Source organism: Lissotriton vulgaris, chromosome 7 (genome assembly GCF_964263255.1).
Source record: "Lissotriton vulgaris chromosome 7, aLisVul1.2, whole genome shotgun sequence".
NCBI classification, from domain to species: domain Eukaryota; kingdom Metazoa; phylum Chordata; class Amphibia; order Caudata; family Salamandridae; genus Lissotriton; species Lissotriton vulgaris.
The window spans coordinates 9,664,870-9,736,958 of record NC_141695.1 but is presented as its reverse complement, the minus strand read 5'-3'; the positions used below and the strand labels follow the sequence as shown (position 1 = coordinate 9,736,958).

Here is a 72,089-nt window from a genome sequence, read left to right as displayed (position 1 = left end):
TATTTCGCGCTCATGCCTTTTCTCTAACTACAGAACGATTTCTGTTCTGCCCCTCGCAGCAAAAACTACTGTAACAGTTAACGTCCAACTCAATTAATATTTAGAAGCGACAACTCTCTCCTCTATCCCATGCAATCTGGCTTCAGAACTCTTCATAGTACTGAATCTACACTACTGTTGATAACCCCTGATCTTAGGGCAAAGGGTGGCACTGCAGCCCTGGGACTCCTGGACCTCTTAGCAGTCTTTGACACACGTCAGATTTTGGTATATGCAAGCAAACCCTTGGCTTCCGCAAGTCATTACTTGCTGAAAAATTCAAGTATTTATCTGTTCACCACTTCCAGTTTTGTTTTTTCGATTGGCTGTGGCGTACCTCATCTGTTGTCTCTAAGCGATATGCCTCTTAGTATCTATATAACACCCCTGGCCTCCACTGCCAAATTATTTGGCTTCAACCTAGAGTTGAGTGCCAATGACATACACATCATTGTATCTATACCTGCAAATCACAATATTCTAGAAGCACTTTTAGCAAAGCATGTCTGATGTGGCTCAGTGGATAAATCTGAACTGTCTGAGGTGCTATTTTTTGGCAGGCAGTCTCTGGTCTTGTCTCCCTGTTGGTGGCCAGGATATCTTCAATCTTCCCTTATACTTGTTGGATCAGTCAAGAATATTATTATGGGTGAGATTTTAACTTTTTTGCAGAACCCTAGAATAGATCCTCAGTATAATTGAAAAAAGAGTTAAAGCCTAAAGTTACGAAGGTTTTGCTGAATTATCAAAAAACTTTTGCACTGACTGATCCCTGGAGAGAGGCTTTTCCAACAAAAATAGAGTATACATGTTTATTAGGAAAATGTTCATAGTTCTTCCTGTATTGATTTATTTCTACTTTCGAAAGCCTTGGTTTTTATGGGCAAACGGATGCTCCCTAATGGTTTTTCAGACCATGCAATTCTTGCCCTGGAGGTATTGGTAGAGAGAGGTACTCTGCAAATCATCAGGAGATGGGTTTTTTTAACAATGAGTACTTACCGGAGAAGAAATGGGTTTGAATATGTAAAGAGGAGATAAAGGAATTCTTGATTAGAAATAATCCACCCGAGTGTAGTGTGGGATGCTTTAAAAGCGTATGTAAGGAGGTTTTTAATAGCAAAGTATACAGCAAATACTAGAAGTGTCCGACATAAAAAGCAGGCTTTGGAAAAGAAATTTCAGGATAGACAAGATACATTTTTAAGGCATCCATTGATGGCAAATAGCGAAGTGCTGGGCAAGGCTAAACAGGAATTAAGTGATTTGTATTATACTAAGTGGAGAAGTGTGGCTCACCGGTTAGAGGCGGCAGACCCAGAAGCAGAGGTCGATGGTGAGACGTACCCTATGCACACACTCAGTGATATTAAAGACGTTGGTCAATGTATGAATTCTTTTTTTTTTTTTTTTTTAATTTTTTGAAAACCTTTATTGTGCATGAGAAAGAGAACAAATACGGGCCTACAACCATCAGGCCGGCCACGATACTGTAGGCACAAGTGTAAGCAATGCAGTTCCTCAGCGGCATCAGGCAATATAGCATCAAGTAGTAGCAGTTACACGGTATGGGAATATGTCGCCAAGGAAAGGAGCAATGAAGGTTTAGTTTTTTAAAATTTTTTTGATCTAAATATAAGTCAGTGAAGAATAGATTCGAGGAGAACTGAGTCCATACATTAGCTTCACAACATGAGTAGGCAGCATAGTTAGGAACAACAATAGCGAGAAACACCCTACCAGTATGGCAGTATAATGCAAAACAGCAGGAGTATCAGTACACAGTTACGCACCACCTGCAGCACCACCCACGCCCCACTAATCCCATGTCAGACCCAGAGCAGAAAACAGAACAAGAAAGCGCAGAAGTGTTAGAAAATAAGGCCCATAGAAACTAAGAAGAAAAAATAAATCTACCCCCCCACCCTACATCAATCCGGAGGCTACGGCCTACCCCCCCCCCCCCCCCCCGGTAAAGTGCCTGTCGCCCTTTAAAGAGCCCGAAATATAGAGAAGAGAAAAGAAGGAAACGAAAAGAAATATAAATTCTCACTCTTGAGTTATAGGGAGGAAGAAAGGAACAAGCCAGTCTACCCCTCCCAAAAGAAAAAGGAGAGACGGGGAGGAGCCCTAACAATAACATAATCACCCGGTCCCCCAGCCCCTTGTAGCCCCTACATCGACGAAACAATACCAGCAAAAGAACAATATCAGAGGTGAGCTGAGTCAGGTACACCCCGGTCCCCTAAGCAGTACACGAGTGACCAAACCATCTAGGAGGGTGAATAACAGGATATGCATTACTCCACCTACGTGCGAGAGTACCAGGATAGACGGTAGCAGCCTCCAGGAGGAGGGTCAACTCAATACAGTCTCGGTCACTTCAGTCCAACACACCTACATCACCCCACTGATTGGTATCAAAAATGTAGAGAATCACAGGTCCCCGCGAGGGGAGTCGTCACTTATCGTGCATACAAAGCAAACATAATCCCGTCTAGTCCCAGTCTTCGTGTGCCAATGAAACAGTACTGCAAAGTTAAGCGACTAGCCCTGGCCCGATTTAGGATGGCCTCCAGAGCGATACACCTGAAGGAAGCCGCCCCCCTCTAGTACAACGATACAAAATGGTTCCGGATAGAAGAAGGAGGGTCCGTTGTTCCAAAATGGACGTCTCCAGTCCCCTCGAAATCCGACATCTGCAATAAGGAGCACAGCCAGAATAGTCCAGTGGCACAACTTGCAACGTGTAGAAAGCGGAGGACTCCGAGAAGCATTAGGCTTAGGAGACGGAGGCCACACAGAAGGCACCCAAATATGACACAGTGGTAAACGAAACAAAGTTACAGTCCTTGGAGGAAGGGGAAACAAGGTAGCAAGAGTAGTGCCGGTGGAAGGCGGAGTGCGTGTGCCATTATCGCTAGTAATCACCCCCTCATCGCTTGAGACATGTGCAGACATTGTAGCCCCTTCAGCCGGCAGTGATGGCAAGTCCATACGGTGCCAAATATCGACCCTCCGCGCCCGCCCCAGGTCAAGTAAAATGGCGTCCAGCTTCTCACCCAGTGTGCGGGAGCTAAGGTCCATCGCAGCTCGCAGGTCCTGGAGGGCAGCGAGGACGGTTCCATAAGTAGGAGTGATAAGCGGAGCCTCCGTCTCAGAATCATGAGAGGGTTCCCGGAATCCGTGTCCCATCGCAGGCCGATTTCGGCGGTCAGGGGGTGAGGGTAGATGATCTATACCACAATGGGAGACGCAGGGCACCTCCATTCCGTAATACCGACGATGAAGTTGGGGCTGGCGCGGTAGGAAGGAGCTGCAGTCCGACTCGCTGAAATTGCAGGGCGAGCTGCAGTCGGTCGTTTCTAGCTGGGAGCGTGCGTCGCTCCGTTGCGAGGTCGGGACACACGAGGGTCCGCTCGCCGGTGAAGGGCAGAGACCGTAATGGAGGCTAGGCACCTCGTCTCCGGCACCACTCAAAGAAGCCAAACATAGCGCACATCCCTTCCTCGCCGTCAGCAATCACAAAGGTCGAGAAATCCACAGCAGAATGTTGCAGTCTGGTCCGATTCTAGGCAGGAACGGCTCTTCCAAGCCGCCGGCACCAAACCATCCGCGCTGTCGTTCTTTGTTCTTCCCGGTCCGGCGGTGCACAGCGGCTCATGCCGGGGCCATAGCTGCGGGACGGACTAGTGGGTAACTCCGGTCACCGGGCAGATAGAAATCCCGGGAAAACGTAGGCAGACTCAGCGCGACCTCTGGAACACGCCACCGCCGAAAACGCCAGGATAGGTAACAGGATCTTGATGCGGGGCTCAAGGGCTGGCGGAACCGAGGGCTTACACGTCTGCCCCGATCGCCATCTTGGCTCCTCCCCCAATGTATGAATTCTTAATAGTTACACAAATATGCAGAGGAACACCAGTAAAAAACAAAGATATCAATTGAACAGTAATAACAGGTAAATATGATGACAAGAGAGAATCTTAGTGTCCTTGTTTAATTATCAAAGCTTGACAACAACCAGCCGACACGTGTTTCATCGCATCACGTGAATCTTCAGGGCTGGAAATAATACAGAAAAAAGCTTTATGTGGACAGTATACATGTACAATCGGATAAAAACTATCATGGTTCACTCGTGACCGGCGTCAAAGACAAGGTTCAAGCCATATCCTGTCATGCATAGATCAACAATCCTGAGAAGGTATGTGGAAGACATCCTTAAGTGCAGTGAACACGAGAGGAAGGATAATAGGAGCCCGTGGTTATGCCGTATTAACCCTATCAATATGGTGATGTCATACCAGCAGCTAGTGCTATAGAGAAATGTCATGCATATATGCACACCCGCAGACTTGTGATTGGCATGTGTGCGGTGTTCAGTGAATCTGTGCTTAGATCGTCATACAGTGAGAATGAGCACTCTTATTAGTGACCTAAGTGACATGCGTGAAGAATATGAACCGTGAACAGATATATATAGTCCGACACATACCTCTAGGTGGCTGTACTTAAGCCAATCGGTCTAGATAATTAAAAATTGAAGCGAGAAAGAAGAAGGAAAAGGGGAGAAACACGTGTCGGCTGGTTGTTGTCAAGCTTTGATAAATAAACAAGGACACTAAGATTCTCTCTTGTCATCATATTTACCTGTTACCTGTTATCTGCTGCCCTTGCTGTTGTTGCTCAGTTTTGTCCTGAGCGTACTGTGGACCTCTCCAGACCCCTGACTGCTTCCACGGACCCGCCCGCCTGTCTCCCGCTGCCCGACTGCTCTGATTCTAGCTAGAGCGGGGCCGCCGAGAGGAGACCGGCGAGGGGGAAACTACATCCCCCAGAAGCCCTTGCTGGGGTCCGTGTCACCGTGGAGCGCCAGGTGGTGCATTAAAACCGCATCAGCCCCATCGAGTCGGGGAATCTCTGCTGCCCTTGCTGTTGTTGCTCAGTTTTGTCCTGAGCGTACTACGGACCTCTCCAGACCCCTGACTGCTTCCACGGACCCGCCCGCCTGTCTCCCGCTGCCCGACTGCTCTGATTCTAGCTAGAGCGGGCCGCCGAGAGGAGACCGGCGAAGGGCAAACTACATCCCCCAGAAGCCCTTGCTGGGGTCCGTGTCACCGGGGAGTGCCAGGCGGCGCATTAAAACTGCATCCGCCCCATCGAGTGGGGGAATCTCTGCTGCCCTTGCTGTTGTTGCTCAGTTTTGTCCTGAGCGTACTGCGGACCAATCCAGACCCCTGACTGCTTCCACGGACCCGCTCGCCTCTCTCCCGCTGCCCGACTGCTCTGATTCTAGCTAGAGCGGGGCCGCCGAGAGGAGACCGGCGAGGGGCAAACTACATCCCCCAGAAGCCCTTGCTGGGGTCCGTGTCACCGGGGAGCGCCAGGCGGCGCATTAAAACTGCATCAGACTCGTCTCGCGGGACGCCGGGCCAAGGGCGGGCCCGTTTTAGCCCGTTCTAGACTGTTCCAGGCTGGGCTGGGCCACCCCCCGTGGTTCTTCTATCAAGCTTCACACATCTCGACGAACCAGGTACATTCATTCAGTCAACTGTTGTTGCTGCCAGTAGACCTAACGTAACTCTCTAGGAAGAGTCCTAGACCTATCCATCATGACCCGGGAGACTAGAAGTAAGACAGCTATGACCAACGCTCTACCCACTGGCCCTATTGACCGCTTCATTGCACGAACCAACGAAGTCATCAACCAAAGCATATCCCTTCTAGAGCGAAGGGTGTCACAAGACCTCGCTATCGCCAGAAGGTCGTCACTGGGCCCCTTAGCTTTAGCCCAATCTCCGCTCAAATTGTCATCAGATATACCAGTGTTAATACAATCACCAGTATTAATACAATCAATGCAATTACAGCCAACTGTCCTAGCAGAAATCCATTCAATTCCGAAATCTATTGATCGTTCTGTCTCAAATCTTTCACTAGATATAGACACCCTAGGCAATCTAGAAAGCACACCTGACCTCCAGCTATTACAGTCTCAGGAAACTTGCACAGGCTCTCAGCATACGGGGGTAAAGGAGGGAGCTGTCCCTAACCAGAAAAAAGATAAGCAGAAAAAAGATAAGAAAAAAGACAATTCAAGAAACACCAAAGCTGCCTCAATTAACAAAGAAAGAACTAATTCTCAAACTACGCAGGGTTTTTCAAACGCTCCGCCCACCCAATCTATTAATTTAACAGATCAACCTGTTAATTAAATTTTTCCACCCACAGTTAATGCGGGGAAGCCCTGCAGTTTATGTAGTACAAACACCCAGCTTTTGGCAAGCTTCAGGGAAATCCTAAAATGTCATCTCCAACCCCTAGAACGCAGCATAATGGTATTGAAAAACAACTTGCAAAATTGACCCAAAAACAATCTAGCCATCATAGCATGGTTCAACCGAACATAGGGGCTAATAAGGGAATCTCCACAAGTTCTAGCATTCAAGGCGGTCAAAAAGTCTGTGAACCCAAACCTTCCAAGACGACAATACCTCAAACCACACAATCAAACGCCAAGAAGCTTCTCACCCCTGTTCCCCCAACCCCAACTTCTGGAAGCGGGACAACAGATGTGACCACGACTATCACCCTTACCCAGTCAGCGCCGCCACAATCAGTTCCAACTCAGCCTACTTTTGATAAGGGTCCCGTCCAGCCACAATCCCAGAGACCAATTCCACCCCCGATACCCCACGTTAAATGCACCAGGTGACGGGAAAAAGGGGTTTAAGTCCAGACGCCCGATTCATCTTCCACGAGAAGCGTCCCCCTTTACCGTCATTCTCACGGGGGTTCCGGAACTCCCGGAAACTACAAAGGAACCATTTTGGTCCCTTCAAAATAAGGTTCTACAGTGGCTTAACATTAACAGGCCAACACAATCTGCATATACCAGCAGAATATCCATTGTACGTAGAGTTTCGTGGATAGGCCCAGAACCTAAGAGTATACAGGAAGATTGTATTATAGTCAACTGTGAAGACCCTGCTACTGTTGATCATATCTGTTCATGGCCAGTTCTAGCCAAGAGCGGGGGGATTGACGCTTATCGTCTTTCCTTCTTTTATCCCCCGAAATATAACAACCAACATAACAACCAATACCCAATGGCTCCAAATTGGGAGCATCCCCTAGAGAGGCCCTGGGACTATGAGGGTTCTTGGCTTACCCAAAGAAATAGCAGCAGAGAATGGCAACCCCGGCCTTGGTTTTCCAGCAGAGAACAGGTTCCTTTGGTGGGGTGGCAAGGTCTTCCAACTAGAAATAGATATGACTGCCTGGAAATGGTCGACTGACCGCTAGCCATTCCACAGTGCACTATTCAGCTTCAGAGGACATTTACCCCTTTATCGACTAGAATGAGAGCTTCGGCAAATTCACCGATAAACACAAATCGGTCACTCTCGACTCTTACCTGTGTCCAATCCCCATTATCCTTACCTCGTCCCTCTGTCCCTACAGGCTACGTTGTGGAAGATCCTGAAATTTCTCCTGGCCAAACGCCCCCCTCGACCGAGGGTTCCAAATCTCTCTTCCATACTGAGACTCGGATTAGCCCTCTCCAACTAACTACGATTGACAACGCAACTACAGTTTTCTCACATACTCATGCACGTGACTCCCTTCCATCTAACGAGATGTCCCTATCTGTCCTATACTGGAACATTGCTGGTCTCCATACGAAGATCAACCTACAATCATGGGCGGATATGATCAATGAGAATCACATCCTTTTTTTTTTTTTTTTTTTTTTGGTGTCCAAATTGCTTTATTGCATAAAATATAGAGTACACTGCCACGGGTGCCTACAACCCTGGGGCCGGCGGCGTTATATGCAAAACGATAAGGAAGTAACAATCAATAATACACAGCCTTGGAACCGGCATCCCGGAGGCCCGGTGGCGGTAAATCTTGGTTGGTAAGAAATGCCTGTTGGCAAGTACTCTACGGAGAGAGGAGAAGTAAAGGAAAGAAAGGGAAACATAGAATTGAATCAGGAAGGAGAAGAATATAGAAGTAGGATTCACTGCAGTAGAACAGTTTTTTTCATTTTTATCATTCCCCAACAGTAAACAATATAGTAAGGCTTAGTAAACATGTCATTATGAGGAATTCCAGGTCGACAGGCATGTATATGAGCTATTGGCCGTTCAGTGCTATACGGTGATGCATCAGTTGTCATGGCGTCAGGCGGTCATTGAGAGGATGAGGGTCATGATCTATATCCTAAGGAGTAGATAACATGTAGTGAGGAGGGCTTGCGGCATGGGCTGGGTGATGAAAAGAAAGAAACCCCGTATTGCGGACAGCTGGTGCGGTGGTGGACCCAGTACAGAAAGTGGTCCTCTCGCGGTGGTGCTTAGTGTGAGGTTATCCCCCGTAGATTAACTTGCGGGGGCAGTGCGCCATGACAGGAGAAAGGAATCATGTATGTGTCAGTAATCTAGGCTCTCTAGCCTCCAGTGTTGTCAGTGTGGCTATGCACAGGCTTGCCCTTGCTCCGAGGCATCACTATCATCAACCTGAGCCAGCAAATATGTGACTAACGGACTCCAGATGTCCTTTGGTCTGTTAGGGATCGGCAACAATTCAGCAAACGTAATATGTTGTTCTTGGCAGTAAGTCATATCTGACAACCAGTCCTTAAACTTCGGTGCCCTGCCTCGGCCCCAGCGGCATGCCACACGCCACTTCGCCAAGAGTAGCGCGGTATCAATGAATTTCCTGGAAGATTTCGGAACGTTTGGTGTGTGCCCCAACAATGTGAGGAGTGGGTCTGCTGCAATCGTAACCTTGGTCATTGCTGTGAGAGCACCAGTCACCTGTTGCCAGTATGCATGTACAGTTGGACACCCCCAGGCCAAGTGTAAGAAGCCCGCATGTTCAGCACGGCAGCGCTCACATCTGTCGTCAACAGCTAGACGAAACCTAAGTTTTTTCACTGGTGTATAATACAGCCGTTGCAGGAACTTATAGTGTATCATCTTAAGTCTGCTGCTAGCCGATATTCGAGCCATAAGGAAACAGCAGTAGTGCCACTGCTCATCAGTGAGCGCAGTGGACAGGTCAGTGCTCCAGTATGCCCTTTCTCCCGCATCGGGAGAGTTGACAGCCGATCGAAGTTGGCGGTACATGCCAGAGACTAAGTGAGTCCCGTCCTGCGAGCAGAGCAAGAAGTGCAACGGGCGGAGGAGCTCAGGATCATTTGGGTAGTCAGGCAGGATATCCTTCATCCCCTGTCGAAGGCGTAGATAGTAAAACACATCGAGCGGGGTGCGGTCCCGAGTGGCGAAGAAGCCTTCCTCGGATTTGAATGTCTTATTTACGAATAAATCACCCCAGTTGGCGGCGTGTAAGCGTTCGCAGAGTGACCGAAAGCCCTTTTCCTGCAATAAAGCGAGCGCAGGATGATACGTCAGGGGGAATGTAGGAGAATAAGGAAAGGTGCAGGAAAGTCTCCTAGCTATGCGGCGCCATGCATCCAGAGTGCAGGAGACAGAGGTATTCGGAGTGTGGATCTCCGACTCTGGACAATGGAGTAGGCCAGAGAGCGGCAATGGGTGTACGATCCAGTCCTCCACCACCAGTTGTGGCATGAAGGGCGTGGGGACCAACCAATGATATGCGTAATGCGCCTGTGCGCACAGGTAATATGCCTCGAGATCAGGTACGTCGAAGCCTCCGGATTCGTAGGGCAGTGTGAGCGTAGACCATTTCAGCCGTGAGGCCTTACCCCCCCCAGAATAAACGACAGAGTTCTGTCCTCAGGGTTTTGAAGAAGAAAGCGCCTGGATAATATGGGATATTGAGGAAGAGGTAGAGGAAACGGGGCAGCACCACCATTTTAATGAGGGAAACTCTGCCAGCCATGGACAGCGGCAAGGTAATCCAACGATCAACCGCTGTTGTAAGTGCTGTGATTGCCACCCCATAATTAGAGCGGATCGTCTCTTCTCTATCTCGTGAGATCTGGATGCTGAGGTATCGGAGGTCATTCCTGCACCACTCTAGTGGGTAGTCCAGGGGGAAGTCAGTGACCGCATCAGTGAGGGGGAAAAACTGCGACTTGGACCAGTTAATGTGTATCCCCGACATCCTGCCGAAGACCACAAACTCTCTCAATAGAGGATTGAGGTGAAGTTCAGGGTACTTGACATAAAACGTAATGTCGTCAGGGTACACCGACACATCTATTTGACGCTGGAGACACTGGACAGCCCCCTCACGATGCAGCTGGCGAAGCCGGCAGGCCAGTGGCTCTACCGCGATCGCGAATAGGAGGGGGGATAGAGGACAACCCTGACGCGTGCCTCTGGTGATGGCAACAGAATGTGACAGGCGTCCATTGATGAGAACCCTCGCCGTCGGTTGTGTGTAGAGGAGCTGTATCCAGGAGATAAAGAGTCTGGGAAAATCCCATGCTCGCCAGGACTGAAAACAGGTAGGGCCATTCGACCGAGTCGAACGCCTTAGTGGCATCCAAAAAAACGGCAGCCACTGGTAGGTCGGGATGAACCGTGTGGAGGAGCGAGAACAGGGTACGCAGGTTATGAGAGGTGGAACGCCCTGAGACGAACCCAGATTGATCTGGCAATACAATCCTGGTCATAAGTAGGGAGAGCCAGTGGCCAGGACTTTCGCTAATATCTTAACGTCACAATTCAGAAGGGATAGCCGGCGGTAGGAACTGCACGAGTTGGGATCCTTACCGGGTTTAAGGAGTGAGGTAATGACTACCTCCCGCATAGAGCTAGGTAGGATGCCATCCGCGAGCGACTCCTCATAGACTTCTCGGAGGACCGGGGCCATGATGTCTATATAAGTTTTATAGAACTCGGCCGGAATGCCATCCAACCCAGGCGCTTTGCCATTCTTAAGCGACATGATGGCCTCGCGAATCTCGTCTAGCTCGAATGGAGCCGCCAGAAAGGCCCTGTCTCCATCACTAAGCCAGCATAGCGCCACATCTCCCAGAAAATCTGCATAAGACACATCGGCCGCAGCGTGGGTTGTGTAGAGAGTGTGGTAGTGTGAGGTAAAGGCGGCGAGCAGTGTATCCGAGTCCCTGATCTTGTGGCCATGGTCGTCAGTGAGCTCCAGGATGGTAGTGTGATCGCGTGAGGCGCGTGTTAACATCGCAAGAGCCTTTCCCGGCCTATCCCCCTCGCAGTACCGTCTTGCTTTCCAGTGTTTACCCTTGAATTTTGCCTCCCTATTAGCCTCCTCTTCGTATTTGGACAGTGTATCCTGGAACTCTGCGTGTATAGCAGGGTCGTTCTCCTTTACCATTCGAAGCTCCAGTGCCCTCAGTTCCGTATGTAGCCTGCGTATAGTCTAGTCTAGTCTGGAAATTTGTATTGCGCAGAACATATCACATCCCGTGAGGGAGTCTCATGGCGCATGCGGACAGTCCCAGAGAAAAAGAGGAGAGATCCCAAAAAAGGCAAGACCTAACAGAAAAGCCATGTTTTCAGCAATTTTCGGAACCTCATGTGCTCGGTCGTTGCACGGATGTTCAGCGGAAGTTTGTTCCATAGGAGGGGTGCCATATGGGAAAAAGCACGTCCCCCATTTCTGACTGTATGTACTCTAGATGGAGTGAGTAGAAACTTGGAGCTGGATCTCAGTTCTCGTCCGGGCTGGTACCAGGTCAATTTTTGGTTCCAGTATTTGGGTCCAGTGCCATGCATATGTTTATGAACTAGACACATGATTTTAAAAATGACTCTTTTTTTTATTGTGAGCCAGTGTAGGTTTTTTAGGCTTGGAAAGGAAGGGGATCGTTTTGGGAGTCCAAGAATCAGACGGGCAGCAGTGTTTTGAACAACTTGTAGCCTCTTTATATGGCACTCATTTATGGCAAGCAGGATGGAGTTACAGTAGTCTAACCTATTTATTATGAGGCCCTGCACTAGAACTTTGCGAGCTTCTTTTGGTATCCATTTGAAAGCTCTGCGGAGGCTTCGCATGATTCCAAAACAGGTCCCGACAGTATGGTTCACATGGTCCTTCATGGATAATTTATTATCCATGTGGATTCCGAGGTTGCGAACGGATTCTTTTGGGACCGGACATTCCCCCAATTCCGGGGGCCACCAGTCTTGAGTCCAATGTGCACTCGCTTGACCAAAGGTCATTATTTCAGATTTTGCACCATTTAGTTGTAAGTGGTTCAGACTCATCCAGTTTTTAACCTTGATCAGACACTCTTTAAAACGTTCTTTTGTATCATTGATATCATGGTCAAGGGTAATAAGTATTTGCGTGTCATCCGCATATGATAACACGTCAAATCCATGTGCCCTAATGAGTTTGGCCAGAGGGGCCATATAAACATTAAAAAGCGAGGGACTGAGGATTGAGCCTTGAGGCACACCCCTGGTAACTGGCCGTGTACTGGCCAAGGTTTCATCAGTTTGTAGTGTGGTGGTTCGATCGGACAGATAACTGATGAACCACCTTAGAACCTGCCCCTTGACACCATACTCCCACAGTCGTCTGACTAAGATGTGATGGGAGATGGTGTCAAAAGCAGCCGATAAATCTAAAAGTACCAGAATGCATGACTGATGTTTGTCAAGGGCACCTCTGATGTTGTCGGTCACCTCAATCAGGGCTGTTTCCGTGCTGTGAGCAGCGCGGAAGCCTGACTGTGAGGTGTCGAGTAGATTGTTTCTCTCAAGATAGCTGATCAGCTGCTCATTTACGAATGCCTCCAACACTTTCCCTGGAAAGGGTAGCAAGGAAATAGGGCGATAGTTTGAAAAGGTGTTTGCATCCGCACCGGGCTTTTTTAGTAGTGGTCTAACTCTAGCCGCTTTCCAGATTTGAGGGAATTCCGCTTCTATCAGGGATGTGTTTAGAAGGCAAGAGAGGGGATGGGCCAACACTGGGGCAAGGGTTGAAAATAGTTTGGATGTTAGATGGTCGCAAGGAGATCCGGATTTGATTTTATGCCCTAGGCGTAAGATTTTTTCATCATTTAACAATTCAAAAGTGGACCAATTAGTGGAAGAGACGACTTGGTTCATGTGTAGCTCTTTTTCAAGATGTTGAAGAGAGGTGTTTTCTATATTGAAAGGTTGACATATTTTTGTGATTTTGTCGTCTAAGAACATTGAAAAGTCTTCCGTCCACTCTTGGGTTTTTGGGGCCTCTTGTGAACTTTTAACGGACGTAAGTTCTTTTAGTATGTGATGGAGCTCTTTGGACGAGTTTTTGGCTTTACTTATGCGTTCAGCTATATGGGTTTTTTTTGCCGCTTTTATTTTCCTCATGTATTCAGTATGCAGGGTTTGATAAATTTTGCGATCATTGGGGTTTTTTGTTTTACGCCAGGTTTTTTCAGCATTTCTTGTTTGAGTTTTAAGATGTTTTAATTGGTCGGTAAACCATGGTGAGGTTTTTTCCCTACAGTGTACCTTTCGTAGGGGGGCTATTTTATCTAGTGTTTTATGGATGGCGGACTCCAGATGCATAGCTCCTAGGTGTACGTTTTCTTTAAAATGAATGTGGTCTATTTCGAAATTTTCTGAGAAAGAAACCTGGGTGATATTCTTCATGTTCCTGCATGCTTTTAGCTTTTTGTTTATTGTAGTTTTAGCTCTATGGCCACTGGGGTGGGGGTCTTTAATGTGACATTAGGTGAATTTGTAAATAAAAGATCAAGAGTATGGCCCGCAAAGTGAGTGGGGCCAGTGACCATTTGTATCAGGTTTAGGGTGTTCATTGTGGAAATTAGTTTTTCTGTGTCTGATTCGGAGTGATCGTCCACATGATGGTTAAAGTCGCCTAATAATAGGAAATTGTCTGATGTCAGTACATGAGGGGCGATAGTTTCAAGTAGGGTGTTGGCGAAATCTCCTTTGTTTCGAGGAGGGCGGTATAATAAAGCCCCTTTCCAGATATCTTCCTTTTCTAGGTCATTGATTTTAAAAATTAGGATTTCTGTGTCTCTTACCGCTAAGCTGTCTATGATTTGAACATTTATGTTTTTTGTGGCAGCTATGAGTACGCCCCCACCTTTTCCTCCTATTCTGTCTCGTCTTAGTATGGAGTATTGTGGGGGAAAAGCGATGTGGAGATCAGGGTTTGCATGTTCATGCAGCCATGTTTCCGTAATAAAACACAAGTCAGGTTCTTCATCATTAAGGAGACTCCATATTTCCATAGCATGTCTTGGGACAGATCTGGCATTCAGGTATATAGCGGTGTATTTTCCTAGTGTTGAACAGAGTTTAGTTTGGCCACAAGCTGACTTAATGCAGTCTTTAGGAGCTTTTAAAAGATCGTTTTTTAAAATATCTGAAGGCGCTAGGGGAGGGCAATTAAGAGCCACCAGAGCTTGCCGTGAATACCTGATGGAGTTCGGGGTGCGGAGAATCATTTTCCAAGCCAGGGAAAAGTGCTAGGTCCGGCTCTAGGTGGAAGATAGTGACCGGGCAGCTGGCAGCGGTCAGGCACGGGCGCGCCTTCGGCGCGCCGCTGCGCGCGTCCGCGCCTCCCTTGTAATTAAATAGGGAAAGGGAGCCGGAGCACTAGCACGCTGACTTCTACTTCCGTGAGTAGAACCGGAAGTGAGTATGCCTGCAAGCGACCCTCCGCAACAATCGGCAAAAGCCGCGGCGGACCGGGGTCAGCAGGAAAGGTACAATAATGCGCTTTAAAATCGGTGATCTGTGCAGTTTAAAACAATGTGCTTTCCACACCTTCAATGACACAGGCACAAAGCGAAGGATCGGGTGTGGGGCTTAAAAAAGTGCAGGCATGTAAGATTTAACTTCAGCCAAGTTCAGCATTCAGCAGTTTACCTAAAAGTTTAAAAGATAAAGCAGCCTTCAAGAGATACCTCACCCTTTTGATCAGGGCGCCGCTGATCAAAAGGTATAGTGGCTTGTATGTCCCGCAGGACGCCAAAACTTTTAGATATACAATATCCTCTGATGGTGACCTTGAAGGCTTCCCAAATGTGCTCCACCGAGTCAACGGACCCCTTATTCCTAGGAAAGAAGTCAGCTATTTCCTCCCCCAGCTCAGTCCGAAATAGGTTATCTAAGAGTGCTGCTGGTTGTAACCTCCAGTGGAGCCAAGGATTATCCCACCCGGGTATGCGTGTATGCATCAGGACAGGGCTGTGGTCGGAATATGTTCTCGGCAAGTGTAAGACTCTCAGTACCTCCGGTGTGATTCCTGTGGTAACAAGGAAATAGTCTAGTCGCGCCCACGTGCCCGATTGCGGTGTGAAGTGAGTGCCCTCTCTCCCGGCCGGGTGTAAATATTGCCATATGTCCACCAACATCCCCTCAGCAATGATACCCTCCAGGGCCTCCCTCGCCCTGGGTTTGTAATGACTCGCCCCGTCTGCTCTGTCTAGAGTGGGTGCCAGCGCTAAGTTAAAATCTCCCCCCCAAATTATATGGCGGGAGCCTATGTCCATAATCTTACCCCAAAGTGTGGTGAAGAATGTAGGCGTGTCTATATTAGGGGCATAGCAGTTTATGAATGTGATAGTGTTGTGACCCATTCGCCCCCATAGTAGGGCGTAGCGGCCCTCCCCGTCCGTCAGTTCCCCGCATTTCTGGAACGGTACAGTGCGTCTCAGGAGGATGGTAACTCCTCTTGCATAGTGGGAATAGGATGAGAATATGCGGGTTCCAGCCCATTTACTTGCAAAGGTGGCCCGCATTTGTGGCGATAAGTGAGTTTCCTGTAACATGGCAACATGAACATCCTATCTGTTGAGATATGCTATTACATCACGACATTTCTTAGCATTGTTAAGTCCACGTACACTCCATGACATGCAGTGTAATTGTATATCAGATCTTAAGACCGCCATTAATAATGGGATATTGGTACACCTCCCCCTACGTATAGGAAGTTAGCGATGATCACTTCGCCTAAACTAGGAAATGCGGTATAGCATGAAGTGGCCCGAAGTATCATCCGACATGTAAGCCCTACCCCCCCAGAAAGGAACCCCCCCCTCCCACTACAGCATCCCAATCATGCCTGCAGCCAACAATTCCCACCCCCACTCCCTGACTTCAACAAGGTAACAGCAAATAAGGGGTACACCCGACAGGGTAACAACATCAAGGGCGCACAGTCACTCTGCCCGCCCTTGGCCTCCGAAACTGTACCGCCCTCGATGGAGGCCAGGGCTGGGAAAGTTGGACCTCGGGATACATTACCACAGGCGTGATGAGTCAATGCAGTTCCGCAGCGTGTGGTCAGCATCCCCAGAGCTCGCATTGAGAGAAAACAATAACGCTGACCAACAAAAAGTCCAGCCCAGTTAGGTATACACAGTCAGTGTTCATTCTCTGCTGCAGATGGATCTTCATCTCCCTGGTCCGCCTCCGCATGTCCGTCGCCTCCTCTAGCTCTGCGGAGCGTTTTTAAGTAGTCTTCAGCTTTTTGGGGGTTCGTGAAAAAGCGTTGCTTTCCCTGATGAGTAATTCGCAGCTTTGCCGGGTAAAGTAGAGCATAGTCCAGTTGAGCTTCGCGTAGTTTCTTTTTCACAGGGATGAATTTGCGCCTTTCCTCCTGAACCATTGGGGTGAAATCTGGGTAGATGGAGAAAGTAATGCCATCGTATTGAAGGGTCTGTTGGGTCCGAGCAGCCTTCAGCGCAGCATCCCGGTCGCGGTAATTCAGCAGTTTTGCAATGATTGGTCTAGGTGGCAGGCCAGGTTTAGGGACCGGTGCCAGCGATCGATGCGCCCGCTCAATGATACATTGTGGTGAAAAAGCGTCCTCACCTATAGACCCTTTGAGGAGCTTCTCAACGTAGAGTTCCATTCTGCCCGTGTTTGTGGACTCCGGAACGCCTGTGACGCGGATGTTGTTGCGTCGACTACGGGCTTCCAAATCTTCGCTCTTCGCCGCTATGATCCTGAGCAGATTGTCCATTTGGGCCAATTGCATGGTATGAGTGGAAGTAATGTCATCTGCATCAGAGATCCGCTGTTCCGTGGCCGTGATCCGTTCTTCGTGACGGTCCACCTTGTGAACTAGGGCGTCAAGTCTGGCGGTCATGCCGTCCACTTTTTCCACTACAGTGGCGAAGCCCTGCCGCATTTCCTGGAACAGGTGGTGTAGATCAAGCTCCTTAGCAGGAGAGGAAACAGTGGGCGTGGCAGTAGCGCTTGAGCAAGGGCCAGCAGGGACCGTTTTCGTTGTCTTTTTAGCGCCATCGAAGCTGATTTTTGATTGGCGGTTTTCGGGCGCACCATCCTGGCCTCCAAGCCTGGAGCTGCCGCCCACCAGCACCCCAGCTGCTTAGCCCCCTCCGGTTATGGTTAGGGAATATTTTGAGATTAAAGGCAGGTGTATTCCACCTCAGGAAGCCTTCCACTGGGGTGTCCAGCGTCGGTCAAGGAGGGTTGCGAGGTACACGGGTCCTGATGTCAGCAGGAGCTAGTGGGCACCGATCAACAGCCTCCGACAGCTTCAATGTGACATCTATGGTATAGAGGCGATGGCAAGTATGGGCAGTGCTGCCACGCCTAGAGGATTCTCTGTCCAGGCAGCTCCGGCGTCGGTCCCGCTCACAGAGGAGTCAATGCGGCCTACAGGTTCGCGGCGGGAGTACAGGCTGGCAGCAATACGGGCCCCACTGGAGCTAGGTCCCAGCGCAGTGTGCCCCAAACGTAGGTGCCGAGAAGCGGTGCAACCGCCAGGGCTCAGGGACCGCAGCAGAGCTCAGGAGGCAGGCAGGTAAATAGGCAATCTCAAGGCCTGGCTCGACAGCACAGCACAGCCTTGGACACAGGCCTCCAGCAGACAATTGCGGCGACGGTAATTAGCTGTGGGACATAACCACAATAGCCGCATGCAGCGCCTTGGTAGTGGCCTCCCGCTGTTGTCAGTGTCCCGCCGTCCTCCCTCAGCCGTGCAGACCTACGGTACCAGCGGGGGTGAAGCCTCTTAACGCGGGCAAAAGTAAGAATAAGATCTCCCAACCTGCACTCGTAGTAGGGGACTGGAGGTCGATGATTAAGTCCTCCGTACACGCTGGTCCGAGGAGCACGGGCAGGCGCCGCACAGATGCCGGGTGCACAGGCTCGTGGCGGGCCTACCACCACATGGCAAGCCCTGTCCTTGCGTGGCCTCTCGCAGCCGTCTCTCTCGACTCGCGGGCTCCAGGGTCACCTCCGGTCAAACTTCAAACGGCTAGAACTCCGGTTCCAACGTTGCCAGCAGACCAGGATTTCGGTCGAGTGTAGGGGACGACTCTCCGCACCGGATGTTAGGCGAAGCAGCGATGTTTGTAGCCTGTGGTAGAGGATAACTACAGGATAGTTGGCCAAGGTGCGGGAGCTGCTACGTTAGGCAGCCATTCCGCGTGTGCGCCCTCTAACGCCCCAATGAGAATCACATCCTTTGCCTCCAGGAGACTTGGCTAACGGTCCCCGTCCATCTGGTGGGCTATAAAACTTTCTTTATTCCAGCAACACAGGGTTTGTTCGGAAGACCTAAGGGTGGTCTAACTGTTTACGTAACCAACATCCTTCCCCTTACAACAATTACCAGCTTAAAAGAAGAGGTTTGTTACCAAATTTTAAGTATTCATATCGACAATAGATTTGTATACCTTTTGGTAAACTTATATAACAATCTTTCACCCACTGATTGTGAGCAGATAATAAACGAAATCACCACTTGTTTAAAGTCACAGCTGAACAAGCCATCATCTCTCCCTCTTTATATCATTTGGGGAGGCGATTTTAACATCCCACTATGCTCAAACTACAGAAATGGGAACTGTGGACTGAATGACGAGACCGACTGCCCTCTGGCCGATTTCGTACATAGCACCAATGGGAACTCCCTGAACGAGAGCCTTTTCACGCTAGAGTTGGACTACGCAAACCAGTTGGTTCACCCTCAAGTTGACTTATCCACAACATTTCATGGTAGGGGTTTGTCTAGCACAATCGACTTTATTCTTTGCTCGCAGAATTTAAGGGGCCAACTGGCAAAATTCTCCACAGGTACAGATAGTTGTAGTGATCACTATCCTAATCGAATTATAATACAATTACAATCAGTATCACTCCACACAAATGTCAGCAGCCTGTTAACGCAAGAATCGTTAAAAATGGACAAATTGAACGGGTTCTCAGTGAAATGGGCTAAAATAGATCCTGACGCAGTAACAGAGAAAGTCCTTAAAAAAACCATCTGTTCTGTTAACGATTGCCTAGAACCCTGTTCATCGCCCCAAACAGTGCTGGCCAGCTTTGGCAGGATTTTGTGAACAATAAAAGAGGAACTAACTCGCACTACCGCCCGGAAACCATCGGCCGAGGGCTGGTTTAACTCCGGGTGTCGGAAATCACTTTCAAATCTCAAGGCAGCTCTCCAGATTACCCCGAGAGACCCCCAAGAGATAGCAAAACTAAGAAAACTCTATAAGGCCGAAAGGGTAAAATGAATTAAAGATATCAAAGCTAATCTGTGGTTACAACTTCATGATAGCTGTCGAACAAGGGATAGTGGACATTTCTGGCGTATTGTAAAATCTCCCTTTTTGTCAAACTCGTCGTCATCCCAACATCTCGACGTCGCAGTAACTGCAGAAGAATGGGTGGCCCACTTTTCAAGAATCTTTGGAGGATCCCTAACTAAATCAACCGAGGGAAGCTCTACCACCGTTTCTACAGTGGACTCAAAGATCTTCCCACTAAACATCCGGTTTGAGCACAGAAAGGTGATCAGGGCCCTAAAAATGTCAAAACCAGGCAAGGCCCCCGGTCCAGATGGGGTGCCGGTGGATATTTTCACCCACAACATCGAGCTTTGGCCTCCACTTCTCACCCAGGTTCTGACCGCGGTAACAACTTCGGGTCTTATTGACTCTTGGTCCACATCCATCCTCCTTCCCATCTTCAAAAAGGGCGACCAGAACGATCCGGTTTGCTATAGACCCATCTCCCTTCTGGACTCCCTGGGTAAGGTAGCGGGACTTCTGCTGCTGGAACGTCTCCAGGAGTGGGCAAAAACCAACAACATCTTAACCGACCTCCAATACGGGTTCCAGGAGGGTCTTGGGACTGTAGAGCAGGCCCTGAATCTTGCTCTCCTGATCGGGAAGTATGTGAACGCAAAAAAGGGCCACCTATTTCTGGTATATGTAGACCTCAGTGCAGCGTTCGACTGTGTACAGCATTCGAAACTCTGGGCTCTCCTTGAGGAAATGGGCGTCGATCCTGCTCTGATAGTATTTTTGTGCGAACTGTACTCCGACGCAACCGCAAGAGTTAGGTACGGGATCAGCGGAGAACTCACCCCCCTTTCCAAATTACAAAAGGAGTCAGACAGGGCTGTGTACTGGCTCCCTTCTTGTTCAACCTGTACACCAATGGCTTGGAGGCAGCCATGCTAGAAGGGAGCCAGGATCTTCCACAAATTAAACATCGCCCCATACCAACGCTGTTATATGCAGACGACTCAGTCATCTTCGCCAGGACGCTGATCCAACTTCAAGTGCAGCTTAATAAGTACTGTTCTTATATGGATTCTCTTGGCCTTAAGGTTAACATAAAAAAGACATTCGTAATACACCTTGGCCCTAAAATAAAAAGCCCTAAACCCATCTTTGTTGATAAGACCAAACTTGAAAGAACCCGCGTCTATCCCTACCTGGGTATCCTGGTGGACGATTCTTTGAGCTGGCGGCAGGCCGTGGCAAGCAAAAAACTGCTCTTCTTGAGAGCCAAGGCAGCCCTAGTTTCTTTCTCAAGGAAACTGGGGAAACCGGCTCCCTCTGAATTACTCACAATATACTACGCAAAATGCCACAGTGTGGCAACGTATGGTGCAGGGGTCTGGGGCTACGGTCCGATAAGCCCACTCCAAGTGATTGAGAACGAGTTTGTTAAATATCTGTTGGCCTTACCACACAGTGCCCCAACCTATGCCTCGCTAGCTGAACCAGGCATGGATTTTATCACGGACACCATCCGTTGCCAACCTATGGTTTTGTGGCACCGTATATGGACCAAAGAGGAGTGCCACTTAACGCGTTCCTTAATTTTAGATTGTACAGCCCTTGACAACTGGGAAAAAATACCCTGGCTAGTGTACATCAGGAACTTTTGTCGGGACATGGACCGCACCAACTTCTTCAATGATCCACCGAGCATGAGTGACATATCGAGAAAAGACCCCAAAAAGTTATGTTTGTCCCACTTAAGAGCGCTCCGATGTTCAGCTGAACTTGTGAAACCCACAAACTCACAAGTTATTGCTGTACAGACCAATCTGGGTATCCAACCATACCTGACCTTCCTCTTGAACAACTATGAAAAGTATCTCCTTACAAGGTTTCGTTTTAATTCTTTTTTCCGGCTTTTAACCTTTCCAAATGTCCAAAACTGGTCCCCTACTATTATTTCTTGTCCCTGTGATAATGTTTCCCCCCCAATCAACAATACATATTCTTTTTTTCTGTAAATTTTATTCTTTTCCTAGGAAGGTTTGGATTTTGCCCTTACTAAGATTAACCGGCCTAAGAACTTGTCGTCCAGCATATTTATCCTTACAATTTCTGGAGTCTCCTTTTATAGCGAAGTATGTAGCTAATTTTTTAAAAGCCTGTATCAAATACCGACGTAATCACGAGTAATTCATATTTTAGCTTTTGCTCTTTTTATCCTGTCTATAACATGATTGATTTACTCCTAAAACGTCTTTTAACATTGTATAATTTTAATGTTTTTCTTTGTACTTTTTATGGTTGCAATAACATGTGGCAATCGAATAAAAGTTTATGAAACTGAAACTGAAACTGTTCAATTGATATCTTTGTTTTTTACTGGTGTTCCTCTGCATATTTGTGTAACTATTAAGAATTCATACATTGACCAACGTCTTTAATATCACTGAGTGTGTGCATAGGGTACATCTCACCATTAACTACAGGACTTGTTCAGCTTGCTGACATCTCCATTGGGTGGTTACATGGTTTTCCACTCACCTAGTTGCACCACATACTACCTCTAACAGTGCTTCCACACTGGCAGTGCGCCCACTTAGATTGACATCTAAAAACCATTCTTGCTGTTTATATTGTCACAGTCAATCAAGGGTTGCCGCCTAGCAGTCTTCAAACACTGTTACTCGAGTTGTTTGTTATCTATTGATAGCCCAGATAGGGAGCCAATATGGACCGTGGCAAAGCGGCAGAGGAACTTTTTGACAATCTGGCAAAAGGCATGTCAACTTTAACTGCTACTACCAGCACCAACCCCCCACGTAAAGAGGGCTTAAGAGACAAGTTTGGCAAGCTTGAAAGACTGAAGAAACAGGAAAATGCTAAATGGTGGGATGGTACCACTCTCAAACAATACCAGAGATTAAAAAGAATACCCAGAGGCTTAAGGGGTCAGATCTTCCCTACCTATGATGATCTAGACACGGATCTCATGGCGAAGTGGGGAGACTACTGACAGTCAACTCAATGACCCTTATGGACATATTGATAGAAAGTGCAGACCGTAAAGTCACGAAATTACAAGCAGACATTGCTGTGGTAGAACAAGAGATTAAAGATCTCAATCTACCTGAAGCAACAATGAAGAACTATGACATTCTAGACGATATTCTCCTTAAACAACAGGGTGATATCAAGAATAGGAAAGCTAGACAGATTAAAAGAGATGAAATTGATTACCAACAAGGCAGAATGTTCACCTATGCGAAAAAGTATGATTCACTTATTCCCAACACTAAGACCAGAAATATGAACAATCCACCAGCAACAGGGGCGAGCTCAGTGTCATCCAGCAACACCTCACTAAGTACTACAGGCATTAGTGATGGGGAACCTGAGACTTCAGCAGCTGGTGTTGGGTCGGCTTTTTTACAAGAGGTACAGCGAATAAGGAGAGGCAACAGGTTTACAGCCCAGAGAGATCCACCCGATCCAAAACCCGTAGGGGCAGGAGACCAAAACGTGGGAGGGTACAGGAGCAAGCTCAGGTCAGGGACGAACAGGAACTGAGAATAGATAACCATACAGATGTACAAGTAATCAATCTCTCTTCCCACGACCTTACTCCAGACATGATTTCATTGCTAAGCAAAGGCCTTAGTTTCAATCCCTATCCTACGGGGGATCTCTGTAGACTAAAAATTGATCTCTTCAAGTTCATCAGAAACCTGAATCTGAAGAAACACTTTGCTGATAAAACTAGTACTAATGTTGGTACTAAGAATATTCCTGTCTTGACAGATACAGATGAATTTTTGTCAATAAAAGATGTGCAAGCAACCCATTTATTGTTGTCACTTACTGATGTAGAAGACTCCCCATATGACATGAACAGATTGTTATCTGAACTTGACATAGACCCAGATTACAGCATTTCTAGTGGTTTGAGATGTAAATCTAGGTGGATACCTACACGGTCAGGGGGTAATGCTATTGACAATTTTCATAAACGGGTGCTAGAGGATATTGACAGAATCAATAGTAACAACATATTTAACACTTTTAAATACCATGATAACCTGACACTAGGAGAGCGGTCAGCTCTCACTACTCTCAGCAAGAACAATGAGATTACAATTAGGGAGGCCGATAAAGGCGGCAATGTAGTAGTGATGAATCGAACTGACTATGAAGGAGAAATTCTAAGTCAACTATCAGACACTACTTGCTACGAATCAATTTCTTACAATCCAATAGGCCCTCTGACCACTAAGATCAATGGTAGACTTACACACTGGAAAAAATCAGGACTTTTGAATGACCAAGAATATCTTTACTTGAAAGTTTTCAGACCCACCTATCCCTGGATCTATACGATACCCAAGGTACATAAAAATCAGCCCTTTCCCCCGGGCAGACCAATAGTTTCAGGTATAGGAGGTCCGACAGAAAGGATGGCTGAATATATTGATCTATTTCTCAGTCCGTTAGTACAAAATCTCCCGTCCTATATTCAAGACTCCAGACACATTCTGAGCACTCTATCAGATATTCAATGGCAACCAGACACATTTCTTGTCACAATGGACGTAGAGTCATTATATACTAGCATTAACATAGATCTTGGTCTACTAGCTATGAATAGATTTCTACACAACCGACCAGCATCACTTTTTCAACACACTGAAATGTTATCAGAAATGATGGAACTAGTCTTGAAAAACAACTTCTTTGTCTTTGATCAGCAATGGTACCGCCAAAAGAGGGGTGTGGCGATGGGTTCCAAATTTTCCCCATCGTTCGCCAATCTTTTCATGGGTAGTCTGGAGGCCGACCTTATCTGGGGTGAAAAGGGCACGCAATACATCGACTCTATAATTTTCTGGGGACGTTATATAGACGACTGCATCCTTCTATGGTCAGGAACAGAGAGACTACTTACAGAATTCTTCACCCATTTGAACATTAACACGTGGGAGATCAAATTTACGATGAATATAGTCTAACCAAAATTGAGTTTTTAGACATTGAGTTTTATGTGGTAAATGATACTCTGCACAGCAAACTCTTCAGGAAGTCTACCTCATGTAACTCAGTTTTACATGCTTCCAGTTCACATCCTCCGCACCAGATAAATTCCAAACCATATGGGGAATTTCTGAGAGCTAGAAGGATTTGTAGTGAAGAAACAGAATTTAGAGACTGTATACATAACATGAAGAATAGGTTCTTCAAAAGAGGATATTCGAACAACACCATTAAAAAAGCTGAATCAAGAATAGCCAAGGCCAATCGAATTGATACTTTACAACCCACAAGACAATCTCAATCTACAGACAAAACAATTAGGTTGGTCACTGAATTCAATTCATTTCATCATACACTAAGAAAAAGTATGACCAAACATTGGGGAATATTGAAGACTGAAAAAACTCTACTTCCATACGTCACAAACAGACCACAGATCTGTTTTAGAAAGGGCAACTCCCTTAGAAACAGACTCAGTCCCACTGTACCACATGGCTTGAGCGCAACCAATTGGCTTTCTGCACGCAGTATGGGATTCTACAAATGCGGTTTCTGCGCAATGTGTAGATGGGCCAAACATAACACCAAGAAATGTTCTAATCCCAAGGGAGATACTTTCACGATTAACACCAACATCAATTGTATGACCAAATACGTGGTGTATATCATAGAATGCAAGTGTGGTAAGCAGTACATAGGAAGTACGATACGGCCCCTTAAAGACAGAATTTCAGAACACATAAGAGCGATATTGAAACAAGACCCTAGGTATCCTGTGGCCTTACGTGTAGCAGGATGCCAACACTCTGATAGTGACAGAGTTATCTCCTTTTTTGGCATCGACACAATCAACTTGGGTGTCAGAGGGGGAAACAGGGAACTTAAGCTTAGACGCTCGGAAGCAATGTGGATCATGAAAATGCATGCAGTGGGTCTAGGACTTAACTTTGACTCTGAACTTCAATTCTTTCTAGGTGACTAACTTATTGTCTAGTTACATTGACCATACACTGACATACCTTTAACATAAACAGCAACCAAACCATATGAGAAAGTGTTTAAAGTTGGTTTATTGTTTATTTGGTATGTTGTTTATAAGAATATCTACAGAATGTCGTGTTTACTTAACTATCTCAATTAATGTCTACCACTCATTAATAATCATGTTTTCTGCAAAACAAACAAGAATGTAACCAACAGTCTCAGACAACAGCAATGACTTTCATCGTTATGAAGGTTTACTACGTAATGATTAGAAATGCAATATACTGTAAGAGAGGTTGGGAAAACATCTAAACACCGTCTTTATCCTGCATTTTCGTGCATGCAAGTTATATTTGACGCCATAAGGGATTCACACAGGTCCGTAGGTGAATCACCCAGTGCTCACATCACAACGTATGTATGCACTGCCTTTAAATACCATTGGAGTGTTTTCACTGCTCCGTTTTGACACGTGTGGTTTTTACTGATCCGATTCTTTGTTAATTACGTGTGATTTGGATGGTCGATCATTTCTTAGCATAACTATGTTCCACACAAGTCTAACAACTAACTTTTGCGAGAATCCGTATCTTAAATGGTGTACGGGGGGGTTAAGACCCACCTTAGGATATGATACACACACGCCTCACTTCCGGTTTAACGCCGTTTTAGAAAACGGTCTAGCTGTTACGAGTACGTCATGAGGGGCAGGCCTATATAACTATTTAGCTGCTTCCGGGTCACGTGTCCACACTAGGAACGCGGCGACCCGGAAGAAACGAGTCGACGAAGACGGCTAAATGTGAGTTGCTTGAACAGTTTAGAACGTAGCGTTTTTTTAATATGGATATATGATTTCACTAGACTAGCTGTAAACTTAGCTTAAACGGCTTGTGTTTACATTACTGTTTTTCAGATAATCTTTTATCTCGTGAGCATAGAGCCACCTCTATTGCTTATCTACATACTGCAAACCTACCCGGTAAGCAGGGATGGTGGTCGCATCATATGTTTTGGAGAAGTACATCACTTACTTTACACAATTTGTTCGATCTAAATTTTCTCTCTACATACTTATAGATACGGTTTTTACCTGTTCAACTGTGCCTATACTCTATCTCCTGGGTGATTTTAAAGCGCATTTCGCCTAAAGGTACTTCACAATAAAACTTTTTTCTTTAATCGCATGTTTATCTTACTACTGCGTAGGTCCATTCAATTTGGGGTCTTGACAATTGCTTTAGTGAAACCTTAGTACTTACTTACCTGGAGGGTCAAGCATTTCCGATATAAATCCATTTCTCGCTTGATCCACCTAACGACCATCACTGGCCTGAATATAACTTTTCAGGTCTTTATGCTTTCACTCCCTTCATGATTATCTCTTATAATAAAATGTTTTTTTGCCTACGTAATGATGCAACATTTTATAAAAGCAATACATAATTTTCTCTAGTTCTTTTCAGTTCTCAACATAAAGATAATAAATCTTTGTCAACTATAACAGCTTGTTACGTTATGCAGTGATTTATCATGGATATTGAGCTGATCGACATGGGACCCACTTGGGTCTCTAAATCATGAATCGTAATTTACTATTAAACTTAGCCCATGGGACTTTATTCAGACTTTGAGAACATATCTAACACAGGAATTAGTTAGTTTGCTCTCCATATTGCATGAATTACCGTTAGGAATCCCTTCTGTGAGTGAGTAGCAGTACTTGGCTACATTTTCTCACCTAATATGTATGTTCTTTTTCACCTTGTTCCAGTCTTTTTATAACCATCGAATATTGGAACAATTGCTGGTCTTGGGCCCTTCCGGGTCGGAATTATCACCGGAAGAGCGGTGAGCGTCTGTCTTTCCTTACCAAGCCTGAGTATTGATTAGCTCACCAGGCCCTTTTATTTATTCATTAAGTATTTGAACAACTGAGCTTTTCTCAACCGTCAGATACTCACTCTCCCCCCTTTTGTCTCTCCCCTTTTCCTTCTTCTTTCTCGCTTAAATTTTTAATTATCTAGACCGATTGGCTTAAGTACAGCCACCTAGAGGTATGTGTCGGTCCATATATATCTGTTCACGGTTCATATTCTTCACGCATGTCACTTAGGTCACTAATAAGAGTGCTCATTCTCACTGTATGACGATCTAAGCACAGATTCACTGAACACCGCACACATGCCGATCACAAGTCTGCGGGTGTGCATATATGCATGACATTTCTCTATAGCACTAGCTGCTGGTATGACATCACCATATTGATATGGTTAATACGGCATAACCACGGGCTCCTATTATCCTTCCTCTCATGTTCACTGCACTTAAGGATGTCTTCCACATACCTTCTCAGGATTGTTGATCTATGCATGACAGGATATGGCTTGAACCTTGTCTTTGACGCCGGTCACGAGTGAACCATGATAGTTTTTATCCGATTGTACATGTATACTGTCCACATAAAGCTTTTTTCTGTATTATTTCCAGCCCTGAAGATTCACGTGATGCGATGAAACACGTGTCGGCTGGTTGTTGTCAAGCTTTGATAATTAAACAAGGACACTAAGATTCTCTCTTGTCATCATATTTACCTGTTATTACTGTTCAATTGATATCTTTGTTTTTTACTGGTGTTCCTCTGTATATTTGTGTAACTATTAAGAATTCATACATTGACCAACGTCTTTAATATCACTGAGTGTGTGCATAGGGTACGTCTCACCATTAACTACAGGACTTGTTCAGCTTGCTGACATCTCCATTGGGTGGTTACATGGTTTTCTACTCACCTAGTTGCACCACATACTACCTCTAACAGTGCTTCCATACTGGCAGTGCGCCCACTTAGATTGACATCTAAAAACCATTCAGAAGCAGAGGTCGGCCCGGGACCAGGGTTCGATTCCCGATGCAGCAGGGTACGGAACCAATGTCAGCGGACTCGATAAATCTCGCCTTGGTGCCTCTCTAACCATGGGTCCCACGCTGCAACTCTGGGCAATAGCTTGCTTAATCTCCACAACGGCCCCCTCGCTGCCGGGGATGCCTGGCTTCACCTTGGGGATGCCCAATAGGGGCCATCTCACAGGTTCCCCAGCAGTACACAGCGCCAAGAAACCTTGGGGTGAATGTGTGCTCTACAAATTCATACTAACATAACATAACATTACTAAGTATGGGGCATCTAATTGTGTTCATATGTATGATGTATTTGAGGAAAGTAATTTCACAAGTGATTTTTAGTCAGGCAGGCACGAAAACAAGCTGCAAGTATTCTTTAAAGAGCCCAATTTCTGGGGTTTGGTGCAAGAAGCAGGAGACATTGGGTGAAATTCCGCTTGAACATTATAGTCAGGTGTATGGTCAGAATCAAGTGATCAATAAAGATGTTCTAGGTAATTTATTAGCGGGGCTCGATATCCCGACTCTAACTGAGGAAGATGTGGAAAATATTGTCCGCCCTTTTTTCCAAAGAGGAGCTGGTTGAGATGGCTATGAGTGTTCCAAAGTGTTAGGTTTATGACCCTGATGGCTTCTCTGCAGAATTTTAAAAATAATTTTGGGAATTGTTAGCAGACTATCTTTTCTTGTATCCAATGCAATGTTGGAGGGCAAAATGGATTCATCAGGACCAGAATAGTTTTATTGTCGGGTGTCAGCTGGGTACAAATACGCATTATTGAGCCGAGGCTATTTTTCAGCTAATACTTCTGCCATAGTTCTCATATTAGATACAGAAAGGGCATTTAACATTGTGGTCTGGGAAATGTTCTTTTATATTTTAACCAAGTTTGGGGTTCCCTAACAGATCAAGAGGTTGATAGATAAGATGTATCAGAATGCTGAAGCCAGTATCACAGTTAATGCTATTGAGGTGGGTAGATTGCACGTTCATCGTTGCATACCCAGTCCTGTTTGCTTTATTGAGCCAATGGCGATTGGATTAGGGAAGACAGAGATATTTGTTTTCCTATTGCGCAGATGGGGAAAATAAAAGTATATGTTGATGATATAACATCGTCTTTTGATAGAATATAGATACTTGCAGGAGAAAGATGTGGTCCGTCGGCTTAAACTGTCGACTCTGGTGCTGGAAACCAGAGTTCGAGCCTTGGGGTCGCATCCACATCCTGTGATTCTGGGCAAATCACTTAATCTCCCTGTGGCTGAATGTGTCATGTAAATACGGTCGTCATGTAAAGCGCTCCAATACCTTCGGGTCGAGTTTGTGTTATATAAACCTGCATTAAAAAAAAGCCTTTGAGAGTTTTTTTCAGTGTATGAGGCAGTCCTGCCAAGTATCACGCATCAGACGTGACACTAACGCATTTCAGTGTGGTGCTCCGCATCACTGAACTGAAATGCATTGTCAAGCATAATTCATAGCGCCTCGGCTGGAAGACATGCTGTTTTATTAAGAACTCTGCTGCCAAATTAAACTGTGGAGTCACTGGGCAGCTAGTGGCGTTCCGTGGCGTGTGTGTGCTACTCTGACAGGCTTGGGGCACTCATATTGCTGCTTAATGCCACAATGTATCATTAGTTGAATTCTGGCCTCGGAGTTGATTTGCGGCGCGGTTATCTGATGAGTCAGGTCGAGGTAGAGCTCAATGACACCGCCAGCCAGGTTATGAAACGCTGACTTCACCTCCGCTGGGACCCGACGTCACATCCTGCTTCCAGAGTTCACTTGTGGGGGCAGTAGGCCGAGGCGCTGGCCTTCTTTGCGGAAAATTCAAATACAACATCATGATCACTGCTCGCAGGCAGCGCTGCCTTTGCCCCTCCGGCCTCCCCTGCTGCAGGTCCAGCTGACTCAACAGTTGCAGTAAATGTGACCCTCGGCCGCGCCAATGACATTGCCGCGGAAGGGAGTCCTGCTGTAGGTTGGTAAGTCACAGAGATCGACCTGATCATGTCTTGTGAAGGCCAATGTGGTAACACTTTGGTCTCGCGCTGGCCTGTAAAAGACCAGTGCTTTGAGACTGGGACAGACTTAGCTGTCCAGCTTGGCAAGAGGAGTCTCCGCACAGCACCCCTTTAAAACTGTACTTAGATGTGAATATGAAAAGTAACGTTTGAATCAACCGTAGTGCGATATCCTGAAACCCTCACTTTAAAACTCTTAGATGCGTTGGTAAATATTTCTTCGGAAATATATAGTCCTGAAGAACAATTGCCGTATGTTTGTATGCAGATTTTTTTTAAATGTCGTTTGTTGGAATTATGTGGGAGATAAGTGTGACAACAAATGCAGTTGTTTCAATAAATGAAGAAAGGAATCAGTTTATTATTTACACATTTCTCGCTGCCTGCAGGTCGTAAAAACTATGTTGCATTAAATGGGCCGCTAGGGTGCATGTAAGGAGGGGACTCTGCTCGTTAGACTTTACTCATTTTCCATGTAACTGTGTTACTTTGATATCAGACAGGCTTCCTTGCCTGTTGAAGCGGAGCCTGTCTGTATCACGTTACAGAGCCAGGTCCGTGGGGCGTGTTTCGTTCCTTCTCAGCTCTTGTAAAGGCCCCAGGCCTGTAAGAACAGCGCTGCGAGGCTGGGCCGGTCAGCTGCTGGTGATTCTCTGCGCCCAACACCCTCATCCGGCCAGAAAACAGCACGAGGCGTCTCCTTGGAGTTACATCTGACACATGGGTGGTAAAATAGGGTTTTCAATAAGCCTTAGTATCCATATCCCGAATCCCTCGCGTTGATGCTGTTACACGCGTTGGCAAACAGCTCCTCGGAACATACACACTCCTGAGAATCAATGGCCGTCTGTTGGTATCAGATCCGGGAGATGAATGTGGAAACAAATGCAGTTGTTTCAATAACTCAAGAAAGGGGGTTGTTTATTTTACACATTCCTCACGGTGCCTGCATCTTGAATCAAAAGGTTTTTGCATTAAATCAGCCCCTGGGGGCACCGAGGGGACTTCGCTCATTGGATGTCAGAGCGGAGGCGCTATACAATTAACAGAAAGAAAACTGAGGTTATTCTACGCGGCTGCAATTCAGATGATTGACTCCAGATGTGGTCTCCTGTGTAAACGATCACCTGAAGACATATTTTGGCTTTAGATGCTCTTCAAAGATTGAGGATTTATAGGACCTTCATTTGACAGGCTGAGGGGTATAGTGTCTCCCTGCAGGAGCATGCGCAGTGTTGTGTTAGGCCTTGATTAGTAGCATATCTTCCTAGCATGCGCATGACGTGTCTCAGGCAGATCTACACTTGCGCAGACTCCAAAGAGCAGTATATCATCTTCTAAGCATGCGCAGAGCGTCTCCTGCGCAGCGTGTGCCTGCTCAGGTCCTGGTGAGTAGTGTCCCATTATCTGCGCATGCGCGGTAACTCGGCGAGAGTCCGTCCCCTTCTGCACCGAGGAGGAGGTGAGCTCCCTCCAGGGGACGGTTGAGTGAGATCCGCAGATCCCTCTCCGGACGGATCCTCAGCCCCGGGGTGATCCCCGGAGGGATCCAGTGTCGCTCCACGCAGACAGATGCCCCATCAGGAGGCTGTGAGTGGGAGAGGGGGTGGGGGGTCGGGCCTTCTCCGGCCCCTTAGCCGCAGCCTGGGGTGAGGCGTGTGAAGATACATGCGTGTCTACATGTATGTACATGTGTGTGTGTACATGTGTGTCTACATGTGTGTACATGCGTGTCTACATGTCTGTTCATGTGTGTACATGTGTGTCTACATATATGTACATGCGTGTGTACTTGTGTGTCTACATGTATGTACATGTGTGTCTACATGCCTGTACATGTGTGTTCATGTGTGTCTACATGCCTGTACATGTGTGTGCATGTGTGTCTACATGCATGTGAACATGTGCGTACATGTGTGTGCACGTGTGTACATGTGTGTCTACATGTGTGTACATATGTGTGTACATGTGTGTCTACATGGGTGTACGTGTGTGTACATGTGTGTTCGTGTGTGTCTATATGTGTGTACATGCGTGTCTACATGTGTGTCTACATGGGTGTAGCGCCAGGAAACCTCTGGTGTTAGTGCGCTTAAGAAGTTTCACCTAACATAACATAACGTACATGTGTGTTCGTGTGTGTACATGTGTGTAAATGCGTGTCTTCTGCATGGTGTCCTGTCCCTCCTTCTCTCTCCTCCTTCCTGCTCTCATCTGTGGGCTGTGCAGCGCCCTGACTCGCTGCACTGGTGAGAGGTGCTGCCTCAGAGCACACAGGTGCATCTCTAGCAGGGAGGTGGAGAGGAGGCCCCTGCTCAGGGGACATGGCTGCGGCCCACAGCGGATCGAAAGTGAAAGTAACGAGGAAGATGCCTTTATGGCCCAGTCCTAGTTCATCTTTTTAATAATCGCATCACGGTGAGGACATGTTAACAATATTGTGGCCTCTGGGTGTGCTTCCCAGCTCCCAGTGTGCTTCACATGCAGAGGACACTGTATGGCCAGGACCCAAACGGCCTGCATGTTTTACCAGCAGCTTTTGAGGAAGCTTTATTATTGTTACTTCCAGCCCAGCTTACACCTTATCAGGTCTTGATATATAGTGGGTATGGGGCCGCTGGAGACATTTAGAGTAAAAAAGCCTGTGCTGCTGCACTCTGTGGGGCCGCACTACGGAGAAGCAGAAGGGCCCTGACACTACTACTTCATGATTTGTTTGCATAAAATATCCAGATCCTTTTAGGAAGGTGCTGGTTTTAATCCGTGTGGGTCGAGTGGCCGCCCTATGCGTCTCACGTTTTTAAGTTAAGAATGCGGGCCGATGACGCTGCATGAGGGGACGTGACTGAAATCGGTTGCGCTTTGAGAGCCTGTTTACGGACTGTGGCGGATATGGCCGAGTCGCAGTGGTAACATTTCCCATCGCATATCTGACTGGGATTACGAACCTGGAATAAACTGGGTCGGATACATATTGGGAATATCCGAGAAAATAAACACCAATGCCCTTTAAAAAGGCTTTCTGCTGAGATTCTCAGGTCCTACTTTTGAACTATAATATTTGTCGACCAACCTCTGTTACTAACTGCTGTGCGAAGAATAAGCCAGCCAGTTAGACTTATCCAGATATCCTAATTGGATTTATTTTGTTATTTGGAAGGATCCTAAAACTTATCAGTGGTACTCACTGTTGGTGTTTTCTACAATCGCACACTCCCTAAAGAAGTTCTGGTGGTCAGAACGAAACGCGTTGGCTGATGATTCTTTTGAGTATAAGAAAATAAAAAACGAACTGAGAAAATATCGAGACTTCTAAATTTGGATTTGGACTCTGAGAAATTTGAACTGATTGTATATGATTGGAGTGGTGCCCTAAAACTGGATGACTAACACGCTGCATGAGGTTGTCAAGAAGCTTTTAAGTGATTGAAGGATTGTTCTAACTCGCATTGTGTCCCATGGTTGAACATTGATTGAACACAGAGTGAATGCGATTCTATCTGACAAAATAGTGTCCAATGTGTTTTAGATATTCTAGGATATTGGCAAAATTTAAATGACAGGCTATGTATATAATCTTTTCATATGGACCTGTTTTAAGCCATATTTAGATTATAATTGCTGTTTCCGTGCTGCCCTCAAGGCGATGTATAGCCAGAGTATACCCAGCCTTTTAGCAAATTTTACAAGTGGTTGGGGCAGAGAAGCTCAAAACTGTGTCTAAATTGTTATGTTATTGAAGATTCAAGTTTCAAGTGTTGTCTTTTCATGTGCAAGATAAGAAATACTTGGCTACAGCCAATGGAACAGACACGAGGAAGGAACACTCTGAATTTGCAGAGACTGCCTTCAATATAGAATGTACTTGTGGTTAGTGCGCTGTGTGTTAATATTTTTTGTCTATATAGTATGATTGATGTTTTAACATCTTTGATTTTTTTTTTACATATGATGAAATAAGATGGATAAATGGCTATTTTAATACCTATACTTTTTGGAAATAATGTGATTTTCAGAAATAAACATTGAAAAGGAACAGAGGCCTGACCTGCATTGGGTGCAAGAGACCGTACAGGACAAATGTTCTAGGCTGCAAAGAGAGTCCATTCTTCTTCAAACGTAAGTCAAGCCTTCATTTCCCATGAGGTCAGAGGTCGTTGTATGTGCTTTAATCAGTATGTGGTCAATATAGATTTATCACAGGTCTTTTGACACCCGTGAACAGTGCAAGGTAGCTCCTGTATGCTGTCCCAATCATGATGAGTGTTGATACATTTTATAATGTGGACTGAGAGTCAGGCGAGCTGTGCAGATGAGCTTTTCAATGTTACTGGGCGTTCCGCCTCTTAGGACTATGTGTGCAAAGACGGAAATTCAGTGACACATTAAAATCGATGCACATATGGAAAATAAATAAACAAACAATCTAGAGATAATGAATTATAGGACTGCGCATTTATTAAAGTGAGAGATGGAACGTTTCACAGTACTTTGTCATGTCAAGGCTGGTCTCGGAATAAAGAAATGTGTGTGGTTGGAATGGGGCAGTCATTGCTTTCAGGCCACTCAGCGTTGCCCGTGAGTTCTTTTGGTAGCGCCTGGAGTCCCAGTGTAGAAGCAGCCGGGTTTACCCTGTGAGGAATGCAAAGCGCCTGTGGAGACTGTGAACTCTAGTGAATGACAGTTGCAGCACTTCCTCCGGGGCATTAGCACGGTTTGTGCAAGCTGCTACACAATCGGCACTGTTTTACGTGTTCCCTTAACCACATTTTACTTATTCAGGTTTCTTTCTGATCATATGTAGCTTGGTGTACCGGGCCAGGCCACTGTACTGCTTGTATCGCACCACCAGGAGTAGTGTATATTTACAATACTTATATAAAATTACATTTTACCATTAAATAGAAATTTCAATAAGTGTTAAAAGGGCCCTTTTAATTATTTTTCTAGCTGTTTCTAAACTGAAATTTCAATATTAAATTGAATAATGTAACTCGATGCTTGCCTAGTGACCAGCCTCCTTGCTACAGTGAAAATAGCTTTTTGTTTTTCCCCTATGTAAGGACATGTTGAACTTGAAACTTTTACGTGTCCTACTTTTAAGCCTTTTGGACTATAAGGCCTACTTAGGGGTGACTTGTTAATATTTAAAAGTAATGTTTTTCCTTTCAAAAGGGTTCATTTTGACAGGTCGACTTTGCAGTTTAAATCTACACAACAAGGCTGCAGTGGTAGGCCTGGAGACATGCTTTACGTTGCAACTGCAGTCCCTACTGGCAGCATTTAATGTACAGGTACTGGACACTTGGTACCATACACTAGTGACTTAAAGGAAAATTAAATATGCCCGTCAGGGGTGTACCCATTTTATCATGTGTAAAGAGTCATAAGAATCTCTATACTACTGATAAAGAGTGCAGAGTTCTGTAGCCCATGAAAACTGTCAAAGCAAAAATCAGGGGGTACACCACACATAAGACGGTCATTTCCAGCAAACCTGCACAGTGTAGCCCTCAAGCCTCCTTTCCCAACAAAAACCAGTGTCTCTTCACTTCATCGATGTGATACAGAAATATTACCTTTCCCTGTGTTTAGCATCTCAGGGCTTTTATGAACAAGTCCTGAAAAAATATCCAGACAAAGAAAAAAGTGGACACAAATTCTCTGCTTCCCCAGGCTGCATGCTGAGTATCTGCACTAGAGAGTTTGGCATCCTTCACCTTTCATTATTCCAACAATTAGACAAACTTGGTATTTTTGTTGCCTCTCTCAGTCCTCCAAGTAAAAAAAAACTTCATCCTGTTGCTCAGCCAAAGGCACCCCACCCGCTTCCAGCCTCCCAGACACGATGACGCAGGAGAAATCCTGTCCACCCTGAATGGTTCTCATTAATGTGGGATTGCTTGTGATGGGCGCTGCTTAAGAAAGCTGCTGCTTTGTGCTCTGAGCATTTGCACAGCAGAAACTTGCAGTGAAGGGTTCCAGGTGAACATTTATAATTCAGACAACAGACAAGCAAGACTTTACAAAAAAAGACAGGCTTCGTTCTACATTGTGAGGTAAATGGGTTTTAATCACCAAAAATAATGTTTCTTCAAGTGTGGTATTTATTTCAGCAGAATTATATCTTGGTAAAATGTCTTTAATTAGGCTTTACGTGGCACAGAGCTCTTGCAATATAATATCAAACAATATATGCAGCCGTGTTTTTCAGTGGCAAGTAAACAATACACCGCAGCTTGCTAAACCAGTGATTGAAACAACACCAGGCAAAGTTGCAACTCATGGGAACTTTGGTACATAAACAACAAAACAACCTTGCCAACAATTTCACAGCTTGATCAAAATTGGTTTCCCTCATCTGTTAAGCTGAGAAAGGAAATCATTTCTTACACATTCGATTGGCAAATTATTGTAGGCATAAATATTGAGTTCTTTCTTACACTGCTAACAACCTTTACGTATCTGTAGAATGAAACCCAGGTTTTAATTTTGTACTATGGCAGTCAGTGTTTCCACAGCTGGACCACCATTATACAACTGGATGCGGGTCAGGGATTTTCCAAGTATGAGCTCTAATTGGCTTGACTGCCAGCGGCATTAGAGACATCACGCTTCTAGATATCATTGTTGGGAGGTACAGTCTCCGGAACACCATGTGCGGATAAGTACACCCCTTCAAGCATAAATCCCACCCATTAATCATGGGATTTGACCTGACATAGATACATTACTTCCTGGGAAGTGCTTGTTAGGTATCCTTTATGTAAAGCAGACAATTTAGCTGATGTTGCCAGTTCTACAAGGGTCTTCTCTCTTGCTGCCCTTTCTCTAAGTCAACTGTCTCTTTAAAAGGAGTGACGTCCTGTAACTGCCCTCTCTCAAACAACTCCCCTAGTAAACACAGATTACAGCTTCTGCAGCCAGAAAACCAGTACCTACCTACCCACCCGAGTCATTCTGGCCGAAGTAATGAATAAGGTGTGGTACCAGGGGGCTAATCACAAAGTAAATTTAGAGATGAGTAAATCTACAAGCTTAAATTTACACTTCCACTTTGTAATACATTTACTTATTTTGTCTATTCAGCATTTAGAAGTGTAAATTTACCATAAAGGGCCTTATTATGAGTTGGCCGCTCCAAACGCCGCGAGTTTACCACGGGGCCGCAGTGTGGCTGTGGAGATCTTGTGGTGGTGGTAAGTACTTTACCACATGCATCAATGCCTGTGTGAACATTTCGACTGCATATGTGTTGAATGCACACATGCATGATACATTTATTTAGTTTTTTCTTTTTATTTGAATTTGAAGAAAAATGCAAAACTGACAGCAATATAGCGACCATCACTGCCCTGATCTTGAAGTATAGAAGCATTCCCTGTACAGCATCACTTCCACAGTTGTATGGATTAGTAATGGAAAGCAAAACAAAAGATGAAACACAAGCAGATATTGAAGGCTACCACCCCAATGATATCTCCTCCTACGGTCCTTCCAGAGCAGAGAGAAAATAGGCCTTTAGGGTGCCCCAAATGTCTTTCAGCCATGATGGTGCTGGTAGCTCTTCTGCTTACACTTCCAACTGTTCCCTGCAGTATGCGAGATCCGAAGCCACTGCCTTTTGGTGGGTATAGCCCAAGTGTCCCAATCCAGGGCAGCTCTCCGCCTTGCAAACAGCTAATCCACAACCACAAAGCGTCTTATTGGTCGGCTGTAAGTCTTTGATTAGTCTCATCAAACACATACGGGGAGTACAGTCCACCATCTCCAGCCCCATAGTGGTCAGGGCTTCTGTAACATGAGACCAGAAGTTCCGGACCGGAGGACACAGGGCAGATGCAGGAAATCTGCGTCCAGCACTCCACCGCAATCACGTTTCGCATCTTCCCTCAAACTACATCTGCACAATTTGACAGGTGTATAGTCAGTCAATTAAGCAAGCATTTATAGAGCGCAGCAAATCACCCATGTGGGTCTCGGCACTGGTGTTGTTAATTGTTTAGTGATGAACTGTTGATTCAAACAGCCAGTGTTGCAGGAATTCTGCTCCTACACAGAACTGTGCATAGAGACCTAGAACCTCAGTGAATGAGGGTGTACCAAAACTCACCTCAGTATCCAAAATCCCCTACCAGACTAGCAATCAGTGTCTCATTGGTTCTTACCGACCCCCAATGATTAGACAACCCAGAACATGGACTTAGAACCCCTCCGGTAACGTGGAACACATGAACACTCTTTCGTTATACTAACATATCAATCCAGAACCAGGAGTCAATGAAGACACATGCAAGTTTGAAATGTTTATTCCTAATGCCGTGTTCTCAAGCGCAGTATCTTAGCTAATACAAGCAAACATATTATAAGCAACAATGTTATCAGCATAGTTACTAGTCCATAAAATACAAAGGGAGAAAGCATGTTAAAATGCTAAAGGGAAGAAGGCTAAATGGCACCTAATTCTCACCCTCCCTAGCTAGTATATTATATTATATCTAAAGAAGGTCTCTTTGGGTTTTAGAAGGGCGGCCCCATACCTCTGATCTTAGTGGAAAGGGATCACATCATCTTCCACCAGCTCTCTGCATGCGAATATTCATCAAGTGTGTGTGCATGCTCTGCGCAGTGCAATATTAAACGCGCTTAAAGCCAGAGTTGGCCACAGCTGCATATATGTTATGTCTAGAACGTGCGCTGATCAGACTGAACAACAACCACTGTGTTGAAATAACCTTGAAGGCCTCGGCACTCACTGTTCAGACAAAGCTTACCAAGCAAAGCTGATACAATAGAAAAGCATATTATTCTCATGTGAAGCCAAATATTCTACTAGGCTCAAAGCTCTAATAACAATACGTGCCATGTGCAGAAGCAGCAGAAAGGAAAAATGGCGTTTAAACTTCTAATAAGCTCCTGCTAACTTAACACAGTGTGAAGGCAAAGCATATCTATATGACACCCTCCCTTGATACGAGCACGGATAAGATAAGATAAGGGGCACATTTTTGGAATGCAGAGTTCAAGAACGACAGTCAGCTCAAATTTGCACAAGGTAAAAAAGAAAAAGAAAAAATGTTGTCTTTAAAAATCCACATAGACAAAAGTGAATGCGAATCCAACAAATTGAGTCATTGGCCTTAGCAAAGTCAATAGGCCTGGGGCAGAGAATTTTTTTATGGAGGCCCTGAAAAAAAATGAAAAATGTTCGATGTCCAATAAATTACCTTGGTTATGGGAGAGAGAGAAGCGATGACATATCTCATCCTAACAATGAATATGCAAAATGTGCAGCAACAGCCACCAACAGGAAGTCACTGTTCCCATCTGAAAATAATTCAGCCATCCAATTTAATGGGAAAGAACATACATGCTCTTCAATTACCGGAGCCTCTAGGACCATCAGAGGACAACTCGGTGGGTTCTCAATGAAGCTGTATGCCAAGAAATCTTGCGCCACTGCGAACACATTCCAACGACCCAGTATTCCATGCATCGCTGCAAAGGCCATAATCCCTCCATCAGAACAAAGCAATTCATGAGCAACTAAGGGGCTCATAAGCTGATTATAATCCACATCGGGAGGCACCGTATTGCAGAGACACAAATCCAGGGCCCAGTCAAAATCGCAACTCCGGCAATGAAAGACAGGCTGGACACATGTAAAATAGGAAAATCGAAACGATAATCCATAAGCTGCACTCAAGGTTGCAAGAGGCAGCGCTCCATAGTACTCAAGCATTCGGTTGCGAAACAATGCCAGATTTGACAGCTCGTCTCGAAACACAGGATGTGCATCCATTTTGAATCAAACACAACAGCAAAAGAACGTCTGCAGCCAGAGCCAGTAGTAAGGGAAATCCACCAAATAGGCTGGAAAAGATCGAATGAAAAAAGCAGGGAAGACACCGAATATAGTTTGAAAGGAAGTCACAAGGCCACTGTTTATAACTTTAAAAAAGTGGGCCAGCCCTGTTGTGGGGGATGCATTGAAGATTGTGTGAATTAATTCACTGAAATGCAAAGGCAAGTCAGTATTTAATAAAGCATGCACCTCTGTGCGGGTGTTAGCCACATGAAGGACGAATGTCTCACGAGCAGATGTGAAGGCAACTTCTTTCAATAGAGCTCTTATGCGACTCATCTTGTTGAACTCTGCTTTCAAGGTCGGAATCATGGGCCAGATGGAAACATCAAGCTTCCCATGCGGGGGTGGATACAGTACATTCTTACAGCAAACCACACATTCACTGACTGTAACTACATAAGCAATTCCTTTTAATAGCCCACAGCAATCTTCATTGTTTAAAAATAAATAACTCCTGTTTGCCAGTAATGTGAATGTGGGCACAATTGCAGGCATAGGTGTACCTTTCAAAATACAGGCTAAATTCGGCTCATTCTGGTTACAAGAGCCATGCAATTGGATATGTCTGCACATCAATGAGTGATCTGGTTTTTAAGTGCAGTCTTCACCATTCAAATAAACTTCCTTACCCTCCCTAAGGCATCTATAGGTAAATGAGTCCCTTCCTTAATTCCCGGAGCTACCAGGTGGTTCTGCGTTGCATGGGAAGGTCGCTCCAGGCTTTGGCCGCCAGGTGTGAGAAGAAGAGTCCTCCGCTGTTGTTTTGGCAGATTTGGGGGGTTTTCTACGGGGAAGAGGGAGATGGATCATTGGTGTCTGGTTGATTGGTGGAAGGTTATGAGTTTGTTGATGAATGCTGGTGCTTCGTTGGAAATTTGTTGTAGATACTTAAAATGGACGATATACAAATTACTGTTAGATCTAAGTACCCAGCAGAAAGTCCAGCCCATCGGCTCCAGTGGTTGGTCCAACATCGTATTCCACCTCTCCAGTGGCATGTCTAGGATCACTGACCTGTCTGCCTGCCCCGCATTGTATAATGTAGTTATCAAGTTCCTGCATATGTCACTGGTCAGCAAGGCCTGCAAGACATTAAACACGGGGCACACGCATGATACATGTGGAAGAATACCACATGCGCTTTGCCGTAGTGTGACCCATATGTGGCAAGAGCCTTCAGAACTCCCGAGGCTTCGCCGGGAGTAACGTTTCTTTTAAAGCCCTCACCTTCCTGGTCAGCGCTTGTTCTGCCACCAGCTGCGCTCTGGACTTCCGCGCACGGCAGCAAACCACTTATTAGCAGCCTCCATTCTTTCCCTTCTGCACGCCACCCAGAGCGCCTCCCGCTGATCGTCTCCTGAGACGGGCGAGATTCCATCTTGGGCGGCTCTGGGTCAGCGTTGCAGCGTTTGGGCCCCTCCCCCCAAGACAAGTACTTCAGGCGCTCGCTGGTCATCGCGCCTTACACACATCAGCCTTCAGAACTCCCGAGGCTTCGCCGGGAGCAACGTTTCTTTTAAAGCCCTCACCTTCCTGGTCAGCGCTTGTTCTGCCACCAGCTGCGCTCTGGACTTCCGCGCACGGCAGCAAACCACTTATTAGCAGCCTCCATTCTTTCCCTTCTGCACGCCACCCAGAGCGCCTCCCGCTGATCGTCTCCTGAGACGGGCGAGATTCCATCTTGGGCGGCTCTGGGTCAGCGTTGCAGCGTTTGGGCCCCTCCCCCCAAGACAAGTACTTCAGGCGCTCGCTGGTCATCGCGCCTTACACACATCAGCCTTCAGAACTCCCGAGGCTTCGCCGGGAGCAACGTTTCTTTTAAAGCCCTAACCTTCCTGGTCAGCGCTTGTTCTGCCACCAGCTGCGCTCTGGACTTCCGCGCACGGCAGCAAACCACTTATTAGCAGCCTCCATTCTTTCCCTTCTGCACGCCACCCAGAGCGCCTCCCGCTGATCGTCTCCTGAGACAGGCGAGATTCCATCTTGGGCGGCTCTGGGTCAGCGTTGCAGCGTTTGGGCCCCTCCCCCCAAGACAAGTACTTCAGGCGCTCGCTGGTCATCGCGCCTTACACACATCAGCCTTCAGAACTCCCGAGGCTTCGCCGGGAGCAACGTTTCTTTTAAAGCCCTCACCTTCCTGGTCAGCGCTTGTTCTGCCACCAGCTGCGCTCTGGACTTCCGCGCACGGCAGCAAACCACTTATTAGCAGCCTCCATTCTTTCCCTTCTGCACGCCATCCAGAGCGCCTCCCGCTGATCGTCTCCTGAGACGGGCGAGATTCCATCTTGGGCGGCTCTGGGTCAGCGTTGCAGCGTTTGGGCCCCTCCCCCCTAGCCACTCCCTCTCATGTGTCCCCACATAATGGTGGGCCAGTCCCGGCAGCGCAGCGGACGAGCGCAGCGGGCGCGACGAAGGCGCGCCGAAGTTGCGCCTAAGTTAAGCCCGTCTGCGCCCGTCCGCGACGGGCCGGGACCAAGGGCCATAGACCCTGCCCTTCCTTTGTCGTACACCTCTGCCCAGCTACTGTCTTCTCTGTCTCTGCTCCTCTCTCTCCTTCTGCAGTTCAACACCTATCCTCGTATGGTATTCATGCTCCCCACTTTCCCTGTCCTTCCCCGGCTTCTCTCATTCCCTCACCATCCACCTCTTCTATGCCCTCTGCCACTGGCATCATTTCTGGTCCCCCAGCCGCCTCTGCTATCCTTCTTAATACCCGTTCCGCCACCAAAAATCAAACTGCCCTTTTCAATCTCTTGGATACTGACTCCCCGGATTTTCTTTTCCTCACCGAAACCTGGTTTTCCTCCGACTCACTCCCTGACCTTCTTGCTATTCTTCCTAGTACCCACTATGCCCTTCGTGCTGACCGCCCTGACGGAAAAACTGGAGGGGGTGTGGCGATGATAATTCGCTCTTCTATGAAATTTCAGCTGCTTCCTCACCCCCGCATATCCAGTGTTGACTTCTTGGTGGCGCGCTCTCTCAATCTTCCGGTACCCCTCACGGTGGTCCTCGTGTACCGCCCACCCCAAAGCATGCCTTCATTTGTGTCCACCTTGCAGGATCTTCTGGCCACTTTCGCGGTAAATAATTCCTCGCTGCTCCTGCTCGGTGACTTCAACTTTTGGCCGGGTGATCCGAGGGAAGATTCCTCTTCCAAAGATTTCTCTGCCACACTTCAGTGTTTTAATTTCCTACCTCATGTTTTGGCCCCTACCCACATTCATGGTCACATTTTAGACCAAATTTGGTCCTTACGCTGTCAACTCTCGCCCACTTCTATTTTACCTTGTGTTTGGTCGGACCACTCCATGATCTCCTTTTCTATTCATCTAGGTCATGTTGAGAAAGCTCCCTTGCCTAAAAACATCTTGGCCCGTAGCTGGAACAAGACTGATCTTAATAACCTTTCATCTTTATTGTCTTCATCCGCTCCTACCCTGACCCACCTATCTCTGGAAAGTCAGGCGCACGCCATTAACACCTGGCTTTCTTCTGCTTGCGACCAGGTCGCTCCTCTCAAACAAATTAAATCGGCCCGCCCCCATGACGCTCACAAGTGGTTTTCGAGTGACCTTAAATCCCTGAAATTAGAGCTCAGGCGCTCGGAGCGTCATTGGCGTCGCTACCAGTCCCTCATCGAATTTTATTCAAAATTCTTGTGTTGGCTTTCAGAGCAGTCCACGGCCAGGGACCAACATACCTGCAGAAAAGGTTTTCATTTTACGCTCCAACCCGTGCCCTTCGATCGGCCAACCTGTGTTTTTTAACTACCCCCAAATTCAAATATGTTCGCATAGGAGGACAATCCATTTCAGTCAAAGCTGCCGCTGCCTGGAATGCTCTCCCTTTTTCTCTCAGAGCCTCGCCAACCATTGCTTTGTTTAAAAAAGATCTCAAAACCCATCTGTTTAATGCCCCTTACTAGTAGTTCCCCCTGACTCTGTTTTCAGTTCTTCCGCTTTTCAAATTTCACTCACCGCGCCAGGATACCCCGTGGTAACAGAGCGCGCTACAAAAGTTTTAATAAACATAAACATAAACATAAACTACTGCCCTACCCTCCGTCTTAAATACAAAGCCCTCCTTAATACCTACAAAAAAGCCATTCTAGCGGCCAAATCCAAATACTTCAATGAGCGTGTGGCCCTGTCAGCCAACAAGTCCCGTGAGATTTTTTCACTTGTTCACAGTCTTGCTACCTCCCATCGTGCTTGTCTCTCCCCTGCTCCTTCTCAATCCCTCTGTCATTCTTTGAACGATTATTTTATCAATAAAATTATCACCATTAAAGCCAATATTCCCATTGTGTCCCCTCCTGCTCTGCCTGATCATTCTTACCTATCTTCTTCTGTTTTGGATCATTTTGAACCCATTTCTCCTGAGCTTTTCCTTGACCTGCTCGTCAAGGTCAAGTCGGGCTCTCCTGCAGATTGTGCCCCTGCACGGATCCTTAGAACTCTTTACACTAGCTGTCTGGCCCCCCCCTCACTTTTCTCAACACTTCTTTGGTCTCGGGTTGTGTTCCTCCCTCTTTTAAATCTGCTATTGTTTTTCCTATTTTGAAAAAGGCTGGCCTCAATCCCTCCCTTCCATCTAACTTCAGGCCGATTTCCCTTCTCCCCTACCTAGGGAAGATTCTTGAAAGCTACGTAACATCCTGCCTCTCCGCCTACATTGAGGAGAATCATCTTCTGGCCTCCCACCAGGCGGGTTTTCGTCCTGGCCACTCCACTGAGGGAGTGGTCCTCGCGGTCCTTGATGAACTTAAGGGCAAGGCCGATAACAACCTCCCCCAGGCCTTGGTCCTTTTGGACTTGTCCGCTGCGTTTGATACTGTCGATCATGCCATCCTTCTCGACCGTGTCAGCGCAGCGGGCATCCAAGGCACTGCCTTCTCCTGGATCGCGTCCTTCCTCCAAGGCAGGTCACAGGCAGTCCACCTTTCTGATTTTTCTGCTCCCCCACTCCCGGTTACCTGTGGGGTCCCTCAGGGTTCTTCCCTTTCCCCTCTCCTCTTCAATCTTTACATCCGTCCCCTCATCTCCTCTCTTCTCGAGCTGGGGGTCTCTGTGTATAATTACGCTGACGACCTCCAGCTCGTCTTCGATCTTTCCTCTCCAGCTGACTCTCTTCCTAAATTCTGTTCTACTCTTCTTTTCATCTCCCAGTGGATGAGCTTCAATCATTTGAAGCTCAATCCCGATAAAACCGAGCTTGTCCTTACCGGCGGCTCATCTAATCCCTGGTCCTCTGCTCATTGGCCCCTGTCTTTTGGTCCCCCCCCTCTCCTGTCCCCTCAGTCCGGACTTTGGGCATCAAGATCAGCAATGATCTATCCATCCACGCCCAAATCAGTTCCGTTGTGTCTTCTTGTTTTTCTTCCCTCCGCCTCATTCGCAAGATCTCCCGTTTCTTTTCTGTTGATGCCCTCAAAACCATCATCACGGCCCTTATTACATCCCGCCTGGATTATGGCAACGGCCTGTACGTAGGCATCCCTGCCTACGAAACTCGCCGTCTCCAGGCCATCCAAAACCAGGCGGCCCGTCTTATTCTTTGTCTTCCCAAATCCTCCCACATCACCCCAGCCCTCAAATCCCTCCATTGGCTCCCGGTTCTTTTCAGGTCCCGGTTTAAATTAGCATGTCTGGCTTTCCGAGCGCACGCTCGTTCTGCCCCGCTTTTCATTAACTCCCTTATCTCCTCTCATGCTCCCAGCCGCTCTCTCCGCTCTTCTTCTCTTTCTCTCCTTCATGTTCCACGCTTCCGCAAAACCCGAACCGGGGGCACCCGCTTCTCTGTCCTGGCCCCCCAGATCTGGAACAATCTCCCTCTCTCCATCCGCTCTATCCCCATTTTTTCCCACTTTCGCAAAGCCCTTAAAACTTTTCTTTTTCTTCAGGCTTTTCCCGACTAACCTCTCATGGGACCCTCTGTAGAATCTGTTGTGTTCCCCAGCGCCAGGAAGCCGCTTGGCCGCAGTGCGCTTTAGAAATTTCTTTTTCATTTCATTTCATTTCATTTCATTTCATTCATATGGTACAAAAAGGACTCACCTGTATATTGCAGCAAACAGGGTCGAAATCTGCTGTGAATGGGGGACCTGGAAAAAAGGAATTCGCGCTGAATGCTGATGGGAAGGACAGAAAAGGGGTGAGTATACGCCCCAAATCCTTAGTTTTTGCCGACTTGAAGCTGGAGGTCCCACTGCTGCAGTTGGAAAGCCAGCTCATAATACAGACAGTGGTGGAATACCTCAGTACCGCCACATGGCAGCTGCTTGTCCCTGACTGCAGCTGCAGCAGTTAGCTGGCCGTGTCGGTGATTTGGCCTTGGTCTTTGTTAAGCCAAACCGCCCCTCTCGTAATACGGCAGTTGGACTGCCAAGCTCGCTGTGATCGGACTGCGACCACGGGTATGGCGGTCCATGGACTGTCAAACTCGTAATAAGGCTCAAAGAGGCATTCATGTTTCCACACCCTGAATTCAAGAGCAGGAACATAATTTATGAGTGCCAAGATTTGACTGGTACGTTCCCACTCGTAGGGGCAGAGATCTCCCTATAGTTAAGTATTGGGGAAAGTAAAATAATTTAATTATACATTTTAGAAAATAGGAAAAATAATTTTATGTTTAATATTATTTAAAATGAATTTTATATATTTATTCTAATTTTAGAACACAATTAAAAAGTGGTACATCTCAATGAACATAATTTAGAAAAAAATGTTTTATTAAATATATTAAATAAAAATGCATTTTTAAAATAATAATAATAATAATAATAATAGGGAGATTTGTAGAGCGCCTGGTTACGCGCACCGGCGTGTCCCCGCGCTGTGACAAGTGGAAGTGACAGAATCAGGTGGCCAGAAGCAGTGCAAGTCTAGCGGATGAAGAGATAGGTTTTAAGTTTCCCCCTGAATCTGGATTCGGATGGCTCCTGACGCAGCTCCGACGGCAGTCCATTCCAGCCTCTAGCTGCCAGATACCGGAAGGACCTGCCCCCCATCCGAGCCTTTCTTACTTTGGGGACTTTCAATAGCCCCCCTCCTGTGGAGAGCAGAGCACGAGATGGCTCATAGCGAGAAATCAGGTCCCGCAGCGGCATTGGCGCCTTACCGTACAAAATGCGGTGGCATGTACACAATGCCTTATACTCGATCCTGCTTCTCACTGGGAGAAAATGAAGTGCCTGGAGCGCTCTCCCCGAGGCCGATCTACGTGGTAATATCAAGACCAAACGGGCCGTGGCATTCTGCAATACCTGGAGACGACTGATGTTCTTTCCCGTCGCCCCCAGATATAGCAAATTGCCGTAGTCCAGTCTCGCCGTTACCAGGGCATGCACCAGCGTCCTACGGGCCTCCACCGGAAGCAATTCCAGGATCTTCCGCAGGATTTTTAGGACACCGAAACATCCTACGGCTAATCTGGGGTCCGAATGTGAGGTCAGCATCAAGCCAAACCCCAAGATTTTTGGCTTCTTGACATGGTGTAGGTGTCATCCCCAGACAGGGTGGCCACCATGCCGATGACCACACCGACGGGCCGTTCCCTACCACGAGCACCTCCGTCTTGCTGCTGTTTAACTTTAGGCAGTTGGCAGACATCCAGGCTACCAACTCCTGCATGCAAACTCTAAATTTCTCTGCAGCAAGACCGGGCGCGCGTGATAGGGAGATGACTAGCTGCGTGTCGTCGGCATACGACACTATGCAAAGCCCTGGCTCTCTACAATGGTACCCACTGGGAAGACATACAGGTTAAAAAGAGTTGGGCTCAGGGACCGATTTATTAACAAAGATTTCACCCTGATGTCATATTTTCATATTTAGGCGAGCGTGCTCACCTGAACATGGCGGGAGGCTCTGGCTCAGGATGTCTGATGGCAGACCAATTTGTGCAGATGAGAGCAAAATCTGGTATGGAAGTTTACATCGCCTCCTTCACTCCCGGCTGCTCTGCCATTACCTTGTGTCTCCATTACGCTCTCAGGCTCTTTCTACCTAGTGACCTGTAATTCATCTATGACAACAGTGTATCTGCCTTACCTTTGGATGCAATTTCACAACCATATCATGCCCTAAATTAGACTTTCGAATACTGGCAGGGCCAAGCCAGACTTTTATCATTCATCCAAATATCATTAAATCTAATAATATTAACACCTATTATTTACAGCATGGACTCTCTCTCAAAAGGTACAACCTTTCCCTCCATCCTCTTACACAGCTCAAGACATCCACACCTCCCATCAGTTTTGCAAAAGACAACTAAATAACTAGGAGACCTTTCCCTATCCCTGAATGGTGTCAATAATGAAGACACAGCATCTGGTATATTCTACTTTAAAGAGACTGTTAGTTCTTTCTATGACAGTGATTATGACCTAGCAGCCGTGTTGCAGATGTGTATCAGAGGGATGGGTTTTCAATGTCAGAGCCAACTGAAAGTCTTTCGATGGAAACTACAGTTCCCCTACTGCTGACTGAGGCCGGGGAACGACAAGTTTGGCGGGGAAGTGAAGTAGCGATTTATGGCAGATAACTTGTTCCAACAAACTTTAAAATAGCCACTTAAATTTTGACACAGGTGATTATGGCTCTGCCGAGATCTTTTGTAATGGTTGTATAATTTTTTATTAGGTATATTATTGCTTCTAAGAATTTTGATAACAACACTAAGAACATGATGGGTCTATATAATCTGTTCATATGTATTAACGGTATTGTCTTCAATATCTCATTTTTAAAAAGTTAATTTCTCACTCGGCTCATACAATGACTATACAATACCTCAGGTTTGAATAGTCGGAAATCCAATTCAGCCTCTCCCCCTTTCAAGTACAATTAATTTAAGTGCTTCTCACAACATTTAATGCATCTAAGAGTTCAATATTGCATGTTCTGTAGAAGATGCTGTTATTGTTCAACTAAGTTTTGAAAATAATGTCAATTATATTAGAATAAAAGTGTATTTCTCATTAAGCTCTGACTTTAATCTTTATGACCAAGATAGCTTATTCCACTTAGGTAGTTGATTCAACTACTTCGGGTCTGTAGAAAATGAGATATCAAGTTCACTAGAATCTACGATCAAATTGTGTGACACTGAGAGATGCTGCTCTGGTAAAGGAAAATTTGGCCATTTGAATACCCCATGATTAGAATCTAATGATTCAATCCACAAGTTTTCTGAGTTACATTAAGTAATGTTAACGCTTCTACTAACTACGTTAACATATGACCTTCATTTGTAATTTTACCCAGAAGAACATCGTAGGGAACACAGACAATTTTTGGTTTCCACTGTATGTTTAAATGATGGTTCTCTGTAGGAACGCAATTACTGTACCAAAAATATCCTTTTCTCTTTCCCACCCATGCAGTCTTCCAGCCAACATACCTACTGTAAGCCATTACATTAGCTGCTTGAAAGAGCATATCCGTCACTGTACTTCCACTGAGACATTCTCTGTCTTGTGCACATAATGGTGAAAAAACTACTAATGTTACTCTCTCTTTACTTTAATAGGTGATCGAAGTGTGAGCTGCAAATCAACACCTGAAATTATGTTAAATTCTGTGAAACACTAACACTGCTGGCACTTTAAGGGATGAAAAAAAAGACCACATCAATTTTCTGTGACTCTAATAAAAATAATACAACATCTTACATATCAGACACACAAAGAAAATCTGGAGAGAATCGTTAAAGCATGAGTCATAGAGTATTAGTGATGATGAAACATAATGAAGGACATTTCATGAATGGATACAAATACAAGACAAGTACATTGAATTGAATTTAAAGTGACAGGCAAAGTAATATCAATACACGGACTGTTGAGAAAGCTGCTCTTGCACAGGAAAAACATTATTATGAGTGAAAATATAAAAGGTAGTGAAGATGTATCATGGTCTCAACAAAAACATATTGCTGAGAAATTTTGTTAGTGCTCTCTATGAGGGACTAGCTTCAGTATAAGACAAAGTCTTGTAATGCAACAGAGAAAAAAGACTGGAAAAAATGTTGTAAATGTACAGAATGTGATACATACTTTAAAGAAATGGGAAAACTAGCTAAGCGCCAGAGAGCATACATTAGCGAGAAACCTTATCATTGCTCAGAATGTGAGAAAAGTTTCAAACGGAAGCAAAGTCTAACTAACCACCACAGAACCCATACAGGTGAAAAACCATATCAGTGCTCAGAATGTGGGACTAGCTTTGCTGTGAAAGGAAGCCTTATCCTACACCAGAGGATACACACAGGTGAGAAACCTTTTCAATGCCCAGAATGTGGGAAAAGGTGCAGTGCTAAAAATAATCTTACTTTACACCAGAGGATACACACAGGTGAGAAACCTTATCAATGCTCAGAATGTGCGAGTAGCTTCACTGGGAAAGGGAACCTTTCTAAACACCAGAGAATACATACAGGAGAAAAACCATATCATTGCCCTCAATGTGGGAAAACATTCCGTAAGAAATCATATTTTATTGATCACAAGACAACACATACCGGTGAGAAACCTTATCATTGCACAGAATGTGAAAAGAAGTTTAGCCACAAAGAAAGTCTTATAAGACATCAAAGACGACATACAGATGAGAAACCTTATCAATGCAGTGAATGTGGGGCAGGATTTAGAAATTCGGGAGCCAGATCTATCCACTACAGAACCCATACGGGTGAGAAACCTTACCAATGCAGTGAATGTGAGAAAAGATTCAGCAACAATTCACAACTTTCCTTGCACCAGAGAGTGCACACAGGTGAGAAACCTTATCATTGCAGTGAATGTGACAAAAGATTCAATGATAAAGGAAGTCTTACTAAGCACCTGAGAATACACACAGGTGAGAAACCTTACCAATGCTCAGAATGCGGAAAAAGGTTCAATCAAAAAGGAGCTCTTCGTCGTCACACGAAGAGACATACAGGCGAGAAACCTTATCAGTGTATCAAATGTGGGAAAAAGTTCCGTGAGAAGGGAGCTCTTACTCTTCACCTGAGAACACATACAGGCGAGACACCTTATCAGTGCACCACATGTGGGAAAAGGTTTAGCCAGAAAGGCAGTTGTAAGATACACCAGAGAGTACATACAGGCGAGAAACCTTATCAGTGTAGTGAGTGTGGTAAAAGTTTCAGATGTAAAGCAAATTGTACAATACACCAGAGAACACATACGGGAGAGAAACCTTATAAATGTTCAGAATGTAACAAATGCTTTAGAGTAAGAGTACATTTTACAATGCACCAGAGGACACATACTGGCAGTAAACCATATCAATGCTCAGATTGTGGAAAAAGGTTCAGTCAGAAAGGAAATTTTACTAGACATAGCAGAACTCATACATGCTAGTAACCCTTCCTATACACAGAATATACAAAATGTGACAAATGCTTTACTGTAAGTGTGTGAAAAGACATACTATTCTTCATAGAGCACACAAGTGAGACACTATCAATGCTCAGAATACAGTAAACAGATCAGTCAAAAAGGAATTCTGCTCTTCAAAATAAAGCACAGAGAAGAGCAACCTTAGCAATGCGCTGATTGTGGGGCTAGCTTCAGTGAGAAAAGAAGTGACACTAAACACCAGCGAACACATACATACATGAATCCTTAATGACACGCTGAATATGGAACTGGCTTCAGGAAAATGCAAACTTTTACCATCCCCTTCAGAACTCCTATGGGTAAGAAAACAAATCAATGCAGTGAATTTTGAAAAAGATTCATTAGGAAATTAAATATTGATATTGACCAGAGTGCAGTGAGATGAGAAACCTTTTCAATACAGTCAGAATGGGAAGAGGGTAAGGGAGACTAGACGTCTTACTCATCACCAGAGGACATGTGAGCAGCCTCTACTCAAGAGTGAGCTGAGTACAGTCATGAGATGGAACTGGCTGTAGAAGAGTTTTACAAAATATTTGCAAGGACACATCACTGTTATGCAACATCCATAAGAAGGTTGTGGCTAAAATCCTAGGCCCTATATGTGATTCAGTTGTTGACAGGATTTACTTATGTGCCTGCTAAGAATCATCTAAGGTAAATACTGAAGGTGACAGCTTTGGTAGTTGAGTAGTCAAAGGTAGAAAAGTCCCAAGACAATCGACTTGAGGAGTGATTTAATTCTCAGCTTGAAGGATACTCAACAGTGGCGGTATACCCTTACGTCCAAGAATGTGGTCTGCACAGCTAATTTAGATGTGTGCAGACCTTTGGTTTAATCACATTGTAGACTACTCCATCTTCGTTGTGATTAAGCCCTCAGATCGTCCCGTAGCGTAAGTAATTTTGCTTTTGACGGGCAGAACTAGAGGCCTGGGCAGTGAAAGCAGCCAAATGCTCCCCTCCCCATGGGAGAGAACTCCCATGGGGATTAAGCATTTTATTTTTTATTTTCAAAAAGAAAATTTCACTTCAGTATTTTTTTAAATGAAAACGAAAACAGTTTGTTGCAGGGCTCCATCATGTGAATGGAGTTCTGCACCAAACAGAGTTCCTGTGAGTGCTTTCAAAATGTCCCTGCTTGTCAGTCATTTCTAAATCTGGTGGACAGAAACTTTTTCAGGGTGACCGAGTAATTTACTCCGTTGCCCAGGCAGAGAATTGGGCCATGAGCCAGATTATAAATATGGCCCTCTGTCTTTAAATATAGAAAGTAATGTTAAAGGGTATGGCTGTTGTTTGGCCAGCTTATTATACTGCGTTTTATCCAGGGAAGTGATAGTTTATCAAAGACATTTCCCCAAAAGTAAGCAAAACCATCATAGAATATGTAAAACAACAAAACAGTATTTACCCAGCCTGTACTGTTTATCTAAACTGTAAAAGCAACAATGGCTTTCACTTAGGATATTAATGAGGCACTTAACCTCATCCTTGGGGATTCAATGCCATCTCAAAAATATATTCTGTATAGCTCGATTAATTGTAAATTGGATAATACCATTAAGGCCGCACTCCAGGCGAAACAGAGAAAGAAACCAATTTGCTGTGATGGCCGAATACTTGAGGCAGATAAAGGAATGAAATATTTTTATAGTGGTACAGCTACCCTGACCGGGCTTCCTGGCGCTAGACAAGAAATAAGGGCAGGCAGCTTAATCAAGATTGAAAGTACAGTTTTTCAATTTTTACGTAATATACTTTTAAAGCTCTTCATCCACTTACCAGTGTTTGGTCACCAAAAAGGAAAACAAATTCCACTGATCTGAGACTTTTAGATCTTCAGAATCCTGAGGAGGTTCCTTCCCTGTGACCTTAGAGTACATGATGGGCAGTATGACTCATATAGATTTGAAGATACATTTAGCCTCTGCTTGTCATTGCTCTGAAAGTTAGCACAAGTGCTTGCATAGAATGTAATAATTAATTGAGATGGGTGCCTAGCTACCTCAAGGAATAATCATAAGTCTTGTCTGGATGAATCTTAAAAGTCACTAAATTAACTTGAGCTCAACCTCCTGCCAGCTATGGCTCTGAGCAGACAGCCTTAATGTAGGGTAATTTGTAAAGTAGTAAAGTCAAAACACCAAACAGTGAGAATCGCAACCAGAAGTAATAAATTGTAATAAATAAAATTATACCCACACTCCAAAAATCCAATAAAAGGAACCAGAGATATGAATTTCTAAATACCTAAAGTAAACTAAGTGCTCAGAACTACTAGGGATCAATATGCATCAACTGATCACAGTCGACTTGGGCCTAGCCGTGAGTTCAAGCTGACGGAAACAAGATTGGGTCAGGGACACCAACCAGGTTCGGCCTATCAAATATTTTATCTTGGAACTAGATGACAAAATCTTTCAGTAGAGCTTAGAAGCAGGCGGTGTCTGAGGAGGACTTCATGACAGTTCTAAAGGCGATGGATGAGGTCCTGGGGAAGCCGCTGGTTTTAGCGAGGAAAATCCTTTGCATTTTATCACATTCAATTCATTGGTATTTATTGTATATTTGAAAATGTGTGTACAGTTTGATTAAAGTTAAACATATACATGGGCAGGTATGCTAAATAAGTGAACACTTTTTATATCACAGTTGCTGAACTAGAGAGCAAGGTTATTAACTTGTATGGCTGGGTAATCTCAGTTGCTCCCATAAAGGTGTCCTGTCTCTCTGCAAATAATCAGGCTAGACTTTGTTTATATCTGGTCTCTAGTTGTATAAGAGGTGGGTCCTAGGTGCCCATCCTTTGTGATGTTTGATGGTTGCAGCCTTGATGCTGCTGGACTCTTGACTGGGGTTTATCTCTCAACTTGCCATCTGGCCTTGCACTTTAAAGCTGGAAAAATGTTTTTTTTTAATCAAAGAAATTTCCCTCAAAGTAAGCAAAACCATCATAGAATATGTAAAATAACAAAAGAATATTTACCCAGCCCTTACTGATAATCTAAACTGTAAAAGCAACTGTGGCTTTCACCTAGAATATTAATGAGGCACTTAACCTCATCATTGGGGATTACACCCCAGTAAATCTTGGGTGTATCCAGTTTCCTTCCCTCTGCCAGGGGAAGTAATACCAGTCCTAAACTGGTGTAAATGTCTCGTCATGTCCAGGGTTGGAAGGCTCCAATTTCAGTTTGTAAATGCCTGAAAGCATACAAATGTGTGCGGGTTCACAAATTTAAAAAAGTAAGTAAAAGTGGGAGATGTCCTATGTGCTCAACTTTGTGTATGGAGAACGAGGTCCACATGTTGTTTATATGTAAAGCGTATTTGAAAGCTCGGAAAAAATGGCTAAAACCCATGTGTGTACTCCTAGGAACTAGATCTTGCCTCACAACATATAGGATCTTAAAAACTAATACTGCCCAGTTTATTGTATTCAGTGTCAGTAGGTTCCTCTATTCAGTGTATATTGTCCGAAGGAAATTGGGTCAGATGCTTTAAGTAGGATTATTTTACAAACTTACCTCTGCTGCTAAATGAATGATGTTTTAAAGTGACTGGTGATAATTAATTTTGCACTTCTTTTTAAAATTTGTTGTTTTAAAATGAACTGATGTATGTATATTGACATGATCCTCTGTCTTATGTATGTATATATGTGTGTCTTTTATGGCCAATTGGCCGAAATAAAGATTTAATAATAATAAAAAGCTACCCATGCCTAATTCAGCCCTCTTCCCTCCCCTGCGTAGGATTTACCACTGAAGATTTCTCAGCACTAGTGGTAGACACATCTGTAAAACATACTGTCAACCTGTCAAGGCAAAAAGGAAGATGACATTTATGCAGCATTGCAATAACCCTTGATATATTGCGAAAGCATTGGGTGTTGGTAGTATCACAGAAATGTTGGTAACCTGGTGCATTTCTAAGCATGATCAATCAACAGTGGCCTGCTCTGACTGTAAAAAGATCACTTTAGAGGAAAACCATCTTAAGGTATTCCATTGAAACTGTGGTAAATTGTGCCCTCGAAATCAAATTGTACAGTTAGAATTTGCCACAACTTCTATGCCTTAAATATCAATTGGAGTTGGTCTCCCTCCTAACAAATCTTTAATTATTGCAGGAAATGTTGTATGTTAAATTAAACTGGGTCTGTATCTTTGGTCAGACTGATATGACTTAAGAGGTCTCCCGTTAGAAACTTTGGAAAGAGTTGTGTGAAATGGTTCATTAGATGATAACCTGCCACGCCGGATACAGTTCAAATCCATTTTGCAGAAAAGAGAAAAGGCTTATTCCTTTAACCCTTTTTTTAGGGAACAAAGCGTGATGTACCTACTTGGCTAGAAACTTTTGCCAGAAATGGTATGAATTAACGATTACTTTACAGATGGGTTTCGGGCAGTGCTTAAATAAAGATTTCGATGAACAGGTACTTGCTTTCGCAGAGCTCCTCTTCGCTATTATGAATTACTGGTACTCTCTCACTTATTCTTTTCTCTCTTGCAGTGCTTCTTATCACCTTTGCAAATTTTAAAAGTGCTGGTTCTCAGTACCTTACAGACTTACAGTGTATGTCCATCTGAAGTACTGGATTGGGGGAGTCTCCTCCAAGAAACAGTTTAAAATGTTTGTAGGGAAAGAAGCATTTTAACCATCCTTGGCCATTAGTACTTGCTAAAAGAGATATGACTTAGCCACTGAAATAATGAATTCTAGCTTAAGAACCATGTTAGAGAAGTGCAGGTGCGTGCCTACTCCCACAACCTCCACTGGTTATTGCAATGTTGCTAGTGTTACTCAGCATCGACTTCTTGCCCACACCAAATTACTTATCTATTGGTCCTAGTGCTTGACAAAGGTACGTGCTAAAATGAAAGGTAAATTTGCAATATAATAAAGTAATTTCTGAAGCACAATCATTGTAACTAAATTTACTTGACCCATCCCTTAAAGCTGGAGCGGGGTCCAGAAGTCTATTTATTGTTTTTAAGTTTCTCACAGCCTTGCCAAGATTACCATCCCGCAAATAGCTCACTGTGTGATGTATTTTAATACAAGGTAATTAAAAAAAGACGTTACTTCCAGTGTAGTTGATCCTTCAGTACTCAGTCAGGTGGGGATGGTAATGCACATTTAATGGAAAAATACATGTTTTGCCTAATTTGTTTTTAGCCTGGACATCATCTCAAAGTTCTTTAGTGTCTGCGTGATAGTAGAAAGGTCTATTTTGGCGTCTTTAACGTACATCAGAATATTGTCTGCTTAAAGGGAGACAGCACAAAATCCTCTGTGTTATGGCTCTCCCCACTGTTCTTCAAGTGCAGCTTCTGTATAGCTGGGATTAAGGACTCATGCATAGTATTGAGTAGAAAGTCTTTGGTTTAGGCACTGTCATACAATAGAAGATGTTGTCACACCAGTAAATTGGAGCACTCTGCATAGAACGGTGCCAAGGATTTTCCTTGGGGTAAATCCCTGAGGAAAGGTATCTCAATCATGATGTGTTTTGGTCGGTTTTATAATATGAAACAGGAGTTAGTTGAGCCCAAAGTTTGATAAGAGATCTGTGTGGATTACATTTTCAAGGTCACTATGCATTCAACCTCTGACCTTTGTGTGCAAAGAATAAAGTAAAATTATATCAAACTATTGACATACGGAAAATAAATAAACAGACCTAAAGAGGTTGAAGTAGAGGACTAAGCATTTATGAAAGCGAGAGATGGAATGTTTCACAGAACTCTGTCATGCTAAACATGGTGTAGAGATGACAGAATATATGTGATGTGGAGTTGTAAAGTCGTCTCAGGTCACTCAATGTTGGCCTTGGGTTTCTTAGATACTATTTGGTATTTAAGCCTCTTTATAATCAGAAACCACAGATTTCATGTTTCAGGAATCAAGGGCATTATCCAAAGAGCCAGTCAGGCATGGTGTCTATTGCATTTTATGAGCTTGATCCTTTTGTGTCGTGAGGTTTTCAAGCCCCCCTTGTTACCTGTAGAGTTACATTTGCACGCTACCAACGGGGAACTCGGGTCTAAACAGAGGGAAATATGTTGTCTACTAAAGTAGATTGTTTCATACATTTTCTGTAAGGGCAGCCCAGGTATACAAATATGAGCAAAGCAGACACAAGTGGGATTGATATTAAACCTAATGGTTAGTGTGGTTTGAATACATTTCAAAGAATTGCAGGTGCCACACGCCTTCATTCCAATACTAGGACCCCTTCCTGTGGACCCATTCTGTCAGTGCCTGTTTTGCTTGCTTTGGTCTTCCTTTAGTGTTAAGACCTTGGAAAAAAGACTGGATTTGTTTCTGGGCGCTTGGATCAAACGGCACCTAAGCCTCTATTTCTGCCCCAAGCTCCTGTCTAGAATGGAATGAATGAATATTATTTCGAATACATGCAAGAGATGAAGAAATAATGATTACTACCCAAAATGTTGTCCTATGTGGAGTCATTGATCTCCAGCACTCTGTGTTTTTAGAGCTGTTATGACAATATTGCTCAAGAGGGTTTCCTTTGCTGTCACAGCTTCTGGAGAGTAGAAGTAGTCTCCAAGGATCGTAAGGCTCATCTCTTGCCAAAGCTACAGGGACACGACCACAAGCTACAAGAGGCCTTTTCCTGCAGCTGCCCAGCGGAAGAATTGCGATTAGCTGTAGACTAGACTCCTGCTGACCTCTGCCTTTCACCCTATGAGTCTATAAGTGCTTCCTGTGGGGTCCAGAAGGCTTTTTGGAAGTGCACTCCTGTGGTGGATTGGGCCTTAAAGCTCTTAAGTTGGAAGGCAACATCTTTGACTAGGATGAACCTGGTTAGTGAATTCGGACCACATTCCATCGCTGTCAGCGTCAAATTGGGTCTTGGCCCAATTCTACTACGACCATTGACTATCGGACACGCTTTGTGCCACTTGGCACTAGCTCTACTCAAAACTTTTAAAATGTATATGTCTGGTTCCCTTATTACATTTTTGCTATTTCTTATGTCATTTCATTTATTAAAGTTTGATCTGTTTTTTTTACTCTGTTTGGGATTTTTTTTATATTTCAACTTTTTGTTCTTTGAGCACTGAATGAATACTTTACACATTGCCTCTGAGTTAAGCCTGTCCGTCTTTCATCCAGTCGTTTCTAATAATATCCCTTCACTTGAATTCAATCCACCAGGAGTCGTGTGTTTATATCCAAATCCAAATCTATTGGTTCTTTTATCAAGTCATTCAGCCCAGCTAACTCGTTTTGTCCATTAGGACTTCATCAGGGTCGGTTTCTCCATGTGCCAGCTATCACAATGTAGTATGTATCTCCTCCCATGACATGAATTATGAAAGATGTCCTAATATCGGGTGGTTCAGTCTCCTCATGGGACTTCTATAGTTCCAGATGTAGCACCCAATGCAGGAAATACCTAGCCTCCTAGCACCAATTATTTGCAGCAATTACAAACAGCACAAACCATGGTTTTCCGCTTCAAATAGGAAACAAGTTGTTGTTTTTATGTTGTTGTTATAAAGTTAGTAATGGAAAATTAGATAAACTGTGCTAGAGCTGCCAAGTGTATCTGTTGCTTAACACCTGTCATGGTGCTGGGATCCCTCTCAAATGTACCACCTTTGAATCCATCAAATGCACAACATCCACAGAAGATGCCACCCTCTAAGAAAGTATCTTAGTTTGACTTGGTCACCCCAATTTTTTGCCCGGTGTTTGATGCTTCTTGAAGTGGGGTGCACTGGTTTCCTGCTAACCACGTCCCCAGTGCCAGTCGTTCCTTTTCAGAAACAAGGGAACTGTGCAATTGTTCCATGATTAGCAAGATCTTTAGCGCCCCTGCAAGTCCATAGTAAATGGTACCTCTGGGTATGAAAGAGGGTCGCTACGGGCTGCAGCATGTATTGTGCCACCACAAGGGACTCACCACCAAACCCATACAGACTGCCATTGCAGGCTGTGTGAAATGGTGCAGACAAAAGTGAAAACACTGCATGGCACACCCTGTGCGCCATGCCCCCAGACACTGCATGAGATCTATGTAACTTACCCCTATAGCAGGCCTTCCAGACCTAAGGTGGTGTGTATTATATTACATCTGTGGTGATATCTGCATGAGCAAATATTCCCCTGTGCTGCCTAGTTGTATTACTATATAGTACAAGGGAACAGGGAAGCCATTTAGTAAGACTGCACCCGAAGGCACCTTGGAGGTGACACTGAAAGCCTGCCAGGCTCTAGTGTGCTGGTTGACCGGTGTAGACGAGCCTACCACGACAGACAGGTGAGAGCCAATGCTCTCTGAGGGCAGAAACAATGACTACTTGGCCGGAGGTCAAACAGGGTGGCTAATAATCCTATCAAGGACGGAGGCTTCAAATGCCTATGCTGCCTTTGATATAGGAACCTAGCTTCCCCCAGACAGGGCAAATGCCCTCCCCCCCTGTCCATGGCCCATTTGGCACCAGGACAGGCCAAAGAATTAGCGAGTCAGGAGGCGTGTTCATTATCAGGCTAGTTCTACCCCTAAGGTGGACTACTGTAAGTGAACACGAAAAGTAGAATTGGACCATCTTTGTTTTTGGTGAAATTAGATACACTGGTCAGGGTTATGCCTACAGGAAGTGGTCATATAGGAGCTGTAGGCACCCCAAAGGTAGGTAGCCCATTGGCTACTACCTTACATTCTCTTTAAAGGCCCTACATTGAGTATTTAAGTATCACCAAGATCTCAGATACGTTGGACACAATAAGAAGAGGACAAAGAAGCAAGAACTGAGGACCAGCTGCAGACGTTTTGGTGCCAAACTCTACCTGCCTCCACCTGTCCCGACAATCACGAGTCACGACAAACCAACTTGTACTACCGCTGTGCATCTGCCAAGAACCCCGGTGAACTGCCAACACTTCGCACATTGCCTGCAATTTCCCTTGGAGTAGAGGAGCTTCTCCCCTGCAGCTTGCAGTCAGCAAGCAGCCAAGTCTGGTCCACCGTTCTGCAGTGCCCCAGTAGTCGTGCTCCAGAAGGTCAAATCTGTCTCTCCAAGTGAGAAGATGCCAGGATCAACCATAGCAGCACCGCACCAGTACCTGGGGCACCGGACCCCTTGCAGCATTCAAAGCCTGTTTGGGTCCAAGCAGGACTCCAATGACATCAAGATCAAGCAGCCGTTGAGGGACATCAGCACCGCAGAGACCCACTTCGAGAGTGGCCCAGTGTCCTGTTTTTGTCCCCTCAAATGGTGAGATCGACAACCGTGACGCTCAACCCTGGTGACCTAACCACTCTACACCCAAGCGCCCCAGCCCAGGTTCCCGAAATCTGACTTTGCTTTCATGACCCTCACAAACCTAGCTCCCAGAACTTGTCCCCAAGTCCCCCAATGCCGCCTATTTCTAGGTAGACCCCCTCTCTTCTTTAGTGTAGCGTGCAAAGCTACCAACCAGACCTGCACCTGGATGCTCCAGGGCAAGTTAAGACTAACTGCTGGTAGTTCCTTGTGCCTTGGCCTCATACCACCTTAAGTCCCTAATGAGATCCCCAGAAACCTTTTGCAAGTAACTGTTTGCAGTATATGCCTTTTTTCCCTCGGAAAGTATTACTGTGTAAAGACGCATTTAAGTGAACATTTTATATACCTGTAAAAATTGATACATCAAAAAGTACTTCTTTGATCACAAAGTTCTTGGTATTGAAATTTATATAAAAATATGTGCTATTTTTTAACTTGGTCTCAGATTTATTCTTGATTGTGTGTCTTATTTGTTGCTTCTCTGAATACAACAAATGCTTAGTCCGACCCTCTAATAAACCTAAACTGCTCGCCCACCGTACCACAAAAGAGAGCATTTGGGATTATTACATGTGCTTCAGTAAATCAATAAGGGTTGCCTGGACTACTCTCTGCATAGTGTACCTCGTTTTGGTGCACTATATAGAGACAGGTTTCTACCCACCCCATTCATGGAACACCTGCACTTCATGCTGCAAATCTCTGAAAACTTCGCCCTAAACAGAACCCTAGCCTACCAACCACCCAGACGACGCACTAACTTTACTAACCCCATCACCAACTTCGTCGCTCTGCTCACCATCGACTCCAGAGCCTCGATTCTCCTTGGTTGCCTCAACTTTCACCTTGAAGACCGAAACGACCCCTGCTCCACAGCACTCCTTGACAGCTTGAGCAACATTGGGCTCAGTCCAGGACCAACACACACTGGGCCCCATTTTCACCACAAGCGATAGCATCAAACACAACTCAACCGCACCTCCCACTTGGAGCGACCATTCCACCATCCACTCCTAAATCAACATACCTTAAGTCAACACCCCTCCCAGGTTCAGTATTCGAAGCCACAGCTGGGGTGAAATAACAGAGGCTCAGCTTCCTCGGCACGGGTCAACCTAATCCCACAGACAACCTCAACAGTGAGATCAACAACTTCGACAACTGGATCAAGAACTGTGCAGACTCCCTAGGACCCATCAAACCCAACAAGCACAGTACATCAAAGAAGCAGACCAGCCGGGACACCGAATGGCACTATAAACAGCTAGAAAGGAAATGGAGAGCCAGCCAACACACCACAGACAGAACTACCCACAAGGCTGCACTCTGACAGTCAACCTTAGCCAGTGCAACAACATCACTGCCTCCCTTTAACTCTGTGACAAGCTATCCAATTTCTTCCACAGCAAAATCGCAAACATATACACTAACTTAAATACACACCTTAAAAACAGAATAAAAAGTTGTGTTTTTTTAAAACAGATCATGTTGGGTTTTAAAAAAAGAAACTTGGCTACATGGGCCTCCAAGTACATACAAGATGTTGAAACGTGTGCACCCAAAAGGAAAAACAACAACATAACGTGCACAATGACCCCCCCCCACCCAAATACCACACAAAATCATGCATGTCTTGCAACATTGAAAACATTAGTCCCATGCATCATTCCTTGTCTTGCTGCTAAGTATCCCTGAACTTCCTCTTTGAGTAGGGAATCAGCAGAGCTGATAAAATCTAACACAATTCCCCTGGAATCGGCCCACCTCTGCCAGATTTTAGGATGTTTTTGGGTGCAACCCCTCACCTGGTATACTGCAATTTCTAGTGCCATACAGTGATACATCCTTTTTTCCATCAGCTTTCCATCTCCTGGCTATATCCGTTTTTACCAGTGTAAGACCCAGAAACAAAAGCAATAGTTTCAATCTTTTCCCTCCTATGCCGTCTGTGCTATGGAGAAGAATCAATTTTGGGTCAAGAGAGGACCTCCCCCAGGCAGGATGTCACCTCTCGCCAGGAATCATCCAGCGCCACACAACTCCACACTGTATGCATAAAAGTACACTCATCCGTCCTGCAGCAGAGGCATGGTGGGAAGTATATCTCCCCCATGCACCACAAGTGGTGCCGTGTGTAGTAAGCTCCTCAAAGATATTTCAATTGGATCAGCCGGAGGTGAGCTGAAATTGCCGCCTCTCGAACTGCTCCAAGGCCTCGGTCCAATCATTGTCACCGAGTGTGTCAATATTTGCCTTTCTCGCCGCTATGAGCACAGGCAGTGTGTTTGAACTGTTTGTGGCCAGGGACTGATAAAGCTTCGCTGTTTTGTGATTGCCCAGGTCCCCCATGAGGAGCTTACCTTCCAGGAGATTAAATTCTGGAAGGACCAGGAGGTCCTTAGTGTACGTAGCACGAGCTTGGTGGAGCTGCAAGCAACGATTGAATGTGGTGTGGTTCGTTTGGAATCTCCTGGAATGGTTTCAGGACCGTGCCACGCATCACATCTCCAAGGGTATAGACTTCAATAGTGTCCCACATCCGAAAGCCCTTGAACTGGGCGACCTGTTTGAGCATCTTACTCTGCTACACCGGCGTCCCCCCACCATCCCATCCGTCGCAGGGAGCCCCTCCATACAACCAGGATCTTCCTTTTTGCTGGTGGAAGGGATCACCCCCTCCCCCACCATATAAGTAATCTAGCAGGGAGGTGTCACCCATCACCCATTTTTCAACTGCATATGCTAGATCACAATGTCGACCATACTGACAATTGTTGATGTTTAGGAGATGAGAAGTGGAACAATATGAGAACACTTTGGCAGCTGCAATGCCCCCGCAATACGTGGATTGGAAGCATGTTCTAAGAACGATACATGGAGCAACTCCCCCCAAGAACCCACGAGTTCGGCGTTAATCTGTCAGAACTATGACTGAGGGATAGCATATGGGCAATTTTTCAGTTGGTACAATAAGCGGGGTAGGGAGACCATATTGAAGTTTGCCGAAACTACCTGTCAGTGACAGTGGCAGGAGCGACCAGACCTGTACCTCCTCCTTTACCTGCGCTAGTGCTGATGCCAGGTTATGAGACCATGACAGTGTCGGCTCCGGGGAACTATGCACTCCCAAATATTTGAAGCCATCATCAACTAATGTCAGCCTTGACACCCACTCCTGTCCGCACACGGCCAAAACAGGAAACAGTACGGATTTCAAGGTATTGATATAGAGGCCGACGTTTCGCCAAAAATACGCATAATGTGTAAAATGTGTGGCCCTGAGGTCTCTAGGTCAGTAACGAAGAACAGGACATTGTCCGCATAGAGGGCGATTCTGTCGTTCAAGTCCGCAGTCCACTCGAAGACCCTCACCTGGACGTCCATCCTGATCCAGGTTGCCAATGGCTACATGGCCAGTGCAAATAACAATGGCAAAAGCGGACGCCCCTGCCTCTTGCCTCAACGATTGAGAATGACTCAGATACTGCGCCGGCAATTGTACTGTCACTGTCGAATCAGCGTATAGTACCCGGACATAGGAAATAAATCTGGGGCTTAGATTTATTCTCTGGGGAAGGACTAATGGATAATCCCAGCTAATGGAATTGAACGCTTTGTCTATATCTGCCAGAAGCACCGATGCTGGCCTCCCAGGCAATCTGCAAGACCAAAGCATTGTAAACTCGCCTAATGTTATGGTGTGTGGCCCGGTTTGGCATGAAGCCCACCTGGTCAAGATGGACAAGATCTGACATAAATTTCAAAAGCCTGTTGTCCAAGGTCTTGGCAAGGAGCTTCATCTCCATGTTCAGGAGGGAAATATAGCAATATGAATATTGTTCCTCTGGTGGTCGATCCGACTTAGGAAGAACCACAAGCTCCACGTGTGGCCAGTCCGGCAGGAGCGACACTCCCTCAACTGCAGGCGAGGCACTTATGCAGTAAATAATTCGCACAGTAATCCATTGGGGCCTGGAGCCTACCCTGTCTGCAACCCCCAGGGCCAAGGAGAGCTCCTCTTCCATAATTGCTTCCTCCAGTTGAGCAGTGGCAGTGTCCAAAAGGGCCAGAGGAGGAAGAGCAACCTCAAACTTGACAATTTGGTCAGGAGTCAAAACCTCCTTACAGACATATACTTACCTAAAGTATGTGGCAAAGCTCTGATCCATCTCTCGGGATTCCGACAGCAAGTGCCCCTGCACGTTTCGAAGTACAAGTATAGAGACATTGTGGTGAGCGGTTTGAAACAACCGATGGAGCATCTTGCTTGATTTATCTCCCCATTGATATATGCGGCTCTGTGCCGCTCGCCAGGACAGCTTAGCATCCGCTCCAATAGTAACTGGTGGTATTGTCTTTGCACCAGAGCCAACTGGCACTATGATGTGCCCCATCTGAATGACGACCACAGGCCTCAAGGGATTGCATCTCCTCTTCGAGGTCTATGAGGCCCTATTTTCAATGTCTACGCTCCCCAGCACAAAACTGATATCTATCCCGAACCCTGGCCTTAAAGGCCTCCCACACGACCGCTGTTGAAGTGGTCGTGTCCATGTTGAGGAAAAAGTAGTCCTCAATGGACTGGAAAAATTTTCTCTGTACGTAGGGTTCTGTAACTGCAACGGTAAGAGTTGCCAGTGAAACGCAGGCCACATGGGCCCCACATGAAGTCTGAGGGCTATTGGGGAGCTGTCACATAAGCTTCTGGCTAAAACGTCAATGTTAGATACTCTGTAAATAAGTGTACTGGGGACCAGGAAATAGTCAATTTAAGACAATGAGCCATGGGCTGTGCAGTAGTACGTATAACCTCTATCAGTAGGATGATATGCTCTCCATGCATCCACCATAACCTCTATCAGTAGGATGATATGCTCTCCATGCATCCACCTTAACCTCTATCAGTAGGATGATATGCTCTCCATGCATCCACCTTAACCTCTATCAGTAGGATGATATGCTCTCCATGCATCCACCTTAACCTCTATCAGTAGGATGATATGCTCTCCATGCATCCACCATAACTAATGCTGACATCAATGAACTAAGCTTGGACCTGCACACCTCTGCTATGCAGCCCTGTGCGTGCCACCTATCTATCTGGGGGTTGATCACATCATTCCAATCGCCTCCAATTATAGAGAGGCCCCAAGCCAGGTCCCCCCACTAATTTAACACAAGATCTACGAATGACTGTCCCAGCAGGGGAGGGGTGTAGAATTACCAAGTGTGAGGGATTCACCATAAATGGTGCCTGTAACCAGTGTGCATCTGTCATGATTGTCTATCCACGTTTTGGTGGATTCCAAAGAGATGTTATGCTGGATGAATACACAAGTTCCTCTGAACCCCCATGCGCACCCATAGTGGAATATCTGAGCACAGCCATATCTGGTGAGACGGGGAACTCTAGTGCTGAGAAGGTGCGTCTCCTGCAACAGTAAGATATCCGCTCAGAGCCTCTTGGCTTATTTCAGGACTGCTCCATGTTTACCCTTATCAAGGATTCCTCTCACATTCCTTCATATAACAAGGAGATGCAGCATGGGGCTGGCAGATGTTGTGTCACTCATCAAGGACTATGGGGTGTGATCCTGAGCCACCACATGTGGTTGCAGAAATGGATGTATAGTGGTACTGTGCCTTACAACACTAAGATTCGTACAACAACCCCAACCCCATACTTCAACGAACGGGAAGCATCTATCTCAGGAAGTGGCTGCTCATCACTTCAACAGGGGGTCCCAATGGAACGCCACCAACGTCCAGCTGAAAATCTCCTCTGGAGAATCAATTAACAAGGTTTTTGAGTTGTAGGCCACTCTCAGGGGTGCTGGGCAAAGCAGCATATATTGTATTTTAAGATCTTGCAGGTGCTGTTTAGTGGCTGCGAAGGATTGACGCTGCTTCTGCACCATTCTTATATAGTCAGGGAATTTCGTGATGTGGTGAAATAGTTAGGCGATTTTATCTTGACTATGTGCATGCTTAAGGATTGCGTCTCTGTCCATGTGATCCTGGTGATCACCGTGCCCTGGGGGGAGGTTTTTTAGCCAGTGCCCTGTGGGCTCTCTCACAAAACACGAAGAGAGAGATTCCACGGATACTATTGATCGGATCCAGTTTGCCAGGAACATGTGAATGGAGAAGCATTTGCATCTCTCCGGTAAGCCAACGAAGCATAGATTTGTCACCAATGTGAGGGCATTAACTTTCCGTTGCAGTGTCACAATCAAGACCTTCACACTAGGAACTCATTTTTTTGCCTCAGTGATCCTCTCTACCCCATTCCTAAGATATTGGCGGAGCAAAGTGATGTCGAAGCCATCTGCCCTGATCTTGGCATCATGCATATTCCATGACTGTGTTATGGCCTCCAGCAGTGCTGCATTGTCTGGAACATCTGTCGCCCTCCCCACCCCAGGTGGGCCACGCTTCTAAACTTGGCATATTTGTTTATTGTGCTCTGCTTTGCAGCAGCAGGTGGTGTCTTGTCCTTCGTCATGGTGAACGATGCGTCTAGTAGCACTGTCCAGGACCAGTTGCACAACCAACCTGCCAGACTCCCTATTGGTGGACATAAGGGGCGGCTCGAGCTGTCGGCAGCTGGTGACTTTGCTCCACAGTCTTCTTCACAGGAGAATTAATGAATGCCTCAGCAGATAATCCACACAAATTGATCTTTAAACCTAAAAGTACCTATCAGGCACCCGTTTCTCAAAAAACTCTGGATATGTTTGAATTCCTTGTGAAGAAAGATCTGTCGGCACTGAATTTCAGAAACAAAAAGAGATTGAACATTAGCAGAGCTAGATGCAGCACATTACAATCGCTGGCATGCAATCCGGACATTGTCTTTCAGAAAGAGGATAAAGGCGGAGCCCTGGTGATGATGGACACATCAATTTACCCGTTGAAAATATGTTGAAAGTGAATCCATCTATTTACATTTGGACAAAGATCCCACTGCAGAAATATCAGCATTCCTTAATAAAATATTGGAGAAAGGAGTTGATTTACACTGGATTGATGAAACCACCAAACTGTTTTCTGACAACGAGGGGCATATTATCAAGGACCGGTGTTAAACGGCGATAATGGGCTTGATAACAAGCCCTTGTTAATTCCCATAGAAGCACAGGTTAACACAAGAACCCACAATTAAAGTGGGAGTGACACTGGAGAGATCCAATACGGCCCGACCTATGGCAACGGTCTCCCTCACAGTGAGCAGGCTTCCCCTTCACTGCTGCAGTGGCCTCACCACAAGGGCCACGTGACCTTCAAGTGCCGCACCAAGTCACCACCGCCTGCCGCAGAGGACTATAGCATAGCCCAGCAGCCGTCCAGTGGTCTCCGCCACACCAGTAGCCTTTGACGTGTCAGGGAAGGTGAGTATCAAGTAGGTAAACAGGATTATGGCAGATTATGGCATGACCACCGGGATCCCAATTACAGTGCGGCTGCCATGGTTACTGGTCTGGTCACGCCCCTAAATAAAGGGATTGGGAAAAAAAACATATCATAGAAATCAAATTTAGGAAGCAAAAGACCTTCCTGCAAAGTGTCGCACTCGTTGTTCATGGCTAGATGTATTTTTTTTGCCCACAAAACATGAACTGGGCAAATATGTTTAGGACTTATAGCGTTCCTAAAGAGTAAGGAAGGCATTGAAATAGAAAGAGGTACTGAGGCACTGTCATTATTTTCAGAAAATTTAAGGCCTGATTTTGACCTAAGCAAAAAGAAAAATTGATGGACAGAATGCTGGACAATGTCAATTGTTCCTTTTGCATTTGCCCCCCTGAGTGGGACGGGTTTGCTCAGACCTGGGTCCTGTGCTCACTGTGCCACTGGATTCAAGCTAGCCTGGCTAATGAGGGGTGATACCCCGAAACCGGTCCCTGGATGCTCGTTTCCGGTCCAGGGAGAACCTGGCTTTGCAGTTCGGGCTGGACTGTTACCATGAGGAGCAGGGTCAAGACTGATTTGTATATGGCTGAGTCCAAACTGGCATGGCGTAGTGAGCAAACGAACAATGGATTTTACCCAGATCTCTTGACTGGGGGTGAACGTTTGATTCATTCAGCATTCCATCCATCATTTACACTCAAGCATTGTAATTGGGCAGACAGAATACCCGTCGCGTTTGTGAAGGAGTATCCCATAGGCCAAGGTCTAAATCGACCCTTAGGTACCAAAAAGGAGCGGAGGGTTACACCACCAATTCTAAAAATACTTTTCAGTTTTTAATGAGACAATAATAATGTAACAATGTGTCAGTTACCCAGTGTACCAAGACAATGCACAGCCCATATGTTATCATTGGTGTAGCTCTTCAGTTGGGCTGCATTCCTGAGATAATGATATTGCATCCTATTGACTGGTTTTATACCCAAAGGTGGGGGGACAGGGCTCTTTTAATAATCAACCCCTCAGAAGCTGTGCCAGGGGAAGGGCCTATGGCGCCCCCTCAGTGCCATACGTGCCAACACTTTCATCTAAGTGGAAGGCTTCCAATTTATAAAAGCAAACAAATATGTGATTAATTAAAGAATTAAATACTCCTGCTTTGGTTCTCGCTTGAGTGTTCCCATGAACCGACATGGTCGAAATGAAATACATGCTAACGTACAATTTACGCAAGACTAAATTTAGACTCTCTATTTTAATTTTTTTAACAAAATAATATTGCTTTAGCTTTTTCTTTTTTCAAGCTTCTTTCACCCCCATGCAATTAAATGGGGAAATGAAATTCCAATGTTTTTTGATAATCTTCCTCCTGCTGTTCCTAAATGTTGGAATACGTGCTTTTTCAATTCTATCTGTCTGCCAAGTATAAAGTCCACAGCGCAGCTCAGTTGGTAACAATCCTATGAGTAGCTTTGCCAGATGCAGATCTTGCAGCACAGCTCCGTTACCAACAAGCCTGTCAGTAATGCATCACCTGTAGAGCTCATCGCACAGTTCCTTTACGAACGAGTATCAGTAGAGGCATCACCTGTAGAGCTCGTCACACAGCTCCTTTACTAACGAGTATCAGTATATCCATCACCTGTAGACCTCATCGCACAGCTCCTTTACTAACGAATATCAGTATATCCATCACCTGTAGAGCTCATCGCACAGCTCCTTTACTAACAAGTATCAGTATATCCATCACCTGTAGAGCTCGTCGCACAGCTCCTTTACTAACAAGTATCAGTATATCCATCACCTGTAGAGCTCATCGCACAGCTCCTTTACTAACAAGTATCAGTATGTCCATCACCTGTAGAGCTCGTCGCACAGCTCCTTTACTAACGAGTATCAGTATATCCATCACCTGTAGAGCTCATCGCACAGCTCCTTTACTAACAAGTATCAGTATATCCATCACCTGTAGAGCTCGTCGCACAGCTCCTTTACTAACGAGTATCAGTATATCCATCACCTGTAGAGCTCATCGTACAGCTCCTTTACTAACAATCCTATCAGTAATACATCACCTGTAGAGCTCATGGCACAGCTCCTTTACTAACGAGTATCAGTAGAGGCATCACCTGTAGAGCTCATGGCACAGCTCCTGTACTAACGAGTATCAGTATATCCATCACCTGTAGAGCTCGTTGCACAGCTCCTTTACTAACAAGTATCAGTATATCCATCACCTGTAGAGCTCGTCGCACAGCTCCTTTACTAACGAATATCAGTATATCCATCACCTGTATAGCTCATTGCACAGCTCCTTTACTAACAAGTATCAGTATATCCATCACCTGTAGAGCTCGTCGCACAGCTCCTTTACTAACGAGTATCAGTATATCCATCACCTGTAGAGCTCATCGCACAGCTCCTTTACTAACAAGTATCAGTATATCCATCACCTGTAGAGCTCGTCGCACAGCTCCTTTACTAACGAGTATCAGTATATCCATCACCTGTAGAGCTCATCGCACAGCTCCTTTACTAACAAGTATCAGTATATCCATCACCTGTAGAGCTCGTCGCACAGCTCCTTTACTAACGAGTATCAGTATATCCATCACCTGTAGAGCTCATCGTACAGCTCCTTTACTAACGAGTATCAGTATATCCATCACCAGTAGAGCTTGTCGCACAGCTCCTTTACTAACGAGTATCAGTATATCCATCACCTGTAGAGCTCATCGTACAGCTCCTTTACTAACGAGTATCAGTATATCCATCACCTGTAGAGCTCATCGCACAGCTCCTTTACTAACGAGTATCAGTAGACGCATCACCTGTAGAGCTCATCGCACAGTTCCTTTACGAACGAGTATCAGTATATCCATCACCTGTAGAGCTCGTCGCACAGCTCCTTTACTAACGAGTATCAGTATATCCATCACCTGTAGAGCTCATTGCACAGCTCCTTTACTAACAAGTATCAGTATATCCATCACCTGTAGAGCTCGTCGCACAGCTCCTTTACTAACGAGTATCAGTTGAGGCATCACCTGTAGAGCTCATCGCAGAGCTCCTTTACTAACAAGTATCAGTATATCCATCACCTGTAGAGCTCGTCGCACAGCTCTTTTACTAACGAGTATCAGTATATCCATCACCTGTAGAGCTCATCGCACAGCTCCTTTACTAACGAATATCAGTATATCTATCACCTGTAGAGCTCATCGCACAGCTCCTTTACTAACAAGTATCAGTATATCCATCACCTGTAGAGCTCGTCGCACAGCTCTTTTACTAACGAGTATCAGTATATCCATCACCTGTAGAGCTCATCGCACAGCTCCTTTACTAACGAATATCAGTATATCTATCACCTGTAGAGCTCATCGCACAGCTCCTTTACTAACAAGTATCAGTATATCCATCACCTGTAGAGCTCATCGCACAGCTCCTTTACTAACGAGTATCAGTATATCCATCACCTGTAGAGCTCATCGCACAGCTCCTTAACTAACGAGTATCAGTATATCCATCAACTGTAGAGCTCGTCGCACAGCTCCTTTACTAACGAGTATCAGTAGAGGCATCACCTGTAGAGCTCATGGCACAGCTCCTTTACTAACGAGTATCAGTATATCCATCACCTGTAGAGCT

The 72,089-nt window shown here is 45.5% G+C and overlaps 1 protein-coding gene and 1 long non-coding RNA gene across 2 annotated transcripts; both read left to right on the top strand.

Moving 5' to 3' along the window:
- Positions 1–31,882: 31,882 nt before the first annotated feature.
- Positions 31,883–49,965, top strand: LOC147700497 (uncharacterized). Its single transcript, XR_015297383.1, has 3 exons — positions 31,883–32,020; positions 34,447–34,549; positions 49,839–49,965. It is a non-coding gene; the product is annotated as an uncharacterized LOC147700497 (long non-coding RNA).
- Positions 49,966–50,030: 65 nt separating this feature from the next.
- LOC147700496 (uncharacterized) lies at positions 50,031–51,809 on the top strand. Its single transcript, XM_086929661.1, has one exon. The coding sequence runs from the start codon at positions 50,374–50,376 to the stop codon at positions 51,673–51,675; it is 1,302 nt and encodes a 433-aa protein (XP_086785787.1). The 5' UTR covers positions 50,031–50,373; the 3' UTR covers positions 51,676–51,809.
- Positions 51,810–72,089: the final 20,280 nt, after the last annotated feature.

Excerpts from the sequence above, each read along its gene's own strand:
- LOC147700496 (XM_086929661.1), top strand. The coding sequence starts at position 50,374 with ATGGGAAAACTAGCTAAGCGCCAGAGAGCATACATTAGCGAGAAACCT.